Source organism: Cibotium barometz, chromosome 40 (assembly GCF_041138505.1).
Source record: "Cibotium barometz isolate CiBa-2024 chromosome 40, ASM4113850v1, whole genome shotgun sequence".
NCBI classification, from domain to species: Eukaryota; Viridiplantae; Streptophyta; class Polypodiopsida; order Cyatheales; family Cibotiaceae; genus Cibotium; species Cibotium barometz.
This window is the reverse complement of record NC_141085.1, coordinates 20,366,857-20,438,945: the sequence shown is the minus strand read 5'-3', so window position 1 is coordinate 20,438,945 and position 72,089 is coordinate 20,366,857. Positions and strand designations below refer to the sequence as shown.

General features: G+C 42.8%; 1 protein-coding gene and 1 long non-coding RNA gene across 7 annotated transcripts; one reads left to right on the top strand and one right to left on the bottom strand.

Moving 5' to 3' along the window:
- Window positions 1-5,252: 5,252 nt before the first annotated feature.
- On the bottom strand, window positions 5,253-7,571 carry LOC147615291 (uncharacterized). Of its 6 annotated transcripts, none has more exons than XR_015262814.1 (4): window positions 7,382-7,571; window positions 7,219-7,296; window positions 6,228-7,018; window positions 5,253-5,948 (listed from the first exon to the last, which is right to left on the bottom strand). It is a non-coding gene; the product is annotated as an uncharacterized LOC147615291 (long non-coding RNA). The 6 variants fall into 6 exon arrangements; XR_015262818.1 differs by having other exon boundaries at window positions 5,253-5,839; XR_015262815.1 differs by having other exon boundaries at window positions 6,228-7,015.
- Window positions 7,572-24,977: 17,406 nt separating this feature from the next.
- On the top strand, window positions 24,978-34,369 carry LOC147615290 (protein DELETION OF SUV3 SUPPRESSOR 1(I)-like). The gene is made up of 2 exons (XM_086779368.1): window positions 24,978-25,190; window positions 34,013-34,369. The coding sequence occupies exons 1-2, from the start codon at window positions 25,091-25,093 to the stop codon at window positions 34,138-34,140; spliced, it is 228 nt and encodes a 75-aa protein (XP_086635494.1). The 5' UTR covers window positions 24,978-25,090; the 3' UTR covers window positions 34,141-34,369.
- The last annotated feature ends 37,720 nt before the right edge of the window (window positions 34,370-72,089 follow it).

Genomic DNA, 72,089 nt, shown 5'->3' with positions numbered 1-72,089 from the left:
GTGTACATGCATATGTATACATGTAAAACGATTATAAATCATAAAATCATACAATAAAAACTTGATTCTAATCTGCAAAGTTATGGTCCCACAAGGTAAGCCTACGAACGAGAATGTTTTTCAAGGCAAACAGATTAATTTGATGTAAGGACTGAAGCTGTGTAGTCTGAATGTGTAGATGAGATCAATGCCGAAGGATACTAGAACTAAGCTAATGGTGGCAGAGTTAGCAAATTTGGAAAAACGATCCAAATGGAAAAGATGGGCACTGATTCAGCCAACTTCATAAAGCTTTGGAAACAGGGAAGTAAATAGAGGAAAAGCACAAAGAACTCATTGCTACTAATAGCCTCAGAGACACGGAGCTTATTCACTACATTTTGGGTTTAGTTGAGATGCAAGCTTCTGTAGGAAGTGATCAATGAGATGAGTATAAGTTAAGCTTCTTGATAAAAAGCTTGATTATCTTCACAGTCATTCTTTATTTAAAAAAACTCGATTCTAGAAAATCCTTTTAAGTAGTGGTTCGGGGGTTCACTTAAAAATATGTAAGTCTACTACGTGCAATCATTAGAATGGGTTTTTTTAACCAAGATTTTGAGAAAAATTTACAGAAATCAACTTACATAAGTGGGTTTTAAATGGCACGTTGAAAAAAAAACCCGTAAGTTTATAAAGAAAAAGGGGTCATTTTTATTAAGTCAAAATTCACTGAAAAGGGTGTTTTTAATACCCTTAATGCATGTTATACCTAAAAGTACACCCGAGAATAGTGGTCTAGTTTGCCTTAGGTGGTGTTTGCATGGAGTTGCAATAGGTCCTATAACAAATACCTTCTTGCATTGTAGGTATGATTTCATAATCTAATTGTAAAAACATTTAAAACAATAAGGTACTTCTTATTTAAATTTGATATAATTGAAAAAGGAAAGGGATTTAGGGCTAAGCTGAAGGATGTGGAAAGGCCATTCCAATTTTGATGTGTAAACTTGGCATATTTCCACTAGCAAAAAGAGGGACAGTGGTAAAAGCAAGAACCTGCGACTTAGAATGCACTTGCAAACGAATGGTAAAAGAAAGCTAAGTAGGGTGTTGCTAGTTTACAATGGGTGGTTGAGACTTGTATCCAATTGATACGTTAAGTGGCTATCTAAGGGACTTTTTGTTTCTAGTGATTGTTTGGTGTGATACTATGTATAAATAGACCTTCACTTAATCATTGAGATAGCTTTTAAGCCTTTTAGGTTTTAGATATAATAGTTGGTAGGTTCACTTAACAATCAGGACCCAAGTCCCCTAGTTATACTACAATTAGGACCAAAGTCCCCTAGATATAATAGTTGGTAGGTTCACTTAACAATTAGGACCCCAAGTCCCCTAGTTATACTACAAATTTAAGGGTGTGACTTGTTAGACCTCTAGCTGAACTCAAACCATCGTACGTTTTTTTACCATGAGAATACGCAAGAGAAGTGCAATTCCAATTTCCGTGATCTAATTTTGAAAATATAGAGTTGTTTTATGAGTATAGGAGGAACCCTCTTCCCTACATAACAAGTCCTACTATGATGAGGGAGACAAGAGGGCTTGTTTAAAAAATGAAGTACAATGAGAGGATGCCTTGCAAGTTTGTGAAGCAATGATACATACCACACTTGATCACCCATTTATAATCACTTTAGGGATGATTACAATCATGTTTGCTTCCTTAACTAATAACTAATACAAAGAAGCAAGAAGGAGTGATTCCTTTACACCAAAGACAAGAAACATTCCTTTGCACGTGGTCCCATGCACGTGGCACCAAACATTTCCAAAGGATATGCTACCACGAGATAGAGAAGCAACCCCCCTTTGTGAATTGTGGGTGAGGTCAAAATGCATAACCCTTGTGTGTTGCTGCCTCCAAGCCACATTCCTTGCCTTAGAGGAGATGCACTTTTACTACAAGGATGCTAGTCTGGTTTGTTAGGAAGGATTTTAGCTGGTTTTTGTATAATTTTGAAGCTTAATCCATACTTATGAGGCATAATCCCCAAAGATTTGATGAGTGCCTTCGCTAATTTTCCACACAATGTATGTATGTGGGTGTATGGGATCGATCTAACTATGGTTTTAGTTGATTCTTTGCAACGTTTAATCCCATTCCTTACACAAAGTATAATATGTAGTGTATAGAAATCCTAATTGAATGATGGAGGAGATATTCTAGACAATGTGTTAAAAGCTTCTTCCTATGCTGGGGCACAAATTAGGCTCCATCTTTAGCCTGCACAAGGTCCTGTGAAAGGAAATTCAATTAGGGTGGATTATGTGTGTAAGGTAGATTCCAGCCTTTGAAGAGGGGGGCATTAATCTGATAAGCAAAGGGGGAGGCAGAGAGAGAGAGAGAGAGAGAGAGAGTTAGTTTTATCTCCATTGATTGAGACTGTGTGTGTGTGAGAGAGAGAGAGAAAGAGAGAGAGAGAGAGAGAGTGTGTGTGTGTGTGTGTGTGTGTGTGTGTGTGTGTGTGAGAGAGAGAGAGAGAGAGAGATATGAGTGGTGTCGATCTGGTAACACAGCATAGAAGACTAGCTTTCGGAGGGACTTCTCCAACAAGCGGTGCAGCAGATGATGAGACCCTGTGGAACCAGAAGGCCGTTATTATAGTTGGTTCTCTGCTCTTCTTCATCATCTTCACTCTGGCTCTCATCCCACTGGCCAAATGCGCCCTGCGCTTCATGCACCTCGAGTCCCCTCGAGAGATGGAGATCCGGCTGGCCAACACAGGCTTGAAACACAAGGTGGTGCAGTCTTTCCCAACTATAATCTTTGAGAAGGAACCACCAACATCAACCATCTCAACCGCAAGCTTCTCTTCTTCTCATTCTTCTTCTTCTTCTTCTTCTTCTTCTTCTTCTTCTTCTTCCCCCTCTGCGGATTGCCCCATCTGCTTGACCCAATTTGCAGAGGGTGACAAGCTCAGACTAATGCCCTCTTGCTTTCATGGCTTCCATGTAAATTGTATCGATACATGGCTCCTTGCCCACTCCTCCTGCCCCATCTGCAGGCATTGCCTTCTCTTTGATGAGAAAGCTTGATTATGCACACTTCACACATACACAACCAACAATGCTTTTCTCGTGGAAAAAAGATAAGGCGATACTGATCCATCTAAGACAAGGCTCCAGGTGGTATTGGTACCCGTTAAGGCAATATTGTGGAAAATATTAGCAGAAAGTAAGGCAAATGTAAGGCAATATGGTGGGAAATAAGGAAAATATTGATAAATGCAAAACCTAAGTGGCACCCATTAAGCAAATATGTTACTAGAGAAGAAACAAGTCTTTAAGAAGTGGAACCCTCCTACAACATAATCTCTCTCTCTCTCTCAAAAAAGGTACCCATCAAGTCAAGACATGATCCTTCAAATGCCCAATTCTCATAAAAATCCATATTTAATCTTTTAATGGCAACCATCTAACCAAAACATAGATCAATCAGTACACATGTATCCCTTATCTTTTGAAGGTGCTTTAAAATAAAGTGATAATTAATCTCATTGTACATTCGTTTCATTTCACCACAATGAATAATTTGTTGACAATTAAACACTTGTCATTGAGTTGTTTGTTAATTGATAATTTGAAACACAACGTGAATATGGATTACTGTCATTAGTAAAGGATTCCAAACAAGTGATTCTTTACTTACAACAACGTATCATCCTGTCTAAAACCTTCCTTCATATGGTTCTCAATCTTTTCTGAATGGCTTTTGCATTGACCCTAGTTAACATTTACACTTGTGTGCTCTTTTGTGTTAGTGCCAAGTTCATGACAAACATTAAATAAATACCAAATTCAATGTTAAACAATGCAAGGCGTGGTTTAGACGTGAAAGGTGTTCACGTCCTTATGCTTACTTGATCATGCATATTCTTTTATCTGCTCCATGAAATCCTCACTTTCTATTAGGATATGGGCTCAAGTCAAGAAGACTTGAGCCCATTCCCTCATGCAATTACCTCAGCATGCGCGCATAGGAGTAGAAGGCTTGTTATATCTAGTTAAAGATCTGATGTTCTTATGATTTGGACTAGCCACTATCTGCAAGCCACAATTGGTGAGATATGGGCTCAAGTCAAGAAGGCTTGAGCCCATTCCCTCATGCAATTACCTCAGCATGCGCGCATAGGAGTAGAAGGCTTGTTATATCTAGTTAAAGATTTGACGTTCTTATGATTTGGACTAGCCACTATCTGCAAGCCACAATTGGTGAGAATAGCCTTTTCCGACGATGGATGACCACAAGTTTTCCAGAAAGAAGGATCATTTTCTTGTAGAGGATTTTGCAAAATCTGTCAATGTTGCCGACTTGGCCTTAAACAATTCCATTTCAGCAAAGCTAACAGGCTCTCGCCCTAGCAACTGGGGCATGCTGAAAGGCAAGTCCCAGGTTCAAGGCTGGACACCTTAGCTTAGGAAACACTTTTATAAAAAAATGTTGGTGGTTTGGAGGTTGTACTTGGTTATTTTATACCAGCTAGTACTTCCTGTACCACTAATAACCAAATTCAGTGGCATAAGCTTGCTTCACTTGGTTAGCCCACAGCTTTAATTACATTCGGGAAATTTTCTAACATCATTTTTTCTCACCATAGTTGAAGAGGCAATGACAGCCTTGAACAAGCAGTTTCTTCGTACTTTGATTTGAGGAAGCGATTTTCATTCTTCTGTCAAATTAATATGGATTACTTCAAATTTGGGGAGGCCAAGCCTAACCTTCTGTACAATCTGGTTGCACCTCCAAATGCTTATGATATCAAGTTGCATTTCCTGTTGTTAACTGTGTATATCTCCATCATCATTTGTTGTGTCATATGGAACCCCTCAAGTGATTAAACATTCGCGTATTCATGTGCATCCACATAAAACACAGAAAAACCATCACCCACTTTGTACCCTAACAAGGTGGCCAAGTCTTTCTATGTGAGGGGTGGATGACATGGTAAGAGAAGTAACATTAAGTAAATGAATACTTTTTCAAAAACTTCAAATTCTCCAAATTATTGAAACAGTGCGCATGAGTGCGCGCGCGCACACACATGTGAACATACATTCGTGTATGTTTGAATATATTAGATCAATTTATTCAAATAATCAAAGTATGCATGAAAAAATTACAACACATCTAGCACCATTGGTGCTACATGAAAGTAAAAGGACTGGAGTTTGGCCAAAACTGAGCTGATACATTAAGGTACAAGGAGTTGGCCAAAACTGAGCTGATACATTAAGGTACAAGGAGTTGTCCACATATTCAGAAGGGATACCTTAACCAATCCTCTTGATCCACCAACTCTGGTTGATCTTCATCCCAATTTGTAACTTGTGGAGGTTCAACATGTCATCTGCAACCCCATGTCCACATCATTGATGAGTGGAGTGATGGATACAGGCCCTAAACTTCAAAAGAAAAGCTTAAGGCAACCTGCTTCACGTGCTTGCTTACTGATCCTTAAATACACCCACTCAACAAACTTTTGCTTCACAACTTGCCCCTTACTTATTTGCTTGATTTTTATAGACGGCATGTGGCATCATTGCTTTCTCAGTAATACTACCTCAAAAGTATTTGTCAAGTAGATTGCTCAGTCTACCCGCCCATGGGCTTTGCCGATATGAGAATGAATATGCAAATTACGTTCATGTGTTCTTTGTGCAAATCAGGCCGGAAAAGGGGAAACATACTGAATTCTTCTCCACCACCCTGCAAGTACCTCTGCAACCTTGAAGCCTCTCACATCTGCTGCTATACTGCTGAGTTTTCTGGCTGCTGATATGCCCTCAACCTGGGCTGAAAGCTGAAGAATGCAATGAGTACTCAAATGAGAAGCCTAGGGCCAGGGAAACCTCAAAGGACCCACTTCTAACCACAAGGGATCCACCTTGTGGTCTTCAAATCACTAAACCACAGGAGACCCACTTCAGCATGACAGCCAAAACCCTAAACCACAAGAGACCCACTTCTAAATGACATCGTAAACCCTAAACCACAAGAGAAGCACTTCAACGAGCAATTTCAAAAACTTAAACAACAAGGGAATAACATGTTCGTCAAAACCCTTAACCGCAAGATCAAGCAATTAAAAACCCTAAAACGTTCACATACCCTACCAGGATAAAAACACAGGTATAAACGGCAGCAAAACAGAAATAAAAATAGAAGTTCGTATGACACACACCTTCTTTATGGATGGGCACCCATTCACAACATCGAGCTTCACATTGCTTGGCCAATCTGCAAGCCAGCAGAGAAGAGATAGAAGCCCCCTGGTGTATATTGCAGCAGGTTGGCATCATCATGCCAGAAGAAATCACATTTTTGTGCATCTTGCAAGCATGTGGTAGCATCAAGGCTATACAGCAAGGTAGCTTGATGCAAGCATGTGGTAGCATCAAGGGTATAGAGCAAGGTAGCTTGATGCATGAAGAGATTGTAGCCAGTGGGTCTTGATTCGGATCTGACCATTGGAAGCTCTCTTGTTCACATGTATGCACAATTGGGAGCTTACAAGAAGCAAATGAAGTTCTTGATGTGTGTCATGGGAGGTGATCATATCAGGATATGCTCAGCCCTGACCTATTTGAGAGAATATAAGAAGAGGGCATACAGCCAAATAGAGGTATGTATATACCCTTGTTGAAATCCTCTGGCACCAAAGGCGACATAGAGCACGGCGGGCAGATACATGGCCAGATAAGGAAAGATTGTTTTCCGTCAGATGATGTTCTTGGGAGTGCAATGATTGACCTCTAGTTTGCAAATGGAAGCCTGATGGAGGCATGTGAAGTGTTTGACAAGATGTGGTGGCATGGGGCATAATGATGTCAGCATGCATCTAACCATGGGGGGCTTTCTCTCTCTGCTATCAAGTTTTTGTTTTTGTTTTTCGAGCCAGGGTCAGAGACGAGCGGACTCGTTCTGAGACCGAGCCGGGGCCAGAGACGAGCGGACTCGGGCTGAGACTCTCTGCTGTCAAATCATATGAAATTATACAACATGAGGGTATAGAGCCAAACAAAGGTTATGTATTTGAAAAGCATGCACCAGTGTTGGCAAAATAGCCCTGGCAAGATTAATTCAAGGTCAGGTAATCTATAGTAGTGATGCTGCCTTCGAAAAAAATGAATTGAATGAAAGCAGAGGGCTTAAAACCTAAGAAATAAAGTCACCTTTATCTGCACCTTGAGAGCTTGTGCGCGTGTGGTAGTTGTAGAGCAGGGCAGATGATGAAATAATTAGAAAATAACCTGGAATCAGGTGTAGTTACATCAGGGGTATTGATTGCAGGGATTTTGCTCAGAATGGGATGCTTGACAAGATGCAACAACTTACAAGTTTGCATACCTGATCGCCATGGAAGCATGCAGGAGCATCAGACCTGTCAAAGAGGGCCGCGGTTGATACATAATTAGACCAAATCGGTAAAACTCCCTTGCTGACAACCTGGCAAAATGTGGTGGCCTCTTAAGTATATAGTAGTGGGTTGCTCCTCCCTCTAGGGACATGAGGAGCTTCATGTGTCCACCGGCCACGGCCTTCCACTCTAATTCAGGTAAAGGCAGAGGTAGAGGCCGTGGTCGAGGCCAAGGTGGTGGCCGACGAAGAAATCAGAATTATGGACAACAACAGTCCAATGATTCACAAAGCAGTCATTCATACAGAGGTGGAAAAGGCTAGTTTAGAGGCAAGGGGAGCCAAAGAGGCCGAGGTGGTTGGCAAAGAAATCAAAATGCAAATAGTATAGAGTGCTATTACTGTGACAAAATAGGACACATGGCAAAAGACTGCTACAAAAAGCAGAATGACATTAAAAGTGGGAAGTTGCAATGCATCATCTAGTAAACATGGAGGTGATGACAGAAGTGAGCAGTTGTTTGTGATGCAGCACATGCTTAGTTCCATAACAAGGGATGTGTCAGGATCTCGAGATATATGATATGTGGATTCTGGCATCTCTAACCACGACCAGTCATGCTGAGTGGTTTAGAGATATATAGAAAATGAAAAAACCAGGTTATGTAGAAACAAGTGATGATATTGCACATCCCATAGCGCATGTTGGTAAAGTGCCATTGTCTATGCAGGATGGCAAAATGAAGTACTTGGTTGATGTACTTCATGTTGCGAATATTACAAAGAACCTGGTTTCTGTTGAACAGATGGTTGAGCAGGGTCTACAAGTGAGGTTTAATCCTTAAGGATGTTTTGTGGAAGACTTCAAAAATAAGTGTCACTTGGTTGCAAAGGGTAACAGAAATGGCAAGATGTTTACTTTGGATGTGAACATGCCTGAGATAAAGGTAGACATGTTTGCGCATGGAACAAGTGTCATTGCAGATATTGACATATGGCACAAGCGCATTGATCATGTGAATGTACCACGACTGAAGTATGCAGGCCCAAAATATTGTTGCAGGTTTGCCAAAGTTTAAGGTTAATGGTATGCATAAGGTATGTGAAGCATGCCAACTTGGTAAGCAAGCCAAACATGCTTTCCCACATGAAAAGCATGTCAATGCAAGGCCATTGTTGGATGTCATACATTCAGATGTATGGGGACCAACCAAGACTGCAACAATTGTAGGTTGTAGGTACTATGTTACATTCATTGTTGATGACCACACTAGGAAAGTGTGGGTTTATTTCATGAAGGAGAAAAGTGAGGTGTTTGCTCACTTTTAGAGATTTAAAGCCTTGGTCGAGAAAGAAAGGCATGCAAACAGATGGTGGGGGATAATATTTCTCCAATGAGTTCAACGATTTCCTGAGAAAGTAGGGAATCAAGAGGCAGTTTACGTGCAAGTACACTCCGCAAAACAGAATGGTGTTACAGAAAGAAGCACATTGTAAAAGTGGCACATGCCTTGATGGCTGCAAAGAATATGCCACATTACTTTTGGGTAGAAACAGTAGCAAAACTGCTGTGTACATTATGAACACAGGATACCCACTGCAGCTGTTCATGGTATGACTCCTGAACAGAAGTTTACAGGCATAAGGGCCAGATGTGTCTCACTTGAAAGTGTTTGGGTGTATTGCATATGTACATGTTCCTGATGAAGTGAGAACAAAGTTGGATTCAAAGGCAGAGAAATGCATCTTCATTTGTTATGCTATGGAGCAAAAGGGTTATAGATGCTATAACCCTACCACTCGTGAGATGTGAGTAAGCAAAGATATTGTCTTCGATGAGATGAGTAGCTGGTATGCACCAGTAGTGAAGGCAATAGAAGATACAGATGTAAGAAGTGCTAATGTTGCACCACATATAGAGCAGCAATCACAGGTGCTGAGTGGACCTGGGGAGTCCTCGAGCAATGGATCCAATGTTAGCCCATGGTCAGGCAGGTTGAGGAATGATGCAGGTTCACATGTATCATAGAAAGGGAAGGAAAAGGTAGATCAACCTTTTGTGCCTGATCTATTAGCAAGTCACTCATATGTGGATGGTGACTCTAGTGGCTCTGAGCAAAGCCTTGATGAGGAGCTTGGCATTCTGTCTGTGGTTACTCCTGGTATAAGGAGAACCAGGACTGTTTTGAGGACACCTAGTAGTGATCCAGGTGTACGCAAGTTTATGAGGGTTAGATACCCTCATAAACCTGGCATTCCGTCTGTGGTGGTTACTCCTGGTATAAGGAGAACCAGGGCTGTTTTGAGGATACCTGGTAGTGATCCAGGTATAAGGAGAACCAGGGCTATTTTGAGGACACCTGTAGTGATCTAGGTGTACGTAGGTTTATGAGGGTTATGAGTGATCCAAGTGTACGCATGTTTATGAGGGTTGAGATATGATGGATATACAGCCCATCATTATGCTTACATGGTAAGAGCAATACAGGAGGTTGAGCCCACTTGCTTTGAGCAGGCAATTGGAAATAAGAAATAAGAAGATGCCATGGATGAGGAGATGGCAGCATTGGATGCAAATGCAACATGGGAGTTAGTGCCTTTACCTAAGGAAAAGAAGGCAATTGTATGTAAGTGGGTGTATAAAGTTAAGTACAATGCTGATGGTTCAGTGGAGCAGGTATAAGGCAAAATTGGTTGCTAAGGGCTATGTGTAGACTTATGGCATATACTATGAGGAGACATTCAGCCCAGTTGCAAGAATGGCAACCACCGTGAGAGTTGTCATTGCTATGGCTGCGAAGGGTTGGTCTCTATATCAAATAGATGTAAAGAATTCTTTCTTACATGGTGATTTGCAAGAAGAAGTGTACATGATGCAGCCGCCAGGTTATGAGAGTGATGTACATCCAAATTTTGTGTGTAAGTTACGCAAAGCCTTGTATGGCTTGAAGCAGGCACCCAGAGCATGGTCAAACAAGATCAGGGAGTATCTTGTTACCATTGGATTTCAGATATCCAATGTAGATTTTTCACTATATGTGAAAAAGACAGATAGAGGGATCATGCTATTAGTCATCTATGTGGATGACTTAATTATCACTGGTGGTCGTGATGTAGACATACATGATGTCAGGATGCTTTTGAAGCAGAAGTTTGAGATGAAGGATTTGGGTGAGCTGCAGTATTTCTTGGGCATAGAGGTGGTGAGATCACCTCGTAGCATTTTGCTTTTGCAGAGACAGTATGGCTTGGACATGTTGTCCAAGTATGGTATGATAGACTGTAAGCCTAATTCAGTGCCATTGGAGCAGAACACAAAGCTTTCTGCCGTAGATACAAGTGAGCTTTTGGAGAACCCCACTACATACAGGCGTATAGTGGGTACTTTGATGTACATGATGACCATTACAAGGCTAGACTTGAGCTATGCTATTGGACTTATGAGTCAGTTTATGCAGGCCCCTAGGAAGCCACACTTGGATGCGGCTAGACGGATCCTCAAGTACATAAAGTCCACAGTCCACAATTGATTATGGACTTTTCTATGAGGCTGGTACAAAGATACAGTTGCATGGGTACATAGATGCTGATTGGGCTGACTCCTATGTCTATAGCTATTGCGCCTTTTTCTAACTTTCTAACTTCAATTTTGTAATAACCCTACCCGTTTGTCATTTTTATTTAAAATTGATGCACCAATGTTTTTTAAAAGAAATGTTTCATTTCCATCGTGAACAATACCCTGAGCATTTGGATCTGGCATTGCAGTAGTACTATGGCAAGAACTATTATATAAAAACTCCACTAAATGTAATAATTAAGTCTAGTTAGTTTGCCTTTCATTTGTATTCATTTGTAGCATGTCTTCTAGAACATGATTCATCCGCTAAGTCTCTTGTGAAGCTCCCATTTTTGTTAGAAATAATGTTATGGGGCATGCCATGCAGCCTAAATATCTCCTTATAAAGAGTCTAGTGACCTTTGATGCTATCTTCTTCATTGATAAGAAGTGAGGAATTTTTTTGAGGTAATCAACCACATAGATAGTTTCATAGCTTCCTCTAAAAGTGGGTACTTTTGTAATGAAGTCCATAGAAATAGACTCCCACACTTTATGAGGTATATCTAAAGATTCAAACTCTCCATCATCCTTTTTTGCTCTAATTTCACCCTCTAACAATGCATCCTTTTTTCCCCTAATTTCCCCCTCCAACAATGCAAACACTCTCTAATGTACCAAATAATGTGCTTTTTCAAACTAGGCCAGAAGGAAAAAAAAAGACTTTTGTGTAAACTTGTCTTGTTATACCCAATATGGCAGGCACTTGGGAGGTCAACTATTCAAGGATAGCCTTGACTTTGTTTGGATCCATGTGCATGCCATATTTGGATATCACACACCAAACCCAAGTAAACAATTATCACTTTAGTAAAGAATTACTTTGACATTTTTGCATAAAGTTTATGGTCTTTAAGCTTTTACAAGGCTTTCCTTTGGTGAAACTCATGATCACACTCTCGTTATTTGAATATACAAAGATTTCATCCAAGAAAACAAGAAAGACATCATCTAGATACTCATTATAAACATCATTCATAAGACACATGAAGGTCAAAAGGGCATTGGTCAAACCAGAAAGTAAGACCATGAACTCATAATGGCCATAGCAAGGGAGCTTTGAATATATCCTTATCTTTAGTTCTGATTTGACGACTAGATCTCAAATATATCTTAGAGAAGACCTTTGCTCTCCGGGTAATTGACTCAATAAATCATCAATATGCAAAAATTATTCTTTATTCTTTATAATCATCAATATCTTAGAGAAGACCTTTGCTCTCCGGGTAATTGACTCAATAAATCATCAATATGCAAAAATTATTCTTTATTCTTTATAATCATCAATATCTTAGAGAAGACCTTTGCTCTCCGGGTAATTGACTCAATAAATCATCAATATGCAAAAATTATTCTTTATAGTCTACATATTAAAAGTCCTCCGTAGTCCACATAAAGATAATATGTACCATCTTTCTTCTTTTGAAAGAGGACATGTGCTCCCCATGGACACAAACTTGTGGTCTAATAAAACCATTTTTAATCAAATAATCTAATTATACCTTTGAGTGGGAAGTACCCAGTTGCCCTAGACTAATCACTAAACAAATCACATCGGAATGGTTGCCCCAAAAGAACACGTCTCTTAGTTAATAAAGAAAACAATTTTAAAATAGATCTCCATACTCATCACAATCTTTTATTTCTATTGTCATTTGTAACAATCCATGCAACCAAAAATTACATACATAAGATCCTACATTTACCTATCTAATATATGTTTGGATATATTAGATGAAAAGATATAGGAGGGAAGAGAGCTTGAGCTCTTGCAAGCACACACACACACACTCACACAAACCCTAGAAGAGAACACACAAGATGAGAGGCCGAAAATTTGTTCTTCTTCTTCTCAACAAAAGAAGTCTACCAAAGAGATAAGGAAAATTCAACATAAGTACTAAAGCACTATGTATATGCGGTCCATAATGTGGACACGTTAAGTGAGTGAGTTGGCAAGATAAGTATGCCATAACTCAGTGGTGCACTAGTAGATGGTATAGTCCAACTATAGAATCATTAGCAAAGATCCATCATGTGAGCAACCTACGAAACACGCCAATGATGTAAGTGGCAAAAACGATCACCCAGGCATATTATAAGTGTCAGCTCATGTTGAGCTTGACATCTCAACACCACTCCCCCTCAAGATCAACTCCATCTCTAGGACTCCAAGCATAGTCCAAAATCTATGAAGCTTCTTTACTCCTAGCGCTTTTGTGAAAATGTGAGCTACTTGCTTCTCTATGCTAACATACATGAGATCTATGTCTCTTGCTGCTAAGACACTCTCTTTGATGAAGTGATAGTGGACTTCTATGTGTTTGGTCCGTGCATGAAAAATTGGGTTCCTCGCCAACTGTATACTACTAAGGTTGTTGTAATAGATGACAACTTGCTTGTCAACCTGCGGCCCAAATCACCAATAGCTTACGTAACCAAGCTACCTCACATGCTGCCACTGCAACACCCCTATACTCTCCCTCCATACTCGACAAGGAAATTGTTAGCTGCTTCTTGCTGCTTCGTGTCACAACACCACTCCCAAACGAGAACATAAATCTACCGGTAGATCTCCTATCTACGATACTACCAGCCCAATCTGCATCGATACTACCAGCCCAATCTGCATCGATGTATCCAAACAGCTACAACTTCGTACCAGCCTCATAAAAGAGATCATAGTCTAATGTGGACTTCACATAGTGCAATGTGCGCCTCACACCATCCAAATGTGGCTTCTAAGGAACGTGCATAAACTAACTCTCCAATCCAACTCTATAGGATCAAGCTACCCACTATCTTCCTATACATAGTGGAGTTCTCCAAGATTTCACCCGCAACTGTACTCAACTTGCCATTTGAATCTAATGGCATAGAAATTGGCTTACAACCAACCATACCATAGACGGACATCATGTCCAATGCATATTGCCTCTGTGAGAGCTATATGTCCTTGGCCGTATGCTAATAACCTCAATGCCAAGAAAGTATCTCAGCTCACCCAAATCCTTCATGTCAAATTTGTGCTTGAGGAGACATTTCACACTCTCAACTTCTTCTCCATTGTCAGCCCAACAATCAAGTCATCCAAATAGATTGTGATGACTCCACAAGGCTCTTATCACTCTTCTGCACATAGAGTGAATGATAAGAATCACGGTGACCCACATCTTCATTACCTGGTGGCTGATCCATATACACTTCTTCTTGCAAATCACCATGCAAGAACACATTCTTAACATCCATTTGATGTAAAACCCATCCTTTTGATGCAACCATCGCAATAACAGCTCTCAAGATTGCCATCTTGGCAACATGACTAAATGTCTCCTCATAATCAATGCCATAGGTTTGAGCATAACCTTTGGTAACCAATCTTGCTTTATACCTGCTAATACTTCCATCTTAGTTGTGCTTTAGTTTGTACACCCACTTGCATCCAATTTCCTTCTTGTTCTCAGGTAATGACACCAAGTCCCAAGTCTCATTTACATCCAATGCAGCCATTTCTTCTAAAGATAATGTGGGGGAGAGGGAGAGCTTAAAACCCTAGCAAGAAAATACACACACACACACACACACACACACACACAAAAGAGAGAGCAAGACACAAGAGAGAGATGGATAGCTGAATTTTCTTCCATCTTCTTCTTCTCTGCTCAACCAACATAACATAAAGATAAGAGTACACGCTATATGGGTTAGTACTCAACTACTACAACATACAAGGGTCGATCCATAAAGTGAACCCATGGCGCTATAACTATGCCAGTCTCTAGTAATCCAAAATGGCTGTCACACAGCCTGTCATCCCATTGGCCGCATATCACCTATAATCTCACCAACCATGCCAGTGGTGTAGATGCAGAAGCTATCACCTAGGCGGGTCATCAATGTCTGCCGCCGTAGCACTAGTTGAGCTCGATATCTCAACACTCCCCCTCGAGCTCAACTCCACACACTGCACTCTAAGTAAGCTCCTAAACCTGTGGAGTTTCTCTGTGCCCAATACCTTCGTGATGAAGATGTCAGCCACCTGATCCTCTGTGTTGACATATACCAGATCTACATCTCCTGCTAGAACGTTCTCTCTCACAAAGTGATAATACACCTCAATGTGCTTCGTTCTAGCATGATATACTGGGTTACTAGCCAAGTGTATGCTGCTCATGTTGTCACAATATATAGAAACTGCCCTATCCACACGGGCTCTTCCATGTCACCAAGTAGCTTCTAAAACCAAGCTACCTCACAAGCTGCCATAGTAGCACCCCTGTACTCTGCCTGTGTACTCGACAAGGTAACTGTAGGCTACTTCTTATTGCCCCAACTCACAGTAGCACTCCCAAATGAGCACATAAAACCACTGGTAGATCTCCTATCTGCAATAGTAGGGAAACTCCTTGGAGGAATCATCGACCACCATAAGGATAATTGATGGTTAGCTGAACATTTTCAGATGTAAGATACCCACCCATCTAGCCTCACTAGGGATAGGGAGGTACCTCACTCGGTAAGATCAATACAATCCCGTTGCAAGAGCTGCTCATTCAGTAGTGCCTCTTTTGGATGATCCAATTTAAAGGTGACCTCAACAAGGTTAGGGGTCCTACCTAATATGTTATAAGATATCATTTTGGTTTCTAGCCTCTTATAAGGAAACACCAGACTCATCAAGTCCACCCAACCACCCGCTTCCCAATGACTAGAACCATTCATCTATGAGGTTTACCTAAGTTACTAAGCACATTGTTTTCATTGATGTAAGTTACAACATGATTCATTTATTTATTCTTGTGCACAGGTTTTTTTATCCCTTAATGAATACATTATTTTCTAATCGTCATTCCACACACATAAATAAATTCATCATAAGAACAACCATAATTTCAAACTCTTGGCATCCCGAGTTTCATCCATTTCCAATCCCTCGACTCACCGAATCACAAAACAGTCTAGAGCTTACAACCATCATGGTGAAAAATCACTCGTATAGTAGAACGAGAAGTGTCCCCTTCACCCTCTTCTTTTGCTATACAAGACCTTTCCAACTCAGGCTTGTAAACTACTAGAAAGAACCCTCACCCCGCCCCGTGGTGGTGGATTACCCCATGAAGGCGGTTGCCGAGATCTCTAAGTATTTCTAGAATTGGTTGCGCCAGTTATGTGTACTCCTATATGCTAAATTGATAAGGGGCTTTCACATGAGTCATAACTCTAGGGATTTGAAAGGCATTGTAACCTTGCTTGATTGCTTTAATGAGTTTCATGGTTGATATTTACATTGCATTGCATTCATCCATCTCCTCTTTTACTAAATCTTCTTTGCCCCTCGGATCTTCTAAGGGTCACACATCTAGATTGACAATCTATAAGGGGTTGCTAGTCAGCAACATCCAATTCATATTGAGGATTACATCATACTTTTCCTTATTAAAAATTGAGAAAATGGTCTTAGATTGGACATCACCTATTGTGAAACCAAGGGAATTTATTTCTCCGCTAGTAAAGCTTTTTCCTTATTTTAAAAATTGAGAAACTGGTCTTGGATTGGACATCACCTATTGTGAAACCAAGGGACTTTGTTTCTCCACTAGTAAATCTTTTCCTTTCACTAGAAATCTCAACATATTTTCCATTTTCCTTGTTTCATATTTCCTAGCATCCTAGGAGATAGATTTATGCACGAGAGAGAGAGAGAGAGGGAGAGAGAGAGAGAGAGAGAGGGAGAGAGAGAGAGAGAGAGAGGGAGAGAGAGAGATGGAGGGAGGGAGGGAGGGCCTTTGATCGTGTATGCAAGAGAGAGAGAGAGAGAGAGAGAGAGAGAGAGAGAGAGAGAGAGATGGAGGGAGGGAGGGAGGGAGGGAGGGAGGGCCTTTGATCGTGTATGCAAGATGCTTGAAACAAAAAATAATAGAGGTGGGAGGAACTTGTGTGAATTCTGTTTGAACAATTCAATGAACCTTAATGTGTTTTTCTTGGGAACATAAAATAGTTATATTAAAACCTTATCAACACATATATGAGAGCAATTTATACCACTTTCTAACGTCCCACTTTTTCATTGTTCAACAAACTGCATATCAAATCCCGTCTCTCATTCTCCCAAACAAAAGAGGATTGCTCACACAAGAAACATGATAACCTAGTTGCATACAAGCTATAATCATAGACCCAAAGGTATAACCTTTTGGAGATTGATTCTGCATATATTCTCCTTTAGTCCATACCTTCACCTCACTAGTCTCCTATACAAGGGCAACAAATGTGTAAACTGGTTGCTTCTCCTTCAAATACCATCTCTTGGTATTTGGTCCAAACTTGGGAATTCTTGCCTTCACATCCAGCCCTGCCACATGATAATTTTTGTTAGGAAAACCTAGTATATACAAGAATCTCCTCAGCCAGAGATCATATCATTTAATCCTAGTCTGGAGGGTCTAGATCAACTGCACCATAGCACCATCATTCATTTTATAATATACAAACCAACATTTATATACACATCTATGCATCAAATACATCACATCTACCCCCCTGACTTGCTTGTTTCTAAAATATTATATTGTTCCTAGAGGTCCATGTCTCCCACAAACAAAAGTATCTAATAAGACTAAAAAACCAAATTAATAGCCCCATCATCTTCAAACAATCTTCCCAGCAACCAGCCCCCCAATACACTTGTAGTCTTGTAGTGCTTGAGACCCGTTTCCCAATCCTGCCCCAAGCCTCTCTAATGGCTAGACAATCCCAAAAGGCATGTCTCCCATCCTCCAATGCTGATTTGTATCTAGGGCATATCCCAGATGAAATTCCTCTGTAAAAGTTTATACCCAATAGGCAAAGCCCCACATACAAACTCACCACAAGAATATATGAGCCTTCATAGGGATACCCACTTTCCATAACATCTTCCATCTCTTCATCGAGATGCTAGAGTTCCAACTAACCCTCTAGATTTCCATATGAGCCTTCATAGGGATACCCACTTTCCATATCATCTTCCATCTAACCTATATGCTAAATTGATAAGGGACTTTCACATGACGCATAACTCTAGGGATTAGCTCTATGGCATGGTCAGATGATCCCCCTGGATTATTGGATGACCTTCCTAGGAGGTATCTTAGGAAGGTCCTCTGCATACTCTTCTAATAGCCTTTTCACATAAGGTGGATGTTCTTCCTCTTTTCCTCTTGTTTTTCACTCTCTTTTTGTTCTCCTTCACTAGGATTTGAAAGGCATTGTAACCTTGCTTGATTCCTTGAATGAGTTTCATGGTTGATATTTACATTGCATTGCCTTCATCCATCTCCCCTTTTACTAAATCTTCTTTGCCCCTCGGATCTTCTAAGGGTCACACATCTAGATTGACAATCTATAAGGGGTTGCTAGTCCCGCAACATCCAATTCATATTGAGGATAACATCATACTTTTCCTTTGAGAAAATGGTCTTAGATTGGACATCACCTATTGTGAAACCAAGGGAATTTATTTCTCCGCTAGTAAAACTTTTTCCTTATTTTAAAAATTGAGAAACTGGTCTTGGATTGACATCACCGATTGTGAAACCAAGGGACTTTGTTTCTCCACATAGTAAGTCTTTTCCTGCCACTAGACATCTCAACATATTTTCCATTTTCCTTGTTTCATATTTTCTAGCAGCCTAGGAGGTAGATTTATGCACGCGAGAGAGAGAGAGAGAGAGAGAGAGAGAGAGAGAGAGAGAGAGAGAGAGAGAGAGAGAGAGAGAGAGAGAGAGAGAGAGAGAGAAAGATATATTAACGTCTACGAGAGGCCAAAGTCGGCCTATGAGACAAAAAATAATACAACTGTGTTCTTCCGGTCATCGGAAGAAAAGAAACAAAAGAAAAAGTGTGCATGTGTCTGGATACAACTGTGAATCATCATGGATCGGTGGAGCCCATATACAAACAATATAAGGGGGGTGGGGATGTGGATGGAGTGCTAAGCCAAGATGCATCTCTATATGCTGAAGGGGTAGTACAAGCATGCTATGCAGATCTATGTCTAACTCCATTGAGTGCCATAAGAGGGATATAAGATATCATACATCGCCGATGCTGAGGCTGTGAATGGCATGAACATGTACCCTGAGTCTGAATGAAAGCGTGCTAGCCTCTCCTGTGTCTCCATCTGGTGTCTCATTCGGATAGCTACTATCTCTCGGTGAGATGAAGAGAGAGAGAGAGAGAGAGAGAGAGAGAGAGAGAGAGAGAGAGAGAGAGAGAGGGAGGGAGGGAGGGAGGGAGGGAGGGAGGGCCTTTGATCATGTATGCAAGATGCTTGAAACAAAAAATAATAGAGGTGGGAGGAACTTGTGTGAATTCTGTTTGAATTCTGTTTGAATAATACAAACCAACATTTATATACACATCTATGCATCAAATACATCACATCTACCCCCTGACTTGCTTGTTTCCAAAATATTATATTGTTCCTAGAGGTCCATGTCTCCCACCAAACAACAGTATCTAATAAGACTAAAAACCAATTAATAGCCTCATCATCTTCAAATAATCTTCCCAGCAACCAGCCCCCCCAATACCCTTGTAGCCCTATAGTGCTTGAGACCCATTTCCCAATCCTGCCCCAAGCCTCTCTAATGGACAGACAATCCCAAAAAGCATGTCGCTAATGTCCAAACAATCCCAAAAGGCATGTCTCCCATCCTCCAATGCTGATTTGTATCAAGGGCATATCCCAGAAATGAAATTCCTCTGTAAAAGTTTATACCCAATAGGCAAAGCCCCACATACAAGCTCACCACAAGAATATATGAGCCTTCATAGGGATACCCACTTTCCATAACATCTTACATCTCTTCATCGAGATGCTAGAGTTCCAACTAACCCTCTAGATTTTATTGCAGTACTACACATTCACTTCACTCCTGCACATCTCTTCATACAAAACCAGATTAATGGCCCCATCAGCCTTCAGACAATCTTCCCAACAACCCCCGCAATACCCTTGTAGCCCTATAGTGCTTGAGACCCATTTCCCAATCCTACCCCAATCCTCTCTAATGGCTGGAGAATCCCAAAAGGCATGTCTCCCATCCTCCAATGCTGATTTGCATCTAGGGCATATCCCAAAAGTGAAATTTCTCTGTAAAAGTTTATACCCGATCGGCAAAGCCCACATGCAGACTCGCCCCACAAGAATATCTGAGCCTTCATAGGGATACCCACTTCCCATAACATCTTCCATCTCTTCATCCAGATGCCAGAGTTCTAACTAACCCTCCAAATTTTATTGCATTACCACACATTCACTTCACTCCTGCACATCTCTTCATATAAAACCCTAGTTGCCCCCTTATCTAGTTTGACTCTTTTAAAGCATGCCCAATCTTTCAGCCCACTAGCAAAGCAGGTCTCAAATGCAATAGATACCCATCCCTTCTCCACTTCCAGCAATACCCAACTCATCAACTATAATTCCCTTTTTTGGAGCCTAAACTCTTCCTTCAACCGTCCCAACTTCTTCCATCCCACCTAAGACCAATCCAACCAATTAGCCAACCTTCTTAGTCCTTTATTATTCAACTTCCTACCTATCTTGATGTCCACATGGGCCAGAGGGGGAGTGAACTTATGGGTCCACAATAGTCTAAGACTGAACAAAGAATTCTCTGTGGCTCTGGTATAGCCATCCCATTTCACTAGCCCTAGCACTTCCTTCCAGTTAGCACATCAGAACTTGCAAAGGAGCCGCCTGTTATTTTTAAGGGAGCATAGATTATCTTTCTAGCCTAGTCCCATCCACCTACCTTTGAGTAACACATTAGAATGCTCAACCATCTATCTTACCAACCTTGTTCGTGTCTCCTCTTGATGAAGACATATAGGTAGACTCATGGCTATCCTTGCTTTAGAATGAGTGGGTAAATGCAGAATCCCAATGCCTCCTTCCCTCTTAGGCAAGCTCATATTTTCCCAAGCTAACCAGGCTACAGCTTTTCTATCATCCCCCCATTTCTCCATAGGAAGTCCCTAATAGGGGCTACAATCTTCTTCTAGTGACATTTTCTAAAATCCAATATAGGGCATAGAAACCTAATATAACACCACATTGCAGATGGCCACCTTGTCATGGAATGGAACCCTAATACCCTCCCACTTCTTTAGCTTTTTAAAGAATCTTTCAATTGACCAATTAGTTAGCTCATTGTTTGACGCCTCCACTCCCAAGTGTCTAATTATCTGCCCCCTCCTTATTATATCACACCCCCATCTCTCCAAGTCAAAATCATTTTCTTCAGTCAAACTAATGATCCTATATTTATGGACATTACACCTAGAGTCTGAGGCCTCTACAAACTCCTGCAAAAAGCCTCTCTCAAGTTATCATTATCTGCCCTCAAAAAGAGCAATGACTCATCTGCAAAGCATTGTATAACCAGCTGCTCCCCATCCCTCAACTTTAGCCTAGTTACCCCTCCCTTTGTCACATGTATCTTCCAAAACCACAATCAAAGGATGGGGAGTAATAGCAAATAACAAAGGAGCTAGGGGGCATCCCTACCTCATAGATCTTATAATTTCAAAGCCCCCAACTAGTCTTCCATTTAACAACAATTTAGAATGTCCACCCACTATAAGAGTATATATACATGTAGCCATCTTGTTTCCAAACCCCGGCTTTTCCAATGAACCTGGCCACAAAGGACGAATGAATCCTCTCATAGGCTTTCTTTAAGTGAAGTTGCAACATAATACATTTTTGATTAATTTTTTAGGCCACTTCTCTTCCCAACATGGTAACAAAAATGTTATCATAGATAGATCTACCTTTAATGAAACCATACTATTTTTTGGATATTATCTCCTATAAAATTAGAGTGATCCTCAAAGTAATAACCTTGTCCAATATCTTGTATACCACAGTAAGTAAAGTAATGGATCTCCAATGGTTAAACCTATTTACAGGCTGCCTGCTTGGGGATAAGTTTCACAACACCTTCTTTCAAGTCCTTATCCAAGCTTCCTGTATCAAAGGCAAACTTACATATGTCCCACACTAGATCCTTGATAGAGGGCCAAAAAACTCTATCGATAACCCATCCTAGCTAGGGGATTTCTCTTTCCCAAGCTTCTGAAGGGCTAGCCAACATTCATCCATTTCCACCTCTCTTTCCAACCATCTAGCCTTGTCAGGTTCCACTCTCGCTGACTAGACCTAGTTTGTTCTCTTCTTGAAACCTCCTTTGAGAGCCGTCTTCCTTCAAACTCAATCTGGATCCAAGGAATTCAACCCAATTCTTGGCCACCTAATCAATATCTCCCAGTTCCTAACCATTCACATCCCTAACCTGCCCCATTACTTCCCTATTCCCTTTTTCTTTAGCTAAGCTAAAGAGAAACTTGTCAGGTTTCTTCTTAATGCTGCAGGATTTCCATCTGATTCCTTTTTCTGTCTCTCCAACTAACTTATCATCCTCTCTTTTTAGGAATGTTTGACACTTAATGTACATGTTAACCTCATCCTTAGTCAGTTTCATGGTTTCTCTTCTTTCTAGGAATTCTAGCTATTCACCCCAAATGCTCCTCTCCTACCTTTTCTCTTAGGCTCTTGATTTGCCCGCTCTCCTAATAATACCTTGCATTTCATTAGCAAAAGATCTCTAGGACCCATCTTTGCCCCCTTTCCTTCTCAATTTGATAATAGCTTCTTATGTGCAAGCAATAAACAGTTCATCCTTGAGAAAAAAGTTAGTCACTCTCAATTTCCTAGTGGGGAACTACTTAAGTTTATCCTCCCCCAAATCAGTCACATGCCATCTCTACTTCAATGGCATGTGATAAGATAAAGCTGAGCACGGGTCAATTTCAACCTTCAGATTGTGGGGAATCCAAGTAACTTGTTGACTAAAGAAGATCTTGCCAATTCTAGAGAAGGACACAAAATATTGTAGACTAAAGTAGGTATGGCCCAGTTAGAGCCCCAGGTACCCAAATTCCATATATCAGCTAATCCCAACTTCCTGCTCAGATTTTCCCTTTTCCTTTTCTCTTGCCCCATTAAGATGGTGGTCCCCCCACATCTATCCACCCGTTTCTCAACCATAGTGAAATCTCCCAAAAGGATTGAATATCTAATTTGGCAATCCACTCCCACATATCTCCTCTCACCTTATAATTATGGGCCCCATAAATATCAACCACCCACAAACTCTCTTCTTCTATTTGAATCTCAACTGCCAATATCCTTAGGCGATTAGCTATTATGCTCGGGTTTAAGTTCTTTTTAACTAATAATAGTCGATTCCCCCCACTATAGCATGAACTCACCCCTTTATACAAAACCACTCGGTCCCAAAATCTATCCCTCCTATAGCACCTCTGGCCAAAAATATTATGCTCATGAATAGCATGATTGACATCCCCCATTCCCTGACTAGACCCCAAAAAGTAGCATTCTTCCTCTTATCTCTAAGCCCCTCCACATTCCACGTGTAACCTTTTAATATCATTACTCCTATTCATCCTAAGGTAGTCTCAGGGACCATATCCACCTCCTCCTCCCCTTCAACTTTTTGAGGCCCCATGCTGAATGTCCCTCCATGTTGTTTCCACCTGCCAATTAAATTTCCACTTGGAGGAAGTTTCATTGTCGTCCCCTCCTAATGGACTGAAAGGGTTCAAGTACAACAAGGGGCTTGGATTACTCTGGGATTTGCTACCCCCAACTTCTTTATGCAGAGGTTTGTTTTGCATCTTTCTAGCTTCCTCTTTAATTTGCCTAAGGCTATCTCCCACCACTTGCCCCCCTCCCTCAGATTCTAGAGTCTCCTTCCCTTTCTCCTCTTTTCTCTTGTTCTTAGTATTCATCTCCCTATCCCCCACTGGACTCACCTTCCTTCTTCGCCTCACTGGCTGCCGACTTCCGCACGTTTCACTTCTCCATAATTTTTAGCAATATGCCTAAAGCTACCACACTTGAAATAGGTCCATGGAAAGACACCAAACTTGAGTTTCAACTCCATCTTCCCTAGCTCACCCAACTCCACTCTCAAGGTTTTGGGAGTCTCTACCAAAGTATTCCATATGCAATACAGACACTATTTGATTGGCGACCATTATCTTTCCTTAGGATATACAAAATAGGACCTAGTGCGCTAGCCAATTCTCCAAGTGCCAGTCTTAGCCATGACGACATGCCCAAAATCTCCACCCATACTGGGTAGGCCTCTTATAGGCTCTTAAATCTTCACATCAAAAAGTGGATCAAAAGGCAAAGCATATACTAACTTCTAAAGGCAAAGCATATACTCCCAAGAATAATGGAGCTCTCACGAATATATCAGCAGCATTTTCCCTTTCGTAAACAAGACATTAAAAAAACCTTTACCAAGATAGAAGATTTGTGAAACCACCTTTTCATAGAAAATATCATCTTGCAACCATTTTCCTAAATCTGCCTTACTCGGCAATCTCCTAGGACATAACAGAATGGCACTACACATTGAGAATAAACCAATTTGTCTCCTCACCAGCTTAGAGGAGATTCGTGCACATACCTTTCTTTGGTCAAAAGTCCTTCTTTGAGTCTGAGCATTCAATCTCACCTAAATCCAGTCATGGTGCAACTTCTTCGCTTCCCTCTCGCTCCTTCATCCTTGCGATTTCGTTTCATGTCCTCATCAGGCTTCCAGTCCCCCCAAATCTCCATCACCCGCTTCAACACCTTGATCCCAATCACTATCCATCTCTCAGGCATCACCACCCCACCTACTTGCATGCGTGAGAGATATGGTGGCCACCCACTAATGCACGGACACATGCAAAAGCCACGTGTTGATATAACTATTCGATACTCTCCTCCCTCTCCTCCTCTATCTTTGAACCTTAATGTGTTGTAATCTAAGGTCAACTTAAGCTTCGAACCTTCACGTGTTCTAATCTAAGCTCAACTTAAGCTTCCTTGGTTTCCATGCTAATTTTTGTATGGTATAATTTAAGGTCAAACAGTTCTTACACCAATAGGTGTACATTGTAGTGTGTAAAGGCGAGTTCTTTGCCCGCAAATCTTTCCTGCCATGGCGACTCCAACTCCTTCGAAAGGGGCCCCTGCTGCAGAGGACCCCAAGCTCGATCTCTTCGAAGACGACGACGAGTTTGAAGAATTTGAGAATCAAGGTAGGTGCCTCTCTCTCTCTCTCTCTCTCTCTCGTTCGTTAAAGATGGCTCTTTGTTTTTATTTTCTTCAACCTTTCTTGTGTCTTCAGTCTTTAGCATGATGATATGATGATGTTATGTTCATATGTACATATATACATATGTGTTTACACATCTACATAGAGTATACGCACTGTGTATGTATATGTGTGGGGGTGTGTATGTGTATGATGTTTGTATGTATGTCTGTATGCATGTATTAGTAGCAAGATTTATCACAATATCTAGAAAAATTTCTTCGACAAGTTCGCTGAAGCCAACACAAAAAAACGAGTGGCCTTAAAGTGTATGGCACTTGGATTTACTCCTCATTCCAATCACCAACTCAATGATCACATTAGATTGTGGCTAATACACACACCCATGCAACATTTTACACATGGGGAACTTCAGTTTCAGAGGAAGAGAAATTTAAGAGCCATCCTTGAACAAGCCAGTGCCATCAACATCTTCATCAAGTACTCTTCTCGAGAAGATTCAGCTTAGTAAATATGATGGTAAGATGGGTACTAAAATTTACATTCCTGATTACATCAGATATCTTCTTATTTTATTGTTTTCGTTGGTCCGATATAAAAAAGGTCATGCTTACCACTATGCATCTCACAAGCGATGCTAACTTTTTGGTTGCATGAATGGTCTGTCAGAATATGCAGCGGAGATGATGACAAAATCTGAGAACACAAGAGCAAGTGCACTGTAGAAAAATACAGCAATGGAGAAGGAGAGAGAGAGGCGTGTAACTCTGCTCTATATACACTAGAAAATCCCGAATCTATGATACAATGAATGGGGGGCCATGGGGACATTTTATATGGCCCCATAAGTGTAGTCGGCCTGCAGTAGGGACAGCCGACAGCCTGCTGAAGTCCCATGACCAGCATCAGCTCCAGTCGGCCAGCCCCAGATGGACAGCCCTCACACGTGTGGAGTCGGCCAGCAGGTAGACCATGTTGGCCAGCAACAAACAACTACCTGGAGGCAGAAGACTCAGTCGGCCACCATCTGGATCAGCGAAGAGCAAAAAACCAGCCTCCCACACAAGGTAAAAAATAGGAAAAAATATGGAGAGTGGGAAAAAATGAGGGAAAAATGAGAAAACACCTAATCCGGGCGGGCACACCCACGATAGAGGCCCTGGTGTAAATGTACAAACAGGAGATGACTGCTACACCCCCTCTTAGCTCCTGGATGTGAAACCAACCCCAGGGAGCTGGAGTGCCGCTAGAGCAAAGCCTAAGATAGAGACTTCGTGAAGAGGTCCACCGCACTGTCCTCCGTCGAATAGAACTCTAGCAAGATGTCATCAGCAATGATCTTTTCATGAACAAAATGCCTCTGGATGATCGAGGGTTCCACCAGTGGAAACTCAATCCTGCCAAGGAACCTCTGCAACCTCACCACCTCGCAAGCAGTACCACAAGGAGCGCGATACTCTGCCTCTGCAACCTCACCACCTCGCAAGCAACACCACAAGGAGCGCGATACTCTGCCTCTGCGACAAGGCAAAAGATGGCTTCCTCTTACTACTCCATAAAACTGCTCCTGAGTCAAGGGAAAAACTATAGCCTGACGTTAAGGTCCTCGTGTCTGTCTCTCCTCCCCAATCTGAGTCACTCTAACCGTGGAGTCTGACTCCATCCATCGATCCCCTCTTGTGTAAAAGAGTCCAAGATCCTTCGCATGCTCCAGAAACGTTAAGATACGCAGTCCTGCCTCCCAAAGAGTCATCTGTAAACATGAGCTCAACAGGCTCATGAGGAAGCTCCTGTCCAATCTGGTAATCATCAACCAAATCAATGAGCCATTCTGCTTCCAAGTCAAGAAGGCATCATATTGCTCACAAGGATCAACAACTGTATGGTGGGATGCCAAATCCTGGAAACATGCGGAAGACCACTCAAGGCCTTCAGAAACTTCTAACCAAACCCCTCTGAATCTGAATCTGGAACCACAAAGCCCGGAGAATGTGCAACATCCACCTCCTTCTGCAAGTAATCAACTGTCACCTGCCTGGCTTTCCAAGAGGTCCCCGTGGAAAGAACTTCCGCATCTACATGAGTTTCTTTGTCCCGAACACTACGAGACATCAGAGCATAGGTTACCTGTAAAGTTTCCTCTGGCTGACGAACACAAGAACTATCAACATTTGTACTGGAAAGTTCCCAGCTGCCATCATCTGGTAAGCTATCCACCATTTGGTCCTGGAAAGCCCGCACCTGCAGCGTATCCACACTTAGTGGCCATTACCAGACTGCCACTCATCACAAAACTGAGGACTTGAGAGAGAGTGTGCTGAAAGTTTGTGAACTCCATTCTCCACTCCGCCTTCCCAAACTACCTGGCTTGTTGCCTTGTCCTGGAGAGCAACAAAATGCTCATCAAACTCCACATGTACGCCAGTCTTGCAAACCTGATGCACTGACAACAGTTGAAAACCAAGTGATGGAACATACAACACTTGGGAGGAATGCTTCCCCCCTCTGCCATCGGGAACTATCTCCAACCTGCCCTCACTGTGAACTGGGATAGTGGATGTATCCCCAATAAGAATGTGACCAGAATACGTGCAGAGATCTTGTAAAGCCGAACGGGAAGGAGTCATGTGCCTGGAAGCACCACTGTCTAGAATCCACGCCTGAGTACCCGTAGCGGTGGCGAGTCCTCCAACCTCCTCTCTGCCCGAAGAAAATGAAAGATCGGCGTCCATCACCGCCCGGTGTACAAAAGATGGAGTCTTCACGGTTGCTGTTGAGGATTCGGCACCCTTCTCGGTGCTCCGCTTGGGACATTGCCTCCAATAGTGGCCTTTCTTGCCGAGTCGCCATAATCATTACAGGTCCTCTCTGCCTTCAGTTTCTCGCGGTCTGAGTCGGATATCTTCTCAGAAGACTTCTTTTATGAAGCCTTCTCTTTGCCCTTGTTACGGCGTTTCGATCGTTGGCCAGTTAAGGCCTCCGAACCTCCGCCATGTGGAGGGTTCGAGAATCTTTCCTCCTGGTCCAAGACCATGGGCACAAGCTCCTCCCACGTGATGGTGCTGAGCGCGCCACTGGTAATCAAAGACGAGTAGAATGCTGAGTTAGTACTGAGAGGGCAAATGCAACAACAATGTGATGGCCATATCCTATGATCATATCTCCTTCCCAGCGTAAAGAACTTCCTGTTGAAGAGTCTGCAGCTTGTTAATGTGCTCCCGCATCGTCGATGACTTTGCAGGATTCATAACCCGCATTTGTACTTCCAAGAAAATCCTCTTCATGGGCGATACCTTGTTATAAAGAGAAGCCAAATGTTGCCATATATCTCTGGCCAGCGTCATATGCTTTATATGATTGATTACCTGCGGTGTGCAGTTGAGGAAGATGATTACCTACGGTGTGCAATTAAGGAAGATGAATGAACGGACCTTGGCATTGACACGATCCCACAACTGTGCCTGTGCCTTGCGGTCCTTCCGAATCAAGGGTAACTCCCCTTCCTCTACCTCCGGCCGTGGAACCCCAACAACAATGAAATCAGCAAGGTCACAAGACTCTAGAACAGATTCCATCATTACCTTCCAGATGCCGTAGTTATTCCCATCCAACTGACGGTCCACTGGGAACGTGGGGAGTGTCGGGACCTTCACATGCTTCTTAGCCATCTCAAGTAAATCTCCCATTGCGGGGATGTAATTGAAAAGGGTGGGTGGGCGGGAAAAAAGAAGAACTTAAACCTACAAGTGGCTATCCTCTTCCCGAACAGTCCAAGACAGTCCACCAATTAGCAACAAAACAGTCCCCCTCTTGCTCACACTGTTCCCAAGATCTATCAGAGCTCTGATACCATGTAAGAATATGCAGCGAAGAAGATGACAAAATCTGAGAACACGAGCAAGTGCACCGCAGAAAAATACAGCAATGGAGAAGAGGAGAGAGAGGCGTGTAACTCTGCTCTATATACACAAGAAAATCCCGAATCTATGATACAATGAATGGGGGGCCATGGGGCCATTTTATATGGCCCCATAAGTGCAGTCGGCTTACAGTAGGGACAGCTGACAGCCTGTTGAAGTCCCACGACCAGCATTAGCTCCAGTTAGCCTGCCCCAGATGGACAGCCCTCACGTGTGGAGTCGGCCAGCAGGTAGACCACGTCGGCCAGCAACAGACAACTACCTGGAGGCAGAAGACTCAGTCAGCCACCATTTGGATCAGCCACCAGGAGCCAAAAACCAGCCTCCCACACCAGGTAAAAAATAGGAAAAAAATAGGGAAAAATATGGAGAGTGGGGAAAAATGAGAAAACACCTAATCCGGGCGGGCACACCCACAACAGAGGCCCTGGTGTAAATGTACAGACAGGAGATGACTGCTAACATGATCAAGTATGATTTTTCCAGCGAGACTAGTCTAGGTTTGAGGAGGGGCTTAAGGCTTGTTTTTTAGCTCCTTAATTTTTGGACTGGTTGGAGGATGAAAGTGTACGTCTGATGGGTCGGTGGACAAGCACAAAGCCAGACTTGTAGCTAAGGGTTATGCTCAGTGGCATGGCATTGACTACTATGAGGATACCTTTGCACTGACAGTGAGGATGTCATGTGCATCACAGATGCCATGGACATTTTCAGGGCTAGATCCAGAAGAGGCAAGCAGATAAAGACCATGAACCCGTAGAAGAGGGTGCTGCAGCAGGCGCCTCAAGAACATGATCAGAACCAGTCGGCTGTGCTTGGAAAAGGAATTAATGAAATATGAACTGGCTGACCAGCAGTCGGCCAGTTCCCCATGTAGTCCAAGGGGCTATAAATAGCCCCCCTTGCTCTATGGTTTATTCATTCAACCCACTAGGGGTATGAGTCATTAGGAGTCCTAGTCTAGGGCAGTTTTGGTGTGTTATCACCTTTTTATGAAGGCAGCCAAGGGCTGCAAAGATATGTACCTTTTTGTACCATAGTATATACTGAATTTCCAGCACTTCACTCTCTCTCTCTACTCTCTCTCTACCTGCGTTTTTGCATCAGATGGTGCTTTTCTGCATCAGAAGGTTTTCAAGAGTGTTTAGGGCTGAAAGAAGACTACCCAGAGCTTCCGCGTGTGTTACATTGGTATCAGAGCATCAGGCTCAGCAAAGCTAAACACTGATTCAGTCCCAGATGATGGTGTACAGGTCCAAGGTACAGGAAAGTACACGGATTCGAAGCCCAAGATGGGAACGCAGATCGGGAAGAACTCCCAGGAGGTTTGTTGGTGGTGTTCCACAGTGCCAGATGGGGATGGCAGTTCCGTGAGCCAGATAGGTTCTCAGGTAACGGTCCCAAGGGAGGTTGATCCTCCAAGGGTGATGTGAGAGTGCCAGACTCAGTTCTAGGAACGAAGACCAAGACAGTGTTCAGAGTCAGGGCAGGAATGGATGGTGGACTAGAGGAAGACCAGATGCATAGATCTTCATCAGAGACAGAGTGGTTTGGAGAACAGACCGGATTTTCAGAGAAAAGGGTTTGCCAAGGATGGATGATGACAGAGGGACTTCAGGACAAGATTGGGATGATGACAGTCATCCAAGAGCAGGTTGGATTCCCGTCATCAAGTTTAGCAGAGGGGGATGTCATGTGCATCACAGATGCCATGGACATTTTCAGGGCTAGATCCAGAAGAGGCAAGCAGATAAAGACCATGAACCCGTAGAAGAGGGTGCTGCAGCAGGCGCCTCAAGAACATGATCAGAACCAGTCGGCTGTGCTTGGAAAAGGAATTAATGAAATATGAACTGGCCGACCAGCAGTCGGCCAGTTCCCCATGTAGTCCAAGGGGCTATAAATAGCCCCCCTTGCTCTATGGTTTATTCATTCAACCCACTAGGGGTATGAGTCATTAGGAGTCCTAGTCTAGGGCAGTTTTGGTGTGTTATCACCTTTTTATGAAGGCAGCCAAGGGCTGCAAAGATATGTACCCTTTTGTACCATAGTATATACTGAATTTCCAGCACTTCACTCTCTCTCTCTACTCTCTCTCTACCTGCGTTTTTGCATCAGATGGTGCTTTTCTGCATCAGAAGGTTTTCAAGAGTGTTTAGGGCTGAAAGAAGACTACCCAGAGATGACCATGATTCGGTACGTTCCTGCCCTTGCCTCTTCTCAGCGGTGGCCCATTGTCATGTGCACAGTGTGTATCTACCGTGTGCTACACGCACGCAAGACTAGTTTTGAGGCTTGGGGAAGCTTGGAGCTAGGCAGGCTGATTGACGAGCTGAGTCAGGGATAGACTAACGGGCGGGCACCCAAGTATGGACGGGCGGGCGTCCAAGTGTGGACGCCCGATGACCGGCCAAGAGCCTATAAAAGGGTGGCCAAGGTTAGTTATTGGGATATAGAGAGTCTCGCGAGTTTGTGAGAGCTCTATGGTCTTGGAGCCTGGATCTAGTGCAGACGTGCACTTGCTTTACGCAGCCGAGGCCGGTAGCAATCTCGAGGCCCGCGAGGGCAGCTTTGTGGCGGTATGGGACGTCACGAAGAGATTGGTCGGTACGTCAACCTAGTTAGCTCAGCTTGTGGCTCGGTGGGGACAGCCAAGACTGTGGGCTTGCCCACGGCTGTCATGGTTGGGAGGTGAGTCAGGCTTGCACCCCCTTGTTTGTTTGTTTGTTTGTTGTTTGCAGGATTCGAGTCTCGTACCAAGAACGATCACGAGGGGATACGTGGGGATTCGACAGTGGTATCAGAGCATACCTCGTGAACGAGCAAGTCTGTAGGTAGAGAAGATGAGGTCGAAGAAAGGTATGTGTTAAAAAGCTTGGTGTTTTTTCTGTTGCATACTGTTGTTTTCAGAATAGTATGTGTTTTTCTTCATCAAAGAAACCCATGTTGATGGGGATGGTAGATGGTAGGGTCGTTGCTTTGCAAAGAAGAGAGTTTTGTTTATGCAGTCGCATGAATTGCAAAGAGAGAAAACAGAAAAAGCACGTTGCTTTTCGTTGAACGATTGAGAGAGAGAGCGTTTTTGAGAAGGTGGTCGCTGACGGGTTTGTGCGCTGGCAGGTGTTAGCGTTGGCTATCGGAGGCTGGCAGCCGGCCAGGCCTCTGTAGGCGACCCTGCAGGCGCGTGCATGGGCCTGCGTAGCCAGGCGGCTAGGCTTGCGTAGCCAGCCCAGGCATCGCCCAGGCCGGGCCAAGCGGGCGCCCAGGCCCAGCAAGGCAGGCGCCTAGGCCTACGTGGCTTTGTGGCCAACACTTTAAATACCAGACACTGAGCATCTGTAACTCACGGCGCCCGGGGGACTAGGGCCTTTGACACACTTGTTGATACCATCAATGCATATTAAAACATTTAAACATGGCCACAACCTTAACACATATCCATCATCACTTTGCATAAAACATAAAAGCTGGACAAAACATCCACAAATGCTGAAAATGGAGCTTGCATGTGTGACACCGCATAGAGGCCGGAATGGGCTGACCCCCAGTATTTTATTACCCAAGGAGAATAATATCATGTACAAGCTTTGAGGGCCTTACTCTCCCCACGGGAGATGCCGGATTATCCATATACAAATGCCATAACACAGCCCAACACGAGGCTACCAAGCCGGCACATAGGCTGTAGAAATGCCGAGCCAACAATATAATCCATATACCTCCGTGTGGGTACTGATTCTTCCCCAAAAACCACGGGTCTTCATGCAATAGAGCTGGTACAGTAAGTACAACTCTCCATTCAGCCGGTACAGCCGTGGTACAGTGGCTGGTACAGCAGGTATAGTGGTTGGTACAGCCAGTACGGTGGTAGGTACAGCAAGTACAAATGCTGGTATAGCATGTACAGTGACTAGTACAGTAGGTACAATGGTTGGTACAGCAAGTACAGAAGCTGGTACAGTCGGTACAAAACAGGCCTCAAACCAGCCCTAGGGTTTCTCACGTGTACAGCCACTGTACGGCCTGTGCAAAGAGAGAGAAAGAGAGCTGTACAGCCTGCTGTGCCCTGTACGGCCAGCGCGAGAGAGAGAACATCAATAGCTGCTGTACGGCCAGCGCAAAAGAGGGGGGAGAGAGAGAGAGTACTGTATTCGGTCAGCTTTTGTGCATGGGAGGAGAGAGAAGATTGCTGTCTGCCAGCAGGGGAGAGAGAGAGAGGGAACTCCAAGAGGGATGCGCCCTGCTCAAACAGCCCAAATCCCTGCTTTTAATGAAGTGGAGTAGCTCTATTATTGAAGTGCTTTCCCTTTTTGGCTAAAAGTGGCTGAACTAGCCCAAAATATCCACTTTATGCTTTCCTTGGCTTGTACTACAAGTTTTGGCTCAAAAATATCAACTTTATGCTTTTTCTTGTCTTGCTATCCAAGTTTCAGCTAGGTGCCTTCTTTTGTCCACCTGTCCATACCCAAAATAATAATATGACCAGCCCTTCATGTGAAAACACTTGACTTATAAATATGATAAAGTCACTTTAATGATAAAATCCCATGGTGCTCATGCTGTATGGCCATCTTTTAGGCCAAACCATGCCAGTAAAATGCTCTAGCTTCCTTCTGTGGAAAATCCCCGTTCACACCTTGGTTCTGCTCAGTGTGTGAAACACTGGTCAAGACTGGTGAAGGGACCAAATGATGACACGGGGAAATGGGCTGAAACCATCTCTGAAGAGGCAGTGCAACCTACTTCTATTTTATGAAAGATTGGGCATGTGAAAAGGTATTGTTCCTCTGTGTGGACCTCTAGAGTGGAGCAGTCTGAGAGAGAGAGAGAGAGAGAGAGAGAGAGAGAGAGAAGCTAGGGCTGAGAGACTTGTTTGTACTTGCAGAATGGGATGACAAGGAGGAAGAAAAGGATGCTTTACAGCAATGGGAAGACGATTGGGATGATGATGATGTGAATGATGATTTTTCTCTGCAGCTACGCAAAGAGTTGGAAAAGAAGACAGATAGCTAGGTGCTGGTGCTGCTTGGTTTGAAAGCAGCTGCCCTGCTAGATGTAGCCGTGGATAGTTTTAGAATCCCATTACTTTAAAGTGATATGTGAAGTTGATGGAGCACTGTTGTGTATGGGAAGCACCAATGATTTTGTGAACTAAAAATTGAGAAGCTTGAAAAAAAGTATTGAAGGACTTAACTATGTTGTAGCAAATTAAATGCTTTCAATTGAAGGCCATTGGTTTGTATGAATTGAGGTGGATATAGTTAATGGTATGCTGGCTTGACGGTAATGCTCAATTGATGGCCATTGGTTTGTATGACTGAATTTAGCATCTAACAGCGATAGGTTCATGTGGTGGCATAGAAACTTAACAAGATTTGCTTTAGAGAGGGGGGGAAGGATCCTTTTTGGTACCACATACCGAACCCCCTCAAGCGTAGTTTGAGAGTGGAGCTTAGGTAAGAGGTCTTTCCCTTGTCACTGCAAAATCTCATGTTTGTGGCTACAGCTTTTGAAGACTATGCCAGGTTCCTGAAATTTGTGCAGAACGTATCAGCCAAGCTTTGATAGGTGGCTCTATATGCTGACTGCTAAAGATCTTATAGTACCTAATCACGTGCATCCTTGTGCAAGAACTGCAGGGACCACACATGTATGCCTCTTTGACTCTGCAATTCGCATATTTCAGAAAGTGAAGAACCTTGCATCAGGTTATTTTTGTGTGGGGATACTAGTGTTAATGGCACTATTTTTGCGTATTTTTGTTCGTCTCTCCATGTTTGGCTAGTCTTCAAAATACCTTGCACATTGTAATGGCACAATTGTTTTTAAAGAACTTGCTCTTGTTGAAATGAAGATTTTCAAACTTGTAGACAAAAATCTTAAACTCGTAGATATAAGGCTTTGATTTGGGTTTTGTAATCGAAGTTGTGATGTTGGAAGGCATTACTTCGTTCACTCCAAGAAGGTGGGTCTTACAAGGGTTGCTCTAGTCTTTTCAACATGAGAATTAACACCATGCTCATATGGTTCATGATATGGCAACCAGAAGGTCTTCTCATCAATGTTCGTGCCTGTCATGAATGCTCTTGCCACAGTATTCATCGTAAACTATGTATGGCTATGGGATTGAAGCTTATGGAATGTTAAACAAATATACTTAGCTTCACCTTGAGTTGAGAGAACTTGAAGAATGGGAGTATGGGTTAACTTGCATTTGTAATTATTGGAACAACAAGATTTTAGTGCTATTTTTAAAAACCTCCAACATTATGAGGTTGATACCACTCTAATGCTTTGATCTACAGGATATTAAAGAGGGATGTAGTCCATAAAGGGGAAATAACCCTAATCTTATGGAAAGCTTGACAAAATTTAGTTTTTCAAGCTAATTTATAGAAGTATCTATGATGTTAAGGTGGAGTGTTACTTTGCTCCTCACACAACTAGGAGAAAAAATTGAAGCCCTTGGTCTTTCCTTAATAGGTGAAAAAAAACAAGAGAAAAGATAGATTGGAAAAACCACCATCAACAAAGAATCACACAATCAATCACTACGAGAATTACTTGAAAAAGGCAACTCACTTGCAACACTTTGAGACCACCCATGTAGTGGTCATGTAAGGATTTATGGACGTGTTTACATATTAAGAAATAAGACAGTTCATGTAAAGGTTATTTCGAACACATGCCTCATTGGTAATGTGGATATGCTATACATGACACAAAATCGGAAAAACTTGTTATAGCTTTATCTCACGAGGTTCAACCCTAAGTTTTAGGGACCAATTAATCCTTCCATTGTATGAAATGGAGAAAAAGAAGGGCAACACCAACGACTTACATTGTGAAGGTTTATGACGTGCCTAAAGGATGATAAGACACATAATAGTGTTGTTAATTCCTATGTCTTTTTGTAATGAGCCTTGGCCACATTTTTTAAACAAGGCATATCTTTGTAGGTGACGGATCTAGAACCTAAAGTAATCTCACATTGTGCTGAAACACGAATTAAGAAGCTAGTTAACTTTGTTTTATTTTAGAAAATGAGCTAATAATGCTAGTCTAGGCCAATGAGGTGGTAGCTCAAGTGGTGAAATGTTTGTCTTGGGACTAGGAGGTCTTGGGTTCAAACCCCACTAGGTGCTCCATCGATGGCATCGCCTACGGGCGAAGAAATGCACCTATGGACGGTGAAAAAATGGTAACTATGGGAAGATCTTGGGCCTAAGGCTAGTTAGAAAAAAAAAATAGTCTAGAGAAACCGAGGACTATTTTTAAGTAAACTTGGGTTAAACTAGGTAGGGAGCAAATATGGAGCAAATGTGAACTTGTTGGGTTAAAAAGTAAACAAGGGACTATGTACATTGAAAGGCGAAGTGGACAATATTTTATTCAAATATTGTGGTGTGTGAGCTCCTCTCTTCCTCTCTCTTTCTCTCCCCCTTCCTTTGTTCCTCTCTCCCTTTCTCTCTTATGTCCTTCTCATACACATACACAAACACTTGAATTTTAGCTTGGACTTGTCTTTAGATATTTGGTACTCTTTGTCTCTGTCTCTCTTGTATAGCTACACATTTATATCTCTAACTTTTATGAAGATGACCCAAGTGACCTTGAGTTTGAGGAGCACTCGGATCATGATACAAGTGACAATACAAAGTTGCTATGAAACAAGTGATGATGCAAATGTGGACAAGCTTTCTCAAAACATCTTGCAAAGCATTGAAATACAAGGTAAACAAAGTATTGTTGCTTCACTTAATCCATTACTTTATGTATCTCGGACATATTTATCTTTTGATTAAAAAAAGCTATGAATGCAAATGTGGACAAGCTTTCTCAGAACATCTTCCAAAGCATTGAAAAACAAGGTAAACAAAGTATTGTTGCTTCACTAAAATCCATTACTTTATGTATCTCCAACATATTTCTCTTTTGATTTAAAAATGCTATGAATGAAAAATGCAATCTCAGGGGATTTTTCAATGACATTGGAGACTTTGAAGTCTTGTAACATTAGAGGAATTCTTGATTTGAAGAAGTGGAAGAGAGAGAAATAAAAAATTTGCTTGGGACAATAAGATGATGGTTCTCCTTACCTTTTCTTGAAGTCCATTACCAATGTTAAGGATTTCCTATATATAGAAGAGTGGGAAAGCATCATTAAAGCATGACATAATATGGTGGAGGTTGGATATCACCAAGGAGTAGATGATACTCTTGAAATAATCAATTCGACATGGTATATAGACATTAAAAGGCATGGAACTCCTATCTCTCATGTGAAGGATTTTATCAATGCTTGTGATTTTGAAACAAGATCATGATGTTGATTTTCAGTTAGTGCTTCCCAACAATGACCCAAAAAAGTTTGTGATATTGATTTTCAGTTAGTGTAGATAAGGCTTTGATGGAGATAATGATTGAGCATAAAGTGAGGCTAGGAAAGGTTCATTCAAGCAAAAACCATTGCCCATGCAAGATGATTGGTGATTATATATGCCATAGAGGTGGTAAACTGAGCAGGTCGGGAACAATTAAGAGATTGAGGACCTCAAAGAAATGTGGTTGTCCATTAAAGGTACAAGTGGAGTACTTTAGTGATATGAATAAAGCTTCTATCTCATTATATTCTATTAATGAAGGTCATGTCCTAGGACACGTAATGATTTGTATCATTTACTTGTCCATCCAAATTCCATCGCGTTGCACGGAAGATTTGTTTGACGTGGGTAGCTCTTAGACAATATAACCTTTGCACGCTTCCGTTACCCTTTAGGAGGCCTATGCCCCATAGAAACTATCTACCTGGGATTGTTCCTTGGCCCGTAATTCTTGACACAAGGTTAGAATTCTAGCTCTTCTAGAGTGGAATCTCACTGATGGCTTAGGCCCCCCCCGGAAAGGGACCCTCTTTGCCTTCCACCTAAGTTGCGCAAGAAGAGCTCGAAGCCAATCTCACAGAACCGTGAACCCTCTTTTTGTCCAGGTGCGGGTAGTCCACATTTCACAGTCTTTCTCCGAGACACTGCCCAGATTGTTACGCCTTCCATGCAGGTTAAAACTTACCCGACAAGGAATTTCGCTACCTTAGGACCGTTATAGTTACGACCACCGTTCACCGAGGCTTTGGTTGCCAGCTTACCCACCATCGCAGGTCACCGACTCCCGTAACCTTTCGGCACACTAGGTAGGCGTCAGCCCCCATACATGGTCTTATGACTTTGTGGAGACCTGTGTTTTTGGTAAACAATCGCCTAGGATTGGTCACTGTGACCTCCTTTGTGAGGACCTACATTTGAACACAGTGTGAAGTAAGTATAGTTGAATTGTCAAAAGAAGCTCCCTAATGACTTTTTAAAAGAAAAGATGATAGAACATACCTTATTTTGTGTCCTCCCAACTAAAGACTCCATGTACATTACCGTCTAATCATCTTTTGAAAGTTTACCTCTGTAATGTGAATAACATCAATCTCTTCTAAATTTATATAAAAACTTGTGTACACCCAAAAAAAAGAAAAATTCAAACACTTATTATCATGTTAACTTGATTGTGTATTTGGTATGCCAGGACAAAGATCTCCTTTGGGAACATAAAGAACGTGTAGGTTATACGATCAAGGAGAGAAGATCATTCCATATGCAATCCCTCTTTTGTGGTGGACATCTTTGCTACATAATAAGGGCTACCAACATCAAACAAATCTTGCATGGCATTTGGGTGGACATCTTTGGTACATGCAACCTTACAACCCTCATGCAGAGGAGGACAAAGATAAGCCATTCATTCTTACTATTCAAGACAAGTGGATATTAGAGATATCTTTGTATTTTTAGAAAAAAAATAATTCATGGGCCATTGATAGTACTTTCAAGACAAATGTATTTGATCTACCACTATATGCTGCTGTCATACTAAACCAACATGGGATTGGTGTACCCATTTGGTTCACGATGTGAACTAATGATACAAGTTCCAATAAAGAATATGTTGCCTTAGAGAGAGAACAATGAAGATGGCTTTCTCAATAATGATGTGCAAATCATCGCTCTTGCGATTGACAATTCCCTACAAGAACTAGAGGCAATGCTGAAGGTGGTTGATGAAGATCCTCATTGTTGGTGCTATGAAGACCAAGGGCTACGCTGACAAATTGCATGCTAAGTGATAGTGTGTTGGTTTCATACGAAGAAAGATTGGGTGGAGAATATTCTTCTAAAGGTAATGGATCATGTTGAAATATGCACGAAACACATCCCTAGAAGGATGGGGCCAAATGGACCATGTACATGTGAAAGGGACCAAATCACTTAGCTTGTGGGAGAAGCTTCTCTAGCACGTGATTTTGTGTTTAACCACTTTTTTTTTTTATGAAACCACTAGGTGGTATTGAGTTGTATGGAATCTATAAAAGGGAACTTGCCTATGAAGTAATCAATCAACCATTTTTCTTAACATTGTTGTCTCTTTATGTGTATACATCATTTTACAGTATTCTTCTTTATCATGTGTTTTAAACCTAGCACTAGTGTTTGATCCACCATAGCCAACTTGCACATGGCTTTCAATATTATCCTCCTAGGACCGCCTCAACCCCAAATCAAATTAGGTCACATTCAATGATATCTTATCTTCTTTCACTAGATTCCAAGCTGCTAGCCATACCCCCAGCTGGTGGAGGATTCAGTGCTCTCAGCTCCTTCAACCATTACCCACCAAACTTCGTGGTCCTCTCCCCTGACTCTAGGTTCCCAGGCCCACACCCTCAATTGCGCCAAAATAGTCACGCCAGCCGCGCCATTGTCATTTTCCCCAAATCGCTTTCGTTTTCTGCACAGTCATGGTTGTACAATTCATTCGGCGTCTATAGCCCGCCATTCTCTAATAGCTCCTCGCTGTGAGTGCGCCTATGGGTTACCCTTCTTGCCCTAAGAGGTCTTGGCCAACAGTGTTCTCAAGAAGGAGAACCAATCTCTTCATTAGAGCTGTGTTTTCTCACAACCATAGCTAAAAGCTTGTTTAATGCTAATTAGTGAATTAATAATCACTACTAATACTACCTTGTGTTTGGCTAATCAAGAGTTTCATCTAATCCTTATCACTTGCTCCATCTCAATGCTGGTCTTGGCTCCTCTTGTAAGGCCCAACAAGGTTCTTGAAATCAAATCTAAGCCTCTTCCAAGCCTTTCACAAGCTTCTAGTTCAAGTCTCTCATTCACTAAGAGCTTCAATCTTCAAGGTGACTCAATTTTGAGTTAAACACTCTTCAATACTCGCTCTCAAGTGTGTTGCTCAACTCTCTCAACCCTAATGGCCTCACATGACACTACCTTCCGCTTCAAGTGGCAAAATTTCTACACTTGGCAAACTCGCATCAAGTTGATTCTCATCAAGAAAGGCCTATGGAGCATCACAAGTGGAAAGGAGAAGAAGCCAAGGGACCAAGCTACTATTGCGGCATGGGAGACAAGAGATGACAAAGCAAGATCCGTCATAACTCTTGAGTTGGATGATACATACATTCACCATGTGGATGGGTGTGAATCTTCCAAGGCTTCATGGGATCAACTAGATACCCTGTTTGGGGCTCAATCTAGGAGCTCTATGTTTGGTTTGATTATTGAGTTTTTTAAGCCTGATATGAAGTCTACAACGTCTCTTGCATCTCATCTTAACTATATGCAAAGTCTTATGACCCAACTTGCTGGAATCTCACTAAAGGTGGATGAAGACATTATCATTGCGGTGCTATTTAAGTCATTACCTCTCGACTTCGACAACATTGTGACAACTTTGACCAACATGCCTATCACAAAGCTTGTTGATGTTGAAGCTTCTCTTTTGGAGGAGGAGAACAAGCTTCTCTTTTGGAGGAGGAGAAGAAGCTGGAGTTCAAAGCCAAAGAGGACACATTTTCCAACACTTCACCAAATCAAGTGGCTCTCTACACATCAAGCAAAGGCTACAAAGGGAAGGCTAAGTACAACTCTTCAATCACTTGTGATTTTTGTCACAACCTTGGACACATTGAGAAAGATTGTTTCTTTCTAAATAAGGCTCATAAGTCCTACATTCTGCATGAAGAGTTTGGAGATAAAGGAGAAGAGCATGGAGAACCAAAGGAAGACAACAAGGGGCATCATGAAACCCTCACAATGCATAGTGAATACATTCTCTAGATCATGTCTTGGGCCTGCCACCAGCGGCCCCAAACTCTTATTGGCCCAACTTTACATAAGTGTCGTAAATATTTATAAATTAGCCATTAAACCTCTAGCCCAACTACTCCTAACTAGCCTCAAGCTTAAATTGCCATCCTAAACTTGTATGGTCATGGGGGTAAGTAGTCATAGTAAGAGGGAAATCATCTAGCATAATGGATGTTAGGTAAGCATAAGTTCTAGTGAGTCATCAAAGGTCATCAATACCATTGTAATGATTGTGTTTGAAGGGGGGTGTTGAAATATGCACCAAACACATCCCTAGAAGGATGGGGCCAAATGGACCATGTACATGTGAAAGGGACCAAATCACTTAGCTTGTGGGAGAAGCTTCTCTAGCACGTAGTTTTGTGTTTAACCTCTAGGTGGTATTGAGTTGTATGGAATATATAAAAGGGAACTTTCCTATGAAGTAATCAATCAACCATTTTGCCCGACATTGTTGTCTCTTTTGTGTGTATACATCATTTTACACTATTCTTCTTTATCACGTGTTTTAACCTAGCACTAGTATTTGATCCACCATAGCCAACTTGCACATGTTTTAACCTAGCACTAGTATTTGATCCACCATAGCCAACTTGCACATGGCTTTCAAAATTTCAACAGATCACAATCTTTAAAAATTCATGATTGATTATTAGAATTTCATATGTACTCATTCCAAAGGATTGTGGAAATGTAGGGTCCAAAATAGATGCAAGATGATATCTACACATCGATGACCAATCTTATGTATAGTGTCATAGAATTTAACTTTGAATAGAAGTTTCAAGATTTTTTATGATGTTATTTGAAACATGAAAATGTGAAAAGATATGTCACAAATAGATGGTGCAAGCATAATTTTTCATGGTGAAGATGGTGGCCAAGTTTGCCCAAGTTCGTTTGTGTAACTATGGAAATGTTGCCTACAAATAACTTAGTGTGGAAAGGTTGGTAGTATATATAAAATACACTCTCTTGGATGCATAAATTAATAGGTCCATCTTAGATCTTCAAATATGCACTTGTGTGTGATTCCAACATTGGCACTCGCATGGGTGAGAATGTAGACATTGCTGGAGTTCTTCAAGAAAAAGCAAGAAATAGGTGAATTCAGTAACCTCTATAGATCATACTTGTTATTACATTTTAGGATATATTCCTTTTTGGTTGTATAACAAGTTTTTTACATGTGCTAGTTGATTCTGAACGCTTCAACATTCATGGCTCATCGAAGAGGCACACTACTTCAAGATTACTCGAGGAGGAGAGACTCTTATAACATTATGAAAATGATCCATCTTCTCTACAAATCATAAATGATATAACTTTGTTATTCAAGATCCAAAGCATTTCTACTCCAAGTCAATGGTACTATGTAAGCATGCAATGCAATATTGTGATTGTCATGATTGGACAAGTGATTACAAATAGCTTTATGGTGTGCACGTAATAATCAAGAAGCACTTTCCAAATTTACAAGCCATTCTTCCAAATGTTGACAATGTAAATGCCTTGGGCACAAGTGATCCCATGGTGCATGAGGCCACTCAAAGCCCTATCTAAAGTGGAAAATGATGAGCCAAGTGCACAAGAGATACACCTTTGTATCAACATCCTTTCCAATATTGAAGACAAAAGACTCCAATAAAAAAGAGGCATTGCTACATCAACTCAAAATCTCCTTACAAATTCTATCAAGCTAGAAGAGATTGGGATTCCTACAAGAGGTGGTATTCACAAAATTCAAATACATGTAACAAAAACAAGGCTTAGTCATGGAGAAAGAAGTTTGAGCCTTGCAACATGTCATTGTCCTTAGAAGAGAAAGAAACTCTTCAATTGAGTAAGCGTGCTTGTCTAACTGGTTTTTTTAGGCGTAAGCATCAACATGGAAGATATCATGTTCACTTTGAAGAAAGACCATGTATTTGTTGGCCACCCACATTGTTGCACAAAAACTCTAATGGTAGGCACCCTAATCACCATCTCATGCAACACTTGCCATGCTTTGTTGCCCTTAACCTTTAGGCATGCTCCTATTGGTGTATTGAAGCCACTCTTATTAATACGGATGTGAAATTTTGTGATAGCTTGAATTCATTATCTTGTAAAATCGCATTTTTTGAGTATGGTGTCTCTAAAGATGATGAATGGTACTTTTGTTTGACTCTTGGAGATGGTCAAGTGCTTTCTAATATTTTTGCATCCCCCCCATGTGAGGCTTATGCTGTCTTAATAAAAACTATGTTTTATTATCATCTTTGTCTCTCATCTTATATAGTCCCTTGTTTATATTAAATGAGTAGAAACTTTCCAAGTCCTTCCTAGTTTTCTTTATCAAATGCAATGTTACTTTTCTAATATATTGGATACTTTATCAAATGCAATGTTGTTTTCCAAATTCATTTGATGCTTTATCAAAGGTAGGATATCATGGACTAAATGTGCTAAGAAAGAGGTGAATGCGTGTCTCCATAAGAACCATGAGTTGGCAAATTATGCATGTCATAGTATACTTGCTCAACCTAAATTTACCTTGAGGGCCTAGTTTACTTTAGAGGCATGAACATTCCCTTGCCTATATTCCTAGGTTACTTGCATAAATGCTAAAAAATTTCTCAGGTTTACCACATTCTTAATTTATCTAAATAAATTCCAAGTCCATCTTAGTCTACTTCAAAAGCATGTTTTTTTTGAAGTGCAATATTATTTTCCTAATTCATTGGATACTTTATCAAAAGTAGGATATATTATAAGGAAGAGGTGATAAGAGCCATGAGTTGGTAAATTATGTAGGCCCTAGTTTACTTTCTCAACCCAAGTTTACCTTGTTTACATTAACCAAATAGAAATTCCCAAGTCCATCCTGGTTTACTTTAAATAATTTAATTCTCAGTTTACCATATAATCCTAGTTTACATTAAATGATACATATTAATTCTTAGTTTACCATCATGTAATCCTAGTTTACATTAACCAAGTAGAAATTCCCAGGTCCATCATAGTTTACATTGAGTAATTTACTCCTTAGTTTACCATCATGTAATCGTGGTTTATATTAAAGGATTAGAAATTCTCAGGTCCATCCTGGTTTACTTTGATGCATATTGTTGGCCTACTATGTATAACCCTCCCTAGTTTTTCCCTTGTTTACCATGTAATCCTAGTCTACATTAAATAAGTAGAAATTTTGAGGTCCATCCTACTTTACTTTGAATAGTTTGCACCTTAGTTTACCATGTAGTCTTAGTTTACATTAAAGGATTAGAAATCCATAGGTCCATCCTAGTTTACTTTGATGCATATTATTGGCCTACTTAAAACCCTCCCTAGTTTACTACCATGTAATCCTAATTTTCATTAAATAAGTAGAAAGGCCCTGGCTGCACCCACCAGCCATGGAGGTGTGAAAATATCTAAGTGCAATGTTTCCTAATTTAACAAACAGCTTATCAAAAGTAAAATATTGTGGATTACATGCCCTAAGGAAGTGGTAAATTTACTTTTTCAACCCAAGACAACCGTGTGGATCCTAGTTTACTTTACATGCATGAACATTCTCATATTATCTCATTCCCTTGTTTTATATGCTTAAAGATTTTAAATAAATAGTCATGATTGCCATCTTATTGTTCTTCTTGGTAGAATTAAAATAATGTAAAAAATTTATAAACTTAAATCTTTCTAGAAATTAAGAGTTTTCATCCATGGTTTATCAAGTCAATTGTTGGATATTATAATTATAATTAAGAAAATCCAATATTCCTTGTCACATTGTGACATTAAAAAAAGTTGGTATTGAGACTTCATCCACTCTCAAAACATGACTAGAATATAGAAAACTAAGAATGAACTCATACGTAATGAAACAAATTGCAAGTTTAAAGATAAAGTTTTATCTAGTAGAAAAAAGGAAGTAAGGAAATAAAATAAATATTGCAAGTCTCATCCAATATCCCTTGTCACATTGTGACTACAAAAGATGGTTTCCAAAGACTTCTACCACTCTCACAACTAGGAACATAGTAAACTAGGGCTATAGTAAATTAGGAACATAGTAAATCTGGACCATGTATAAACCATTGTTAGTAAGAAAAATAAAGCCTTTGTGCACCATCTTGAATCTTTGTAGGAGTCTCCATCTTAATCTCACGATTAGAGATTATTAATGTCAAAGGCAAGGTACCAATTTCAGAAGGTGAGTCAATGAACACTTGAGAGGACTTTGAACTAATTGATTAATTAGATCTAAAAATTAAAAAAACATGCTTGGCAACCCACTCAAGAGAGTAAAGCACATAAAAGTTCAACATGAATAATTGTTTATTGAAATTATAGAGTAAGAAACATATTCTTGAGTTTTGATTAAAAACTATTGAAACTACAGAGTAAGAAACTATAGAGGAAGAACTAAAAACATATTCTTGAGTACTGATTAAAAACCATTTATAGACCTTATGGGGATTTTGTTTGTGAGGAGGCATTGGTGTGCCAAGATTGTCCATGTGTTGTGATGACTCTTTGGTGTCCTCTTCAATGTACTTTCATCTCCCTTTTGCTTTTGTTGGTGCCAAAGGAGCAAGTGTTTCTAAGCTAGAAAGGATTTTCTACAAAGAGAAGAATATCAAATCATTTAAACTCTATGGAAATTTAATGGTTGATACATAAACTCTATGCTATTTTCACTTTGATGTCTTTTCCAACCATTTCAGTCACTTTGGCTCCCCTTACCTCTAGACTGGCCTCTTCCACCTGTGTATGATTGCTGCTATTGTTTGCTGCAAATCATTGGACTGTTGTTGTTCATAATTCTAGTTTCCATGTTGGCCACCACCTTGGCCTCGATCACGACCTCTACTTCTGCCTCTACTCTACCTGACTTGGAGTAGAAGGCCTGTTCTAATGCGTTCTTGCTTTGTGAAGAAAAGTCCTCATTAAGAGACTTTTCTTCTATGATCTCAACATAGACACTAAGTCTCGAAAGTTGGGAAAATTCTCTCTGACTACAAATGGAGGTCTTGAATGGCTTGTACTCTTTGCCAAGTCCATTCAGACGAACACTCACTATATCATCATCTTCCATTGATACATTGATAGACCCAAGGGATTCAACAATATCCTTGATCGTTAAAGCATACTCATTAATAGACATGCTTTTCTTCTCCACATTATGCAGCTTTGGTTTTAGTTGCAATTTCCTTACTTTTATGTTGGTATGGAACATCTACACTAGGTTCTTCCATGTAATTGCTGGAGTGTTGGTATCATGTATGTGTCCTATCACTGATTGAAAGCTAATATATGACTTTCCTTGCATCCTAGTTCCAGTCCTTAAATGCCTTTATATCTACTGAAGTGGCATTCTCTTTAGATAACTCGCTCTCACACGAACCAGAGCTCTGATACCATAAAGAGAATACAGAGGAGAGGGAGAGCTTGAGTTACTTTGCAAGCAAACACATACACACAAGAGAGAGCAAGACACAAAAGACTTGTCTCTTGCACATATTTCTAGGACTTTTGTAGAGCCTTGCACTCAAGTGTAGGACTCAATTCTCTTTAGTCGAAGACTCAAGTCCTAGACTTGATGAGCCTACCAACCAAACCTAGACTTTTCCCTTGCATAATTGCAATTTGAGAAGTTCTCATGCTACCCTTTATTCTCACCCAATAGATTCCACTCACCTTTTCACTGCTACCCACTCATTTACAGACTCTCTTTTACAACCTCTTGCTAAAAGGGCTTGTTCCCGCACACACCCATTCACTTATATATTTCAACAAAAGTCAACATATTCCTATGCATTGAATACCCTTGGAACTTTATGACAACTCATAGTGAATCCAAGCCTAGAAAATGAGCAGATGCTACTACTATTTATTGATCTTAGACCATATGACCCTTACATACATGAGTGACCTGGGATATTTGGTGAGCACTATCTCTATACTAAACAAATCCTCCCTCAACAAATATCTCATTACTTATTGGATTATCCTAGGTACCACGTGATGGGTTAAAAGATAGTGTGTTACCTCCTAGTATAAACAAAGGTATATCTGAGAGCCCATGCTATGGGGTAGTCAAAGATGAGGGTTATGGTCCTAGGTTTTTTTAGAAACTTCCAATCATCATCATTCTCATGTGAGACCTCTTTCTCATGGTCTTCATCAACGTCGTCTTCTTCTTCTACAAGGAGAGCTCAAACCTTGTTCATCATCAAGAAGCAGTTCTCTTCAATATGATCACTCAAACAACACTAGTCTAGGACAGTAGACTTTGGGCTACCACTCAAACAACACTAGTCTAGGATAGTAGACTTTGGGCTACCACATAAGTCCCACATAAGTCTAGGACTCAAGTCCTAGAATTTGGATTTAAAGTAGTATTTAATCATAAACTTAAGAATACTAGACCACTAAGACCATTCAATATGATCACTCAAACAACACTAGTCTAGGACAATAGACTTTGGGCTACCACATAAGTCTAGGACTCAAGTCCTAGAATTTGGATTTAAAGTAGTATTTAATCATAAACTTAAGAATACTAGACCACTAAGACTTCAATCCTAGACTTCATCCATCAACTCAAGTCTAGGACTTCACTCCTAGACTTCATTCATTAACTCAAGTCTAGAACCCAATTCCTAGACTAGACTCTCATACTAGTCTAGGACTAGAATCATAGACTTTTTTCTGGAAGTAATGTGAGACTTAAGTAGCTATCAACAACACTTTCAACCACATAAGTTTAGGACTCAAATCCTAAACTTTAAACCACAAAAGTTTAAGACTCAAGTCCTAGACTTTGGACTTGAATTTTCAAGGTCTTGATACAGAGATTAAGGCTACCAAACCACTAGGATGTCAATCCTAGACTTCAACCATCAACTCCAGTCTAGAATCAAAGAGTTCTAGCCTTTAGGTTATCACACAAGTGTAGGATGCAAGTCCTAGACTTTGTTCTTGAAGTTATATAGGACTCAAGTAGCCATCAACACTAGTCTAGGACTTGAGTCCTAAACTTACGAATCATTTCATATAAGAAGCATGCTATGATTTATGATCCATGATCCATGATCTATGATCTATGATCTAAACTTACGAATCATTTCATATAAGAAGCATGCTATGATTTATGATCCATGATCTATGATCCACGATCTATGATTCACGATCCATGCAAGCACAATCTGCAACTTATAAATCAGACAAATCATAATTTTCGATATCCACAATTCACTATTCACGATTTAGGATACCGATTAAATGCTAGCATAGATGATTCAAGTTGGGAAATTACTATTCAGGATTCATACGTGAACTATTCCATAGTCCTCAATCCAAGTGGCACGATCCATAATCTACAATTCATGATTCATGATTTTAGATATCCATGATTCACTATTCACAAGTCAAGATGCCAACAAATAAATTTTGACATAGACGATTCAAGTTTGAGTGATTCATGGTCCACGATTCATACATGAATCATTCCACGATCCATGATGCAAATGATGACATAATTTCATATGTCAATGATTTGCTAATCACAATTTAGGATTCTCTTGAATGGTCGATTAGGATTTGGATAAGACTCAAACTTCTCACAGTTGATCATTTATCTGCCTTTGAGGCCACGAAAAATCCTGCTGTTCCCCATACCATCGTACCCAAACATGCTCCGATGGGGACCAAACTTTGCACGCATGTGGGGGGGGACCCACCGTCTTAGGCTTGCAAAGTTTGGTCACCATTTGAGCATGTTTGGGTTAGCAATAAGCACCCACTGCGGATTTTTCAAGTCTCTTAGTACTTAAGAGGCCATGGAAAATCCCACCTTTCCCCATACCATCATACCCAAACATGCTCCGATGGGGGGACTAAACTTTGCAAACCTGTGAGGGGGCAAACCCCCACATGCTTGCAAAGTTTGGTCCCCATCGGAGCATGTTTGGGTTAGCAATGAGTGCCCAGTGTGGATTTTTCAAGTCTCTTGGTGCTTAAGACACAATGGAAAATCCCGGTTTTCCCCATACCATCGGACCAAACTTTGCAAGCATGTGGGAGGGACCCACCCCCCCATATGCTTGCACAATTTGGTCACCATTAGAGCATGTTTGGGTTAATAATTAGCACCCAGTGCGGATTTTTCAAGTCTCCTGGTGCTTAAGAGACCATGGAAAATCCCACTCTTCCCTATACCATTGTGCCCAAACATGCTTCGATGGGGACCAAACTTTGCAAGAATCTCGGGGGGACCCACCCCTACATGCTTGCAAAATTTGGTCACCAACATCAGAGAATTTTTGGGTTAGTAATTACCGCCCAGTGTGGATTTTTCAAGTCTCTTGGTGCTTAAGAGGCCATGGAAAATCCCGCTCTTCCTCATACCATCATACCCAAACATGTTCTGATGGGACCAAGCTTTGTAAGCATGTGGGGGGGGACCCACCCCCACATGCTTGTGAAGTTTGGTCACCATCAGAGTATGTTTGGGTTAGCAATGAGCGCCCAGTGCGGATTTTTCAAGTCTCTTAGTGCTTAAGAGGCCATGGAAAATCCTACTCTTCGCCATACCATCGTACCAAAAAATAAAACACCCCCACATGCTCACAAAGTTTGGTCACCATCGGAGCATGTTTGGGTTAGAAATTAGTGCCAATGTGGATTTTTCAAGTCTCTTGGTGCTCAAGAGGCCATGGAAAATCTCGCTCTTCCCCATACCATCGTACCCAAACATACTCCAATGGGGACCAAACTTTGCAAACATGTGGGGGGAACCTACCCCCACATTCTTGCAAAGTTTGGCCACCGTCAGAGCATGTTTTGGTTAGCATTTAACGCCCAATGCGGATTTTTCAAGTCTCTTGGTGCTTAAGATGCAATGGAAAATCCCACTCTTACCCATACCATCGTACCCAAACATGTTTGGGTTAGAAATTAGCGCCCAATGCAGATTTTTCAAGTCTCTTAGTGCTTAAGAGGCCATGGAAAATCCCGCTCTTTCCCAAACAATCGTACCTATACATGCTCCGCTCGGGACCAAACTTTGCAAGAATGTGGGGGGGCCCACATTCTTTGCAAGAATGTGGGGGGCCCACCCCCACATGGTTGCAAAGTTTGGTCACCATCGGAGCATTTTTGGGTTAGCAATTAGCCTCGAGTATAGATTTTTCAAGTCTCTTGGTAATTAAGAGGCCATGGAGAATCTCGCTTTTCCCCATACCATCATATACCCAAACATGCTTCGATGGGGACCAAGCTTTGTAAGCATATGGGGGGACCCACCCTTAGAGGCTTGCAAAGTTTGGTCACCATCCAAGCATGTTTGGGTTAGCAATTAGCGCCCAGTGCAGATTTTTCAAGTCTCTTGGTGCTTAAGAGGCCATGGAAAATCCCACTCTTCCCCATACCGTCGTACCCAAACATGCTCCATTGGGGACCTATTTTTGCAAGCATGCGAGGGAGGGACCCACCCCCACATGCTTGTAAAGTTTGGTCCCCATTGATGCACATTTGGGTTAGTAATTAGCGCCCAGTGCAGATTTTTCAAGTTTCTTGATGCTTAAGAGGCCATGGACAATCCCGCTCTTCCCCATACCATCCTACCCAAACATGCTCCGATGTGGGGACTAAACTTTGCAAGCATGTGGAAGGGACACACTCCCAAGTATTTGCAAACTTTGGTCACCATCGGAGCATGTTTGGGTTAGCGATGAGCGCCTAGTGCGGATTTTTCAAGTCTTTTGGTACTTAAGAGGCCATAGGAAATCCCGCTCTTCCAAATACCATTGTACCCAAACATTCTCCGATGGGGACCAAACTTTGCAAGAATGTGGGAGGGACCCACCCCCACATGCTTGCAAAGTTTGGTCACCACTTTAGAGCATTTTTGGGTTAGCGATTAGCACCCAATGTGGAGTTTTCAAGTCTCTTGGTGCTTAAGAGGCCATGGAAAATCCCGCTCTTCCCCATACCATCGTATCCAAACATGTTGTTTGCATAAAACAACCCAAGATATATAGTGCCACTCAAGTAGCGAAAGATGCGTTTAACTGCCTTCCAATGCTGAGACCCTGGGCTATGCATAAACCTGCTCACCTGTGAGACTGCAAACAGAATGTCCGGCCTCGTAATGCATACATAAATGAGGCAACCAACAGCTGTCTGATAGAGTGTGACATCAAAGTGATCTCCAGCATCATGAAGACTCAACTTCAAACCTGTCTCCATTGGAGTAGCAATAGGCTTGCAGTCTTCAAGGCCAAATCTCCGCAACAATGTCTCAATATACTTTGTCTGACACAAAGCAATACCTCCATCACACTGCTTAAATTGTATCCCCAAATAATGATGCAAATGCCTCAAATTTGACATCTCAAAAGAGGCATTCAAATCAGCCTTAAAATTAGCAATATGACTCTTATTTGGTCCTGTGAGCAGTATGTCATCGACATATAGAGCAATGATTAGATGTACATCATCCACACGTTTAGCATACAAAGTGCTTTCTGTTGGACTATTCTGAAAACCATGTGCAGTCAAATATGCATGTATCTTTTAATACCAAGCTCGTGGAGCTTGCTTTAAACAATATAAAGCCTTTTTCAACTTGCACACTTTGTTTTCTTGCCCTCTTTGAACAAAACCACGAGGCTGCGATACATACACCTCCTCATACAAATCTCCATTCAAGAACGCAGTCTTTATGTCCAACTGATGTACATTCCAACCATTATAAGCTACCAATGCACAAATGCTACGAATGGTAGTCATACGACAAGTGGGAGCAAAGGTCTCATCAAAATCAATGCCCTTTTCTTGAGCATAACCTTTTGCAACAAGCCTAGCCTTATAGTGATCAACACTGCCATTTGGCTTTTGTTTCAACTTAAAAACCCACTCACATCCAATGACCTTTTTACTAATAGGCAAATCACACAAAGACTATGTACCATTCTTCATTATAGCATCATATTCACTTTGCATTATTGCAACCAACCAATTTTTTGATTTTTGTGCCTCATCAAATAAAAGAGGTTCTTCCTCTTCACACATACTAGACACAGCCAAAGCATAACAATCTGATGCATAAGAGGCATGCTGAAAACCTGAACGAGTACGACTAGACATAGGTGCATCAATTTTACTATCACGCAAGGTTTGCACCAGCCACTTAGGCATACCTCTAGCCTGCTCATTTTCAGCCCTATCCTCATAAATTACATCCTGTAAATCTGTATCAGAAATATGCTGATCTATGATGTCGTTTGAAATTTGCATATGCTGAATATTTGCCTCATTAGGACTAACATTTGAATTCCCACCTGTAAAACAGAGGCAACAACGTATCAAATACATCCTGTGAGCTCACACCTGTCTCTTTGGTACATGATAGCAAAGGCTGCACAACATCTTCCACAAAAACAACATCTCGACTAATCAAGATACGCTTTGACTGCGGATGATACAATCTGTAACCCTTGCTCTCAGCATTGTAACCAACAAAAATGCATTTGACAGCCTTATCATCTAATTTTCTACGTTGTTGCACATGCACTAAAGCATAGGCCAAGCAACCAAAGACACGCAAGTGACCAATAAAAGGCTTCCTATTATGCCAAGCTTCATATGGAGTAACAGACTGCAAGGCCTTAGTGGGACACCTGTTGAGTACATACACAGCACACATGACAGCCTCAAGCCAAAACGCATGTGGAAAAGCTTGGCTCTTGATCATACATCGTGCCATCTCCATAAGTGACCTATTTTTCCTCTCAGCAACACCATTTTGCTGAGGGGTATACGGCACTGTACATTGGTGTTTTATCCCACGACTAGCCAGAAATGCATCAAACTCTTTAGACATGTACTCCCCCCCTCGATTAGAACGGAGGGTGCCCACAGTACAATTGGATACATTTTCAACCATAAGCAAAAACTGTTTGAAGCACAAAAACACTTCGGACTTTGCCTTCAGTGGATATACCCATGCATGCCTTGAGTAATCATCAATGAAAGTACAAGTGTTTACCAAATGACAGAGTTTGCATAGGCCCACATACATCACTATGTACAAGTTGCAATTTGCGAGTGGCCCGCATAGAACCATCCTTTGGAAACGCAGAACGCTGCATTTTACCCAAAATACAGCCTCCACAAAGATGTTTTAATGGCGCCTCTAGAGGGGGCAATGAAGCAACCATATCAAATTTTTGCAAACGCAGCAAACTAGCAAAGTTTAGATGACCAAAACGAGTATGCCATAGTTTTGCATCTGAAACTGCCTTTTCATCAGAAACTGCATTTGCTGAATCTTCCACACACTTGTCATAAGAATTGAGCCTACACAGCCCACGAAACAAGGTGTCAGATGCAATAATCGTATCACTAAACAGTACATCTGTCATCCACAAATTTGACTACAAGTCCAAGTCTAGCAAGCGCAGAGACAGACAATAGATTCTTCTTTATCCTTGGCACATACAAAGCATCTGAAAGTGTAAAAGCGCGCTGCCATTTGCAGCAGTAAGCATAATTTTACCAACGCTCTTCATTGGGTAAGAAGCATTATTGGCACATGTGACAGTATTCCCATTAGAGACAGCCTCAAGACAAGTGAACATATCACGATGCAAGGTAATGTGCTTTGTAGCACCACTGTCAAAATACCATACATGAGAGTCAACAGAAACTGCCAAACATGCATCATGTATAGATGGATCATACTGGCAATACACACTAAATGCCCATTCTGTATCCTGTACAACATTTGCAGAATCTGCATTTGTAGAAGCATCCGCTATTGTGGCTGCATTTGACTCTTTCTTCTTTGTCTCTTTAGCCTTTAGCTTAGGGAAATTCTTAATAACATGATCAGTTGCCTAACAATAGTTGCACCTCATTTTTTTCTTGCCTTTATCAAGAGCCTTCTTAGACCTATTGTTGCTACCTGTGGAAGGAGAAGAAGTTGCTAACCTACTAATAGGAGAAGAAACAGTGGAAGGGACTGCCTTACCACTTCTTCTCTGCTGGGCAGTAACAAATGCTTGAACAACTGCACACTGCCTAGCCCTGTTTTGCTTGGAATGTGCTTCTTGCAACAAGAGCTTGTTGACTAAAGTATCATACTTGACAACATCAGGTCTCGGTGAGACAAGTCTCCACGTGGAAGCAAAAGTCTGATATGACTCAGGTAAAAACAGTCTGCACAAGAGAATGATCAAGAATAATCTCACCTGCAGAAATCAACTGTTCCTTGAGATCTTTAATCTCAGCAAGAAAAACATTCATGTCATCATCTTCCTGCATAATCTTCGATTCTAGCTCTTTACGCAGGTACGAGATTTTCGCCTCGTTAACGACCGCATACAAACTAGCTAGAATATCCCAAGCCTGTTTTGCTGTTTTAGCTGAACGAATATGTGGGGTGATGTTACGTTTGACAAAAGTGCAATCAAGGCATGAGCCTGCGCATCTTTACTATCCCAATGGGTAAAACAGCAGTAACAGCAGAGCTGTTAGAACCTGCAACATCCTCAACAGATCCTACATCCACAGAACTTGGACGTACATCCATACCCTGCACAATGTTCCACACTCCTTTTGCAACCAAAACATACTGCATCATGTATGCCCAAAGTGGGTAGTTGCTGTCTCCATCCAGTTTGTCATCAAGTAGACCCAACATGCCAAATACATCTGTTATCAGCCATGGCCACTGACTGAAACTGATGCAAAAGCTACCTGTAATGAAGCAAAGATTGAACAGAACAACTCGTGCTATGTAGCACGGTCCACAATAGAATACGTATGCCTGTTTTGCAAAAAAATGCACTGTCGAAATTTTTACACAAAATAACGAAAACACCTGTGCAGAACTTGAAATGCAAAAACGGAGCCCGAAACAATCTCAGATGCAATTTATGCAAAGTATAGGGACCTACAACAAGCGCTCGTGAAAGCTCACCTCAATTGGAGAACGTGAGTCGGAGGGTACGGTGTAGCCCTGGGAGTCGATGCCTGCTCTGATACCAATTGTTGGAATTAGGGTTGCAGGAAAGCACACAAAGCTTGGAGAAGAAGAAGCAAGAATGCACACAACACACAATGTATTAGATTGTGTCAATGTACAAAAGATAAGTTAGCCCTAGAATGATGGGCGTATATACAAGCAGGGGAAAAAAACATCCTAAAGAGGAAAAAAGTGCCTCGGCGGTCCTAAGTGTGTTCACACATATCACTGCCTATATATATGACAACAAGTGCCAATTTTTCAAGTCTCTAGGTGCTTAAGAGACCATGGAAAGTCCCGCTCTTCCCCATACCATCGTACCCAAACATGCTCCAATGGGGAACAAACTTTGCAAACATGTGGGGGGACCCACCCCTAAATGCTTGCAAAGTTTGGTCACGAGATCAGAGCATGTTTGGGTGAGCAATTAGCGCCCAGTGCGGATTTTTCAAGTCTCTTGATGCTTAAGACGCAATGGAAAATCCCGCTCTTTCCCATACCATCATACGCAAACGTGCTGTTTGGGTTAGCAATTAGCGCGCCCAGTGCGGATTCTTCAAGTCTCTTAGTGCTTAAGAGGTATGTGGAAAATCTCGCTCTTCCCCATACCATCGTACCCAAAAATGCTCAGATGGAGACCAAACTTTGCAAAACAAGCATGTGGGGGGATCCACTCCCACATGCTTGCAAAACTTGGTCACCATCACAGTATGTTTAGGTTAGCAATTAGCGCCCAGTGTGGATTTTTCAAGTCTCGGTGCTTAAGAGGCTATGGAAAATCCTGCTCTTCCCCACACCATTGTAGCCAAACATGCTTTAATGTGGACGAAACTTTGCAAGCATGTGATGGGAACCAACCCCCACATGCTTGCAAAGTTTGGTAACCATCGAAGCATGTTTGGGTTAGCAATTAGCACCCAGTGTGGATTTTTCAAGTCTCTTGGTGCTTCGGAGACCATGAAAAATCTTGCTCATCCCCATACCATCGTATCCAAACATGCTCTGATGTGGGGACCAAACTTTGCAAGAATGTGGGGGGGACCCACCCCCACATGCAAATTAGCGCCTCATGCAAAAGTTTCAAGTCTCTCGGTGCCTAACAGGCCATGGGAAATCCAGCTCTTTCCCATATCTCCATACCCAAACATGATGTGATGGGGACCAAACTTTGCAAACATGTGGGGGGGATCTACTTCCACATTCTTACAAAGTTTGGTCACCATCTGAGCATGTTTGGGTTAGCAATTAGCGCACAGTGCAGATTTCTCAAGTCTCTTGGTGCTTAAGAGGCCATGGAAAATCCCACTCTTCCCCGTACCATCGTACCCAAATATGCTCTGATGGAGACCAAACATTGCAAGCATGTGGGGGGGACATACTCCTACATTCTTACAAAGCTAGGTCACCATCAGAGCATGTTTGGGTTAGCAATTAGCACCCAGTGTGAATTTTTCAAGTCTCTTGGTGCTTATTAAGAGGCCATGGAAAATCCCACTCTTCCTCATACCATCATACCCAAAATGCTCCATTGGTGACCAAACTTTGCAAGCATGCAGGGGGGGACCCACCCCCACATGCTTGCAAAGTTTGGTCACCATCCGAGCATGTTTGAGTTAGCAATCAGCGCCGAGTGCGTATTTTTTTGGTGCCTAAGAGGCCATGGAAAATCCCACTCTTTCCCATACCGTCAAACCCAAACATGCTCCATTGGGGACCAAACTTTGCAAAGCATGCTGGGGGGGCCCACCCTCACATGCTTGTAAAGTTAAGTGTCCATTGGAGCATGTCTGGGTTAGTAATTAGTGCCTAGTGTGGATTTTTCAAGTCTCTTAGTGCTTAAGAGGCCATGGAAAATCCCACTCTTCCCTGTACCATCGTACCTAAACATTCTCCAATGGGGACCAAAGTTTGCAAGCATGTGTGAGGGACACACCCGCACATGTTTGCAAAGTTTGGTCACCATCAGAGCATGTTTGGGCTGCCAATTGGTGCCCAGTGTGGATTTTTCAATCTCTTGGTGCTTAAGAGGTCATGGAAAATCCCGCTCTTACCCATACCATCGTACCCAAACATTCTCTAATGGGGGGACCAAACTTTGCTAGCATGTGGAGGAGACCCACCCTCACACAGGCTTGCAAAGTTTGGTCACCACCATCAGAGCATGTTTGGGTTAGCAACTAGTGCCCAGTGTGGATTTTTCAAGTCTCTTGGTGCTTAAGACGCAATGGAAAATCCTACTCTGCTCCATACCATCGTACCCAAACATGCTACTTTGGCTAGAGATTAGCGCCCTGTGCGGATTTTTCAAGTCTCTTAGTACTTAAAAGGACAGAGAAAAACCCGCTCTTCCCCATACCATCGTACCAAAAAATGCTTAGATGGGGACCAAACTTTGCAAGCATGTGGGGGGGATCCACCTCTGCATGGTCGCAAAGTTTGGTCATCATCAGAGCATGTTTGGGTTAGCAATTAGCACCCAGTGTGGATTTCTCAAGTCTCGGTGCTTTAAAGGCCATGGAAAATCCCGCTCTTCCCCATAGCATTTGGTCAAACTTTGCAAGCATGTGGGGGAACTGACTCCCACATGCTTGCAAAGTTTGGTCACTCTATAGGAGCATGTTTGGGTTAGCAATTAGCACCCAGTGCAAAATTTTCAAGTCTCTTGGTGCTTAAGAGGCCATGGAAAATCCTGCTCTTCCCCATACCATCGTAACCAAACATGCTCCGATGGGGACCAAATTTTGCAAGCATGTGAGGGGGACCTACTCCCACATACTTACAAAGTTTGGTCACCCTTTGGAGCATGTTTGGGTTAGCAATTAGTGCCCAGTGCGAATTTTTTGAGTCTCTTGGTGCTTAAGAGGCCATGGAAAATCCCACTCTTTCCCATACCGAAATACCCAAACATGCTCCATTGGGGACCAAACTTGTCAAGCATGTAGGGGGGACGCACCCCCAAATCTCTTGGTGCTTAAGAGGCTGTGGAAAATCCCACTCTTCCCCGTATCATTGTACCCAAACATGCTCTGATGGGGAGAAAACTTTGCAAGCATGTGGGAGGAGGGACCCACCCCGCACATGATTGCAAAGTTTGGTTAGCCGCATCAGAGCATGTTTGGGTTAGCAATTAGCACCAAGTGCAGATTTTTCAAGCCTCTTGGTGCTTAAAAGGCCATGGAGAATCCTGCTCTTCCCCCCATACCATCATTCTTAAACATGCTTCGATGGTGGGGACCAAACTTTGCAAGAATCAGGGGGGACCCACCCCCACATGCTTTGCAAAGTTTGGTCACCCACCATCGGAGCATTTTTTGGTTAGCAATTAGCGCCCAGTGCGAATTTTTCAAGTCTCTTGGTGCTTAAGCGACCATGGAAAATCCTGCGCTTCCCCATACCATCGTACCGAAACATGCTCTGATGGGGACCAAGCTTTGTAAAGGATGTGGGGGAGACACACCCTCACATGCTTGCAAAGTTTGGCACCATCCGAGCATGTTCGGGTTAGTAATCTCAGTGCGTATTTTTCAAGTCTCTTGGTGCTTATTATAAGGCCATGGAAAATCCCACTTTTCCCCATACCGTCATACTCAAACATGCTCCATTGGGGATAAAACTTTGCAAAAGCATGAGGGGGGGACCCACCCCCACATGCTTGTAGAGTTTGGTCCCTATTGGAGCATGTTTGGGTTAGTAATTAGCACCCAGTGTGTGGATTTTTCTAGTCTCTTGGTACTTAAGAGCCCATGGAAAATCCTACTTTTCCCCGTAACCAAACATGCTCTGATGGGGACCAAACTTTCCAAGCATGTGGAAGGGACACACCCCCACGTGTTCGCAAAGTTTTGTCACCATCGGAGCATGTTTGGGTTACAATTTGTGCCCAGTGTGGATTTTTCAAGTCTCTTTTGGTGCTTAAGAGGCCATGGAAAATCCCGCTCTTACCCTTACCATCATACCCAAACATGCTCGGATGGGGACCAAACTTTGTAAGCATGTGGGAGGGACCCAACATCATAGGCTTGCAAAGTTTGATCACCATCGAGCATGTTTGGATTAGCAATTAGCACCCAGTGCCGATTTTTCAAGTCTCTAGGTGCTTAAGAGGCCATGGAAAATCTCGCTCTTTCCAATACTATCGTACCCAAACATACTCTGATGGGGGGATCAAACTTTGCAAGAATGTGGGGGGGGGACCCACCCCCACATGCTTGCAAAGTTTGGTAACCATCGAAGTATTTTTGGGTTCGCAATTAGTGCACCTAGTGTGGATTTTTCAAGTCTCTTGGTGCTTAAGAGGCCATGGAAAATCCCGCTCTTCCCCATAGCATCGTACCCAAACATGCTCTCATGGGAACCAAGCTTTGTAGGCATGTGGGGGGGACCCACCCTCACAGGCTTGCAACAATTTGGTCACCATCCGAGCATGTTTGGGTTAGCAATTAGCATCCAATGCGGATTTTTCAAGTCTCTTGGTGCTTAAGAGGCCATGGAAAATCCCACTTTTCCCCATACCGTCGTCCCCATTTTTCAAGTCTCTTGGTGCTTAAGAGGCCATGGAAAATCCCACTCTTCCCTATACCGTCGTACCCAAACATGCTCCATTGGGGACCAGAATGCAAGGGAGACCCACACCGACATGCTTATAAAGTTTGGTCCCCATTAGAGCATGTTTTGGTTAGTAATTAGCACCTAGTGCGGAGTTTTCAAGTGTCTTGGTGCTTAAGAGGCCATGGAAAAACCTGCTCTTCCCCATACCATCCTACCCAAACATGCTCCAATGGGGAGACCAAACTTTGTAAGTATGTGGGAGGGACACTTCCCCATATGTTTGCAAAGTTTGGTCACCGTTGGAGCATGTTTGGTTTAGCAATAATTCCCCAGGGTGGATTTTTCAAGTCTCTTGGTGCTAAAGAGGCCATGGAAAATCCCGCTCTTTCCCATACCATTGTACCTAAACATGCTCCCATGGGGATGAAACTTTGCAAGTGTGTGGGGGGGCCTACCCTCATAGGCTTGCAAAGTTTGGTTACCATCGGAGCATGTTTGGGTTAGCAATTAGCGCAGTGTTGATTTTTCAAGTCTGTTGGTGCTTAAGAAGACATGGAAATCCCTGCACTTCCCCATACCATTGTATCCAAACATGCTGCGATGGGCACCAAACTTTGCAAACATGTGGGGATGTCTCTCCTACATACTTGCAAAGTTTTGGGTTAGCAATGAGCGCCAAGTGCAGATTTTTCAAGTCTCTTAGTGCTTAAGATGCAACGGAAAATCCCGCTCTTCCCCATACAATCGTACCTAAACATGCTCTTTGGGTTAGAAACATGCTCTTTTTCAAGTCTCTTAGTGATTAAGAGGCCATGGAAAATCCCGCTCTTCCTGATACCATTGTACCCAAAAATGCTCAGATGGGGACCAAACTTTGCAAGCATGTGAGGGGGAACCACCCCCACATGCTTGCAAAGTTTGGTCACCACCCATCGAAGCATGTTTGGGTTAGCAATTAGCGCGCACCTAGTGTGGATTTTTCAAGTCTCTTGGTGCTTAAGAGTCCATGGAAAATCCCACTCTTCCCCATAACCATCGTACCCAAACATGCCTCGATATGGAGAGACCAAAATTTCTAAACATGTGGGAAGGACACACCCCCAAATGTTCGGAAAGTTTGGTCACTATCGGAGCATGTTTGGGTTAGCAACAATTAGTGCCCAGTGTGGATTTTTCAAGTCATACCCAAACATGCTCGAATGGGGACCAAATTTTGCAACCATGTGGGGGGACCCACCCTCACAGGCTTGCAAAGTTTGGTCACCATCGGAGCATGTATGGATTAGCAATTAGCACCCAGTGCCAATTTTTCAAGTCTCTAGGTGCTTAAGAGACCATGGAAAGTCTCGCTCTTCCCCATACCATCGTACCCAAACATGCTTGCAAAGTTTGGTCACTATCAGAGTATGTTTGGGTTAGCAATTAGTTCCCAGTGTGGATTTTTGAAGTCTCTTGGTGCTTAAGAGGCCATGGAAAATCCCACTCTTCCCCATACCATTGTACCCAAACATGCTCCATTGGTGGGGACCAAACTTTGCAAGCATTTGGGGGGACCACCTGCACATGTAAGTAAAGTTTGGTCCCTCTATTGGAGCATGTTTAGGTTAGTTATTAGTGCCCATTGTGGATTTTTCAAGTCTCTCGGTGCTTAACAGGCCATGGAAAATTCTACTCTTCTCCGTACCATTGTACCTAAACATGCTCTCATGCGGACCAAATTTTGCAAGCATGTGGGGTGGATTCACCTCCACATGCTTGCAAAGTTTGGTCACCATCGGAGCATGTTTGGGTTAACAATTAGTGCCCAGTGCGGATCCCATAAAAAATCCCAACCTTTCCCAAACCATCGTACCCAAACATGCTATTTGAGATGGGGACCAAACTTTGCAAGCATATGGGAGGGACCCACCCTCAAAGGCTTGTAAAGTTTGGTCACCATCGGAGCATCTTTGGTTTAGCAATTAGTGCCCAGTGTAGATTTTTCAAGTCTCTTGGTGCTTAAAAGGCCATGGAAAATCCCGCTCTTCCCTGTACCATCGTACCTAGACATGCTCGATGGGGACCAAACTTTCCAAGCATGTGGGAGGGACACACCCCCACATGTTTGCAAAGTTTGGTCATCACATCAGAGCATGTTTGGGTTAGCAATTAGTGCCCAGTGCAGATTTTTCAAGTCTCTTGGTGCTTAAGATGCCATGGAAAATCCCGCTCTTACCCTTACCATCGTACCCAAACATGCTCTGATAGGGACCAAATTTTGCAAGCATGTGGGGGGGGACCCACCTCACAGGCTCTCAAAGTTCGGTCACCATCGGAGCATGTTTGGAATAGCAATTAGCATCTAGTGCGGATTTTTCAAGTCTCTTGGTGCTTAAGAGCCCATGGAAAATCCCGACCTTCCCCAAACCATCGTACCCAAACAGGCTTGTAAAGTTTGGTCACCATCGAAGCATCTTTGGTTTAGCAATTAGTGCCCAGTGTAGATTTTTCAAGTCTCTTGGTGCTTAAGAGGCCATGGAAAATCCGCTCTTCCCCATAGCATCGTACCCAAACATGCTCTCATGGGAACCAAGCTTTGTAGGCATGTGGGGGGGACCCACCCTCACAGGCTTGCAACGATTTGGTCACCATCCGAGCATGTTTGGGTTAGCAATTAGTGCCCAATGCGGATTTTTCAAGTCTCTTGGTGCTTAAGAGGCCATGGAAAATCCCACTCTTCCCATACCGTCATACCCAAACATGCTCCATTGGGGACCACACTTTGCAAGAATGTAAGGGGGACCCACACTTTGCAAGAATGCAAGGGGGACCCACACCGACATGCTTGTAAAGTTTGGTCCCATTTAGAGCATGTTTTGGTTAGTAATTAGCACCCAGTGCGGAGTTTTCACGTGTCTTGGTGCTGCTTAAGAGGCCATGGAAAAACCTGCTAAGTCTCTTGGTGCTTAAGTGGCCATGGGAAATCCTCCTCTTCCCCGTACCATCGTACCCAAACATGCTCTGATAGGGACCAAACTTTGCAAGCATGTGGGAGGGAACCCCCCCTCCCCTGAGATGCTTGCACAGAGCATGTTTGGGTCACCCATCAGAGAATGTTTGGCTTAGTAATTAGCACCCAACATGAATTTTTCAAGTCTCTTGGTGCTTAAGAGGCCATGGAAAATCCCCCCTGCATGCTTGTAAAGTTTGGTCCCCATCGTAGCATGTTTAGGTAGTACAATGGTATAGGGAAGAGTTGGATTTTCCATGGCCTCTTAAGCACCAAGTTTGGTCACCATCGGAGCATGTTTAGGTTAGCAATTAGTGCCCAAGGCAGATTTTTAAAGTGTCTTGGTGCTTAAGAGGCCATAGAAAATCCCGCTCTTCCGCAGACCATCGTACCTAAACATGCTCCAATGGGGACCAAACTCTGCACACATACGGAGGGGACCCACCTCCACATGCTTGGAAAGTTTGGTATCCATCGGAGCATGTTTGGCTTAGTAATTATTAGCGCCCAACATGAATTTTAAAGTCTCTTGGTACTTAAGAGGCCATGGCAAATCTGCTCTTTCCCATACCATCGTACCTAAACATGCTCCACGGACGGGGACCAAACTTTGCAAGAATGTGGGAGGAACCCACCCCCACATGATTGCAATGTTTGGTCACCCCATCAGAGCATGTTTGGGTTTGCAATTAGTGCCCAGTGCAGATTTTGCAAGTCTCTTGGTGCTTAAGAGGCCATGGAAAATCCTGTTCTTCCCCATACCATTGTACCTAAACATGCTCCCATGGAGACCAAACTTTGCAAGAATGTGGGGGGGGCCCACCACCACATGCTTGCAAAGTTTGGTCATCACGATTGAAGCATTTTTGGGTTAGCAATTAGCGCCCAGTGCAGATTTTTCAAATCTCTTGGTGCGTAATAGGCCATGGAAAATCCTGCTCTTCCCCATACCATCGTACCCAAACATACTCCTTGATGGGTACCAAGCTTTGTAAGCATGTGGGGGGGGACCCACCCTCACAAGCTTGCAAAGTTTGGTCACCATCCGAGCAATTTACGCGCAGTGCAGATTTCTCAAGTCTCTTGGTGCTTAAGAGGCCATGGAAAATCAATTAACGCGCAGTGTGAATTTCTCAAGTCTCTTGGTGCTTAAGAGGCCATGGAAAATCCAACTCTTCCCCATACCATGGTACCCAAACATGCTGCGATGGGGACCAAAGTTTGCAAGCATGCCGGGGGGGGACCCACCCCCACATTCTTATAGAGTTTGGTCCCCATTGGAGCATGTTTGGGTTAGCAATTAGCACCCAATGTGGATTTTTCAAGTCTCTTGGTGCTTAAGAAGCCATGGAAAATCTCGCTCTTCCCTGTACCATCGTACCCAAACATGCTCCGATGGGAACCAAACTTTGCAACCATCGTACCATCGTACCCAAACATGCTCTGATGGGGACCAAACTTTGCAACCATGTGGGAGAGACACACACCCACATGTTTGCAAAGTTTGGTCACCATCGATAGTGCCTAGTGCAAATTTTTCTAGTCTCTTGGTGCTTAAGAGGCCATGGAAAATCCCGCTCTTCCCCATACCATCATATCCAGACATCATGGAAAATCCCGCTCTTCCATATACCATCATACCCAAACATGCTTGGATGCGGACCAAACTTTGCAAGCATGTGCAAGGGACCACCGTCAGCAGAGGCTTGAAAAGTTTGGTCACCATTGGAGTATGTTTGGGTTAGCAATTAGCGCCCAGAGTGGATTTTTCAAGTCTCTTGGTGCTTAAGAGACCATGGAAAATCCCGCTCTTCCCATACCATCGTACCCAAACATGCTCTGATGGGGACCAGACTTTGCAAACATGTGGGGGAGATGCACCCCTGAGATGCTTGCACAGAACATGTTTGGGTCACCCTCAGAGCATGTTTGGGTTAGCAATCAGCACCCAGTGCGGATTTTTCAAGTCTCTTGGTGCAAAAGAGGCCATGAAAAATATCATCGTACCTAAACATACTCTGATGAGGGGATCAAACTTTGCAAGAATGTGGGGGGGGGGACCCACCCCCACACATGCTTGCAAAGTTTGGTCACCATCGGAGCATTTTTGGGTTAGCAATTTGCACCCAGTGCGGATTTTGCAAGTCTCCTGGTGCTAAAGAGGCCATGGAAAATCCCGCTCGTCCCCATATCATCGTACCCAAACATGCTCTGATGGGAACCAAACTTTGCAAGAATGTGGGGAGGACCCACCCCCACATGCTTGCAAAGTTTGGTCACCATCATCGAAGAATTTGTTGTGGATTAGCAATTAGTGTCCAAAGCAGATTTTTCAAGTCTCTTGGTCCTTAAGAGGCCATGGAAAATCCTACTCTTCCCCATACCATCGTACCCAAACATACTCTGATGGGGACCAAGCTTTGTAAGCATGTGGGGGGGACCCACCCTTAAAGGCCTGCAAAGTTTGGTCACCATCAGGGCATGTTTGGGTTAGCAATTAGCGCCCACGGTGGATTTTTAAAGTGTCTGGGTGCTTAAGAGGCCATGGAAAATCCCGCTCTTTTGGATACTATCGTACCCAAACATGCTCCGATGGGGATCAAACTCTCCATGCATGAATGCAGGGGGGACCCACCTCCACATGCTTGAAAAGTTTGGTATCCATCGGAGCATGTTTGGCTTAGTAATTAGTACCCAGCGCAAATTTTTCAAGTCTCTTGGTGCTTAAGAGCCATGGAAACTCCGCTCTTTCTCCATACCATCGTATCTAAACATGCTCCGCGACGAGGACCATACTTTGCGAGAATGTGGGGGCCATATGATTACAATGTTTGGTCACCATCAAAGCATGTTTGGGTTTGAAATTAGCGCCCACGAGTGCAGATTTTGCAAGTCTCTTAAGAGGCCATGAAAAATCTCTTAAGATTTTGCAAGTCTCTTGGTGCTTAAGAGGCCATCGAAAATCCTGTTCTTCCCCATACCATTGTACCTAAACATGCTCCCATGGGAACCAAACTTTGCAAGAATGTGGGGGGGACCCACCACCACATGCTTGCAAAGTTTGGTCACGATCGAAGTATTTTTGGGTTACGCCCAGTGCGGATTTGTCAAATCTCTTGGTGCTTAATAGGCCGTGGAAAAACTTGCTCTTCCCCATACCATCATTGTAAGCATGTGGGGGGAGACCCACCCTCACAGGCTTACAAAGTTTGGTTGCCATCCGAGCATGTTTGGGTTAGCAATTAACACGCAGTGCGAATTTCTCAAGTCTCTTGGTGCTTAAGAGGCCATGGAAAATCCAACTCTTCCCCATACCATTGTACCCAAACATGCTGCGATGGACGCCATGCTTAAGAGGCCATGGAAAATCCAACTCTTTCCCATACCATCGTACCCAAACATGCTGCGATGGGGACCAAACTTTGCAAGCATACGGGGGGTGGACCCACCCCCACATGCTTGTAGAGTCTGGTCCCCATTGGAGCATGTTTGGGTTAGTAATTAGCACCCAGTGTGGATTTTTCAAGTCTCTTGGTGCTTAAGAGGCCATGGAAAATCCCTCTCTTCCCCATACCATCGTACCCAAACATGCTCTGATGGGGACCAAACTTTGCAACCATGTGGGAGGGACACACCCCCACATGTTTGTTTGCGAAGTTTGTTCACCACATCGAAGCATGTTTTGGTTGCCCAGTGCGAATTTCTCAAGTCTCTTGGTGCTTAAGAGGCCATGGAAAATCCCGCTCTTCCCCATACCATCATACCCAAACATGCTCTGACGTGGACTAAACTTTGCGTGCAGGGGACCCACCGTCATAGGCTTGCAAATTTTGGTCAAACCATTGGAGCATGTTTGGGTTAGCAATTAGCACCCAGAGTGGATTTCTCAAGTCTCTAGGTGTTTTTAAGAGACCATGGAAAATTCTTCTCTTCCCCATACCATCGTACCCAAACATGCTCCGATGGGGACCAAACTTTGCAAACATGTTGGGGACATGTGGGGGAGACCCACCCCTACATGCATGTAAAGTTTGGTCCCCACCATTGGAGCATGTTTGGGTTAGTAATTAGCACCCAGTGCGGATTTTTTGAGTCTCTTGGTGCTTAAGAGGCCATGGAAAATCCTCCTCTTCCCCGTACCATCGTATCCAAACATGCTCTGATGGTGGGGACCAAACTTTATAAGCATGTGGGAGGGACCCACCCCCCGAGATGCTTGCACAGAGCATGTTTAAAGTGTCTTGGTGCTTAAGAGGCTATGAAAAATCCCACTCTTCCACATACCATCGTACCCAAACATGCTCCGATGGGGACCAAACTCTACACGCATGCGGGGGGACCCACCTTCACATGCTTGGAAAGTTTGGTATCCATCGGAGCATGTTTGGCTTAGTAATTAGCACCCACCGTGAATTTCTCAAGTCTCTTGATGCTTAAAAGGCCATGGAAAATCTGCTCTTTCCCCATACCATCGTACCTAAACATGCTCCGCGACGACGGGGACCAAACTTTGCAAGAATGTGGGGGGAACCCATCCCCACATGATTACAATGTTTGGTCACCAGAGCATGTTTGGGTTTGCAATTAGCGCCCAATGCATATTTTGCAAGTCTCTTGGTGCTTAAGAGGCCATGGAAAATCCTGTTCTTCCCCATACCATTTTACCTAAACATGCTCCCATGGGGACCAAACTTTGCAGGAATGTGGGGGGGACCCACCACCACATGCTTGCAAAGTTTGGTCGTCATCATGATCGAAATATTTTTGGGTTAGCAATTAGCGCCCAGTGTGGATTTGTCAAATCTCTTGGTGCTTAGGAAAATCCTGTTCTTTCCCATACCATCATTGTAAGCATGTGGGGGAGACCCACCCTCACAGGCTTGCAAAGTTTGGTTGCCATCCGAGCATGTTTGGGTTAGCAATTAATGCACAGTGCGGATTTCTCAAGTCTCTTGGTGCTTAAGAGGCCATGGAAAATCCAACTCTTCCCCATACCATCGTACCCAAACATGCTACGATGGGGACCAAACTTTGCAAGAATACGGGGGGTGGACCCACTCCCAAATGCTTGTAGAGTCTGGTCCCCATAGGAGCATGTTTGGGTTAGAAATTAGCGCCCAGTGCGGATTTTTCAAGTCTCTTGGTGCTTAAGAGGCCATGGAAAATCCCGCTCTTCCCCGTATCATCGTACCCAAACATGCTCTGATTGGGACCAAACTTTGCAACCATGTGGGAGGGACACACCCCCACATGTTTGCAAAGTTTGTTCACCACATCGAAGCATGTTTTGGTTGTCTGGTGTGAATTTTTCAAGTCTCTTGGTGCTTAAGAGGCCATAGAAAATCCCGCTCTTCCCCATACCATCATACCCAAACATGCTCAGATGTGGACCAAACTTTGCCTGCAGAGCAGCAAGGGACCCACCGTCATAGGCTTGCAATTTTTGGTCAGCATTGGAGCATGTTTGGGTTAGTAATTAGCGCCCAGAGTGTATTTCTCAAGTGTCTAGGTGCTTAAGAGACCATGGAAAATCCCCCTCTTCCCCATACCATCATACCGAAATATGCTCCGGGGGACCAAACTTTGCAAACATGTGGGGGAGACCCACCCCTACATGCATGTAAAGTTTGGTCCCCACCATTGGAGCATGTTTGGGTTAGTAATTAGCACCCAGTGCGGATTTTTTGAGTCTCTTGGTGCTTAAGAGGCCATGGAAAATCCTCCTCTTCCCCGTACCATCGTATCCAAACATGCTCTGATGGTGGGGACCAAACTTTATAAGCATGTGGGAGGGACCCACCCCCCGAGATGCTTGCACAGAGCATGTTTAAAGTGTCTTGGTGCTTAAGAGGCTATGAAAAATCCCACTCTTCCACATACCATCGTACCCAAACATGCTCCGATGGGGACCAAACTCTACACGCATGCGGGGGGACCCACCTTCACATGCTTGGAAAGTTTGGTATCCATCGGAGCATGTTTGGCTTAGTAATTAGCACCCACCGTGAATTTTTCAAGTCTCTTGATGCTTAAAAGGCCATGGAAAATCCGCGCTTTTTCAAGTCTCTTGATGCTTAAAAGGCCATCGTACCTAAACATGCTCTGCGATGGGGATCAAACTTTGCAAGAATGTGGGGGGAACCCACCCCCACATGATTACAATGTTTGGTCACCAGAGCATGTTTTGGTTTGCAATTAGCACCCAGTCATATTTTGCAAGTCTCTTGGTGCTTAAGAGGCCATGAAAATCTTGTTTTTCCCCATACCATTGTACCTAAACATGCTCCCATGGGGACCAAACTTTGTAAGAATGTTGGGGGGACCCAGCACCACATGCTTGCAAAGTTTGGTCGTCACCCCACGATCGAAGTATTTTTGGGTTAGCAATTAGCGCCGCCCAGTGTGGATTTGTCAAATCTCTTGGTGCTTAGGAAAATCCTGTTCTTTCCCATACCATCATTGTAAGCATGTGGGGAGGACCCACCCTCACAGGCTTGCAAAGTTTGGTTGCCATCCAAGCATGTTTGGGTTAGCAATTAACGCGTAGTGTGGATTTCTCAAGTCTCTTGGTGCTGAAGAGGGCATGGAAAATCCAACTCTTCCCCATCTCTTGATGCTTAAAAGGCCATGGAAAATCTGTTCTTTCCCCATACCATCGTACCTAAACATGCTCTGTGAACGGGGACCAAACTTTGCCAAGAATGTGGGGGGAACCCACTCCTACATGATTACAATGTTTGGTCACCAGAGCATGTTTGGGTTTGCAATTAGTGCCCAGTGCATATTTTGCAAGTCTCGTGGTGCTTAAGAGGCCATGGAAAATCCCGTTCTTCGCCATACCATTGTACCTAAACATGCTCCCATGGGGACCAAACTTTGCAAGAATGTGGGGGGGGACCCACCACCACATGCTTGCAAAGTTTGGTCGTCAATCGAAGTATTTTTGGGTTAGCAATTAGCGCCCAGTGCAGATTTGTCAAATCTCTTGGTGCTTAGGAAAATCCTGTTCTTTCCCATACCATCATTGTAAGCATGTGGGGGGGACCCACCCTCACAGGCTTGCAAAGTTTGGTCGCCATCCAAGCATGTTTGGGTTAGCAATTAATGCGCAGTGCGAATTTCTTAAGTCTCTTGGTGCTTAAGAGGCCATGGAAAATCCAACTCTTCCCCATACCATCATACCCAAACATGCTGCGATGGGGACCAAACTTTTTAAGCATGCGGGGGGTGGACCCACCCCACATGCTTGTAGAGTCTGGTCCCCATTGGAGCATGTTTGGGTTAGTAATTAGTGCCCAGTGTGGATTTTTCAAGTCTCTTAGTGCTTAAGAGGCCATGGGAAATCCCGCTCTTCCCCGTACCATTCGTACCCAAACATGCTCCAATGGGGACCAAACTTTGCAACCATGTGGGAGGGACACACCTCCACCACATGTTTGCAAAGTTTGTTCACCACATCGAAGCATGTTTTGGTTGGCAATTAGTGCCCAGTGCGAATTTTTCAAGTCTCTTGGTGCTTAAGAGGCCATGGAAAATCTCGATCTTTCTCATACCATCATACCCAAACATGCTCCGATGGGGACCAAACTTTGGGAGCATGTGCAGGGGATCCACCGTCATAGGCTTGCAAAGTTTGGTCACCATTGGAGTATGTTTGGGTTAGCAATTAGTGCCCATAGTGGATTTCTCAAGTCTCTTGGTGCTTAAGAGACCATGGAAAATCCCACTCTTCCCCATACCATCGTACCCAAACATGCTCCGATGGGGACCAAACTTTGCAAACATGTGGGGGAGACCCACCCCTACCCCATGGCCTCTTAAGCACCAAGAGACTTGAAAAATTCACACTGGGCGCACGCTAATTACTAACCTAAACATGCTCCAATGGGGACCAAACTCTAAAAGCATGTGGGGGTGAGTCCCCCCCGCATGCTTGCAAAGTTTGGTCCCCAACATGGAGCATGTTTGGGTACGATGATATGGGGAAGAGTGGGATTTTTCATGTCCTCTTGAGCACCAAGAGGACTAATTGCGTACCCAAACATGCTTCGATGGTGACTAAAATTTGTGTGATAATGTGGGAGTAGGTCCTTCCCATATGCTTGCAAAGCTTGGTCCCCCCATCGAAGTGTGTTTGTGTACGATGGTATGGGGAAGAGCGGGATTTTCCATGGCCTCTTAAGCACCAAGAGACTTGAAAAATCCGCATTGGGCGCTAATTGCTAACCCAAACATGCTCCGATGGTGACCAAAATTTGTAAGAATGTGGGAAAAGGCCCCCCCCATATGTTTGCAAAGTTTGGTCGCAATCGGGGCATGTTTAGGTATAATGGTGTATGGAAAAGAGCGAGATTTTCCAAAGGCCTCTTAAGTACCAAGAGACTTGAAAAATCTACACTGGGTGCTAATTGCTAACCCAAACATACTTTGATGGGGTGACCAAACTTTGTAAGAATGTGGGAATAGGTCCCCCCCACATTCTTGGAAAGTTTGGTCCCCACCATCGGAGCATGTTTGTGTAGTACGATGGTATGGGGAAGAGAAGGATTTTCCATGGCCTCTTAAGCACCAAGAGACTTGACAAATACGCACTGGGTGCTAATTGTACTAATGTAAATATGCTCCGATGGTAGCCAAACTTTGCAAGCATGTGGGGGTCAGTTTCCCCCACATGCTTGCAAAGTTTGGTCCCCATCGGAGCATGTTTGGCTATAATGGTATGGGGAAGAGCGGGATTTTCCATGGCCTTTTAAGCACCAAGAGACTTGAAAAGTCCACATTGGGTGCTAATTTCTAACCCAAACATACTCCGATGGTGACCAAGCTTTGTGAGCATGTGGGGGTGGATCCCCCCCACATGTTAGCAAAGTTTAATCCTCCCCATCCGAGCATTTTTGGGTACGATGTTTTCAAAGTTTGTTCCCATTGGAGCATATTTGGGTATGATGGTATGGGGAAGAGCAGGCTCTTCCCCGTACCATCATACCCAAACATGCTCTGATGGGGAATAAACTTTGCAAGCATATGGGAGGGACCCACCCCCCACATGCTTGCAAAGTTTGGTCACCATCAGAGCATGTTTGGGTTAGCAATTAGCACCCAGTGTAGATTTTTTAGGTCTCTTGGTGCTTAAGAGGCCATGGAAAATCTCGCTCTTCCCCATACCATCGTACCCAAACATACTCCGATGGGG

Coding starts and splice junctions, on each gene's coding strand:
- LOC147615290 (XM_086779368.1), top strand. CDS start 25,091: ATGGCGACTCCAACTCCTTCGAAAGGGGCCCCTGCTGCAGAGGACCCC. Junction 25,191..34,012: donor TGAAGAATTTGAGAATCAAG/GTAGGTGCCTCT, acceptor TTGTACTTGCAG/AATGGGATGACAAGGAGGAA.